The sequence below is a fragment of the Cibotium barometz genome, chromosome 48 (assembly GCF_041138505.1).
Source record: "Cibotium barometz isolate CiBa-2024 chromosome 48, ASM4113850v1, whole genome shotgun sequence".
NCBI lineage: Eukaryota > Viridiplantae > Streptophyta > Polypodiopsida > Cyatheales > Cibotiaceae > Cibotium > Cibotium barometz.
This window is the reverse complement of record NC_141093.1, coordinates 37,554,854-37,626,942: the sequence shown is the minus strand read 5'-3', so window position 1 is coordinate 37,626,942 and position 72,089 is coordinate 37,554,854. Positions and strand designations below refer to the sequence as shown.

The following is a 72,089-nucleotide window of genomic DNA, read 5'->3' as shown; positions in this document are numbered from 1 at the left end:
ATGTACGAATGTGGATGTGAAAATGGATGTATGGATGTAGATATGGATGTGGATGTGGATGTATGAATGTGGATGTGGATGTGGATGTATGGATGTATAAATGTGGATGTGGATGTACGAATGTGGATGTGAAAATGGAAGTATGGATGTGGATGTGGATGTATGGATGTATCAATGTGGATGTGGATGTACGAATGTGGATGTGAAAATGGATGTATGGATGTAGATATGGATGTGGATGTATGGATGTATGAATGTGGATGTGGATGTACGAATGTGGATGTGAAAATGGATGTATGGATGTAGATATGGATGTGGATGTATGGATGTGGATGTGGATGTGGATGTATGGATGTATGAATGTGGATGTGGATGTACGAATGTGGATGTGAAAATGGATGTATGGATGTGGATGTGGATGTATGAATGTGGATGTGGATGTGGATGTATGGATGTATAAATGTGGATGTGGATGTACGAATGTGGATGTGAAAATGGATGTATGGATGTAGATATGGATGTGGATGTATGAATGTGGATGTGGATGTGGATGTGTGAATGTGGATGTGGATGTGGATGTATGGATGTATGAATGTGGATGTGAAAATGGAAGTATGGATGTATGGATGTGGATGTGGATGTATGAATGTGGATGTGAAAATGGATGTATGGATGTAGATATGGATGTGGATGTATGAATGTGGATGTGGATGTGGATTTATGAATGTGGATGTGAAAATGGATGTATGGATGTAGATGTGAATGTGGATGTACGAATGTGGATGTGTATGTGGAATAATGAATGCGAATATGTATGTGAATGGATATGAAGTCGATATGAGCGAATGGATGAGATGAGATGTCATGTGAATCAGAATGTGAATGAATAATATAAGATGTGAACGAATGAGATGTAATGAGAAATGGATGTTATATGAAGTGAATGAATCTGATGTGATGGGATGGAAAATGATGTATCTGTCAAGAATGGATACACATGATTTGGATTTGGGTTAAGTAATATGGATTGATGTGGAATAATCTGGAAAGATGTGAGTTCATTATAGAAACTGTATTTGTGAACTGTTTGTAAATGACTGTTTTATGTCAAGAATGCTGGGGAAGCATTTTGACTGTCTTGAGAATGTGGTTGTGGAGACCTACTTGATAAAGTTACAACAGCTGACGGAGAGTCAACGGAGGACGTCTCGCGTAGCGAGGTCGGCCGTGGTCTTGACCAGCCTCGGTTCGATTTAAATGGTGAGCTTCCGGTACGGTGGATGAGGGACCAAGGAAGCAGCCTATAAGTGAAGCGCTAGGTGACCTGCGAAGGATCCTAGAGGGTGCTGACCATACGGTGCTCGGGCTCTGGGTCGCCGAAGATACCCACATGTGCATCGTGGAAGATATTGAATCAAGGAGTAAGAGTTGTATTCTGAAACCGGGCATGGATCTGGTTGATTGACCTTGCTGGTCCTCAACGGATGAGTCCATGGCTCTTTTATATGGATTTATTGGTTGATCTTGCTGATCTTCAACGGAGATTCCATCTTGAATTTTTATAAGTGATTATATTGCTGGGTACTATGAGCTAGGAACTATTGAAAAGGCCCTTGAGTGGACAGGTGGTGAGCGTTCTGGTTGCCAATGATGCCATAGATACTCCGATGAAGGAATGATTGGAAATTAAGATTCAACCAGATATTTTGGAGGATTGTGATCAGTGATACAATGGTTTCATTAAAGGAAAGATAGCTGATGCTTGAGAAAAAAGTCAATTTCATTTTGGGTGTGTAAGTGGTGTGACTAGTTTTATGTTTGCTTGAACATCCGGCTAGGGGGCTTGGGAACTCTTTTCCTTGGTACCCGGGACAAAACCTAACCAAATTCCTAATTGGATCCCATCACTACAGTGGTTGGGCGGTTGGCTAACCCATGGGACTGGATGGGGTTAGGCTGAACTGATGGATCTGTAAAATGAGACTCAATTCTGTTATAATTCACTCTAGAAGAAGTAAATCCCGATTGGTAATTGCTCTATGGATAAGAATCAACGGCTGTGCCTCTCAATGGGGAAAAAAGCGTTGATCTCTATGATCCAAGTGCAAGTTTCTTCCTTGATCTGACCAAGTGTCTTTATAGGTTTGGTCGGATCAGTTGGTTAGAAATGACCTTGACTACGTTAGAGTAAAAATTTATTCTAGCGGAATCGCTTGTGCTTTGCGGGCAAGGGAAGTTTTTCTGAGTTCGGTTTTGGAGGAACCGAGGAATTAGTCACCTGTCCGGATATCCGCGGGGGCGAGGCCTCGAGTGTGGGATCCTACCCTGTGCAAGAAGTGCTACTTCCGCTGCTAGCACCCCGAATCCGTTGCGCGGTGGGGATGGGGATCTCACAGTCATTGATTCCATTGATGCTGATGTGCATGTGAACTTGCCACAAGCAAGTTCTATTTCTATGTCTGGGCCATCAGAGTCTGAGAGTAGCACTATACGTTCATGGTCAAGACGCTTGAGACATGAGAGTGTGAGCACTGGGAGTAGTGCTATGGATAAAGGGAAAAAGAAGGTTGAAGGAATTGGCATTGCAGGTTATGAGTCGTCAAGTTCAAAAAGTTTGGATGAGGAACTTGGCAAACCAGTTTTACGCACACTAGGTGCAAGGCAGGATAGATATGTGCCTCCACATGCTAGATTGATAGTAGGTGTTCAAAGTGATCCGCATGCATTGCGGAGGTCCCAAAGGGTTAGGTATCCAATTGATAGGTTGACATATCATGACTTTGCTATGCATTACGCATATATGACCTCTTTGGTGAACCATGTGGAACCTACATGCTATACAGAAGCTATTGGGAAGCATGTATGGGAGAAGGCAATGGATGTTGAGATGGATGCATTGGTCCATAAATAATGAAACTTGGGATTTGGTTACCTTACCACAAGGCAAAAATGTCATTGGTTGTTGCAAATGGGTTTATAAGGTGAAATGCAAATCAGATGGTTCAATTGAGTGCCATAAAGCGCGGTTGGTAGCTAAGGGTTATGCACAAACCCAAGGCTTGGACTATGATGAAACATTTAGTCCAGTTGCAAAGATGGGAATAGTGAGAGCACTCATTGCTATGGATGTAGCAAATGGTTGGGAAATGCATCAAATGGATGTGAAAAATGCATTTGTAAATGGTGATTTACAAGAGGAAGTTTATATGGCACAGCTGGAAGGATATGTACACCCGAGGTATCCCACTCATGTATGCAAGTTAAAGAAAGCATTATATGGTTTAAAGCAAGCACCTCGTGCTTGGAGTGATAAGATAAGATATATTATCTCCCTTGGATTTCAGGTTTCTTCAGCAGATTCTTCACTCTATGTGAAGAAAACAGATCATGGGATTGTCTTGCTTGTCATCTATGTGGATGACTTGATTGTCACAGGAGATCATGGTACAGATGTTATGCATGTCAAGAAGGCATTGAGTGGGCAGTTTAATATAAAAGACTTGGGTGAATTGAGATATTTTCTTGGGATTGAAGTGATCAAAGACCATGCAGGGACATGGGTAGTGCAATGCCAATATGCATTGGATATGTTGGCAAAATATGGGATGACAGGGTGTAAGCCAATGAGTACACCTTTGTTGGAGTAGAATGTGAAGCTGCGGGCTGATTTTGGTGAAGAGTTGGATGATCCATCTATGTATAGAAAGATGATTAGCAGTCTTATTTACATGACTATCACACAACCGGATCTCAGTTATGCTGTGGGGCTAGTAAGCCAATTTATGCAAAGCCCTAGAAAACCTCATTTGGATGTAGTGAGACGACACATAATGCGCTATGTAAAGACCATTGCACATTATGGTCTTCTTTATGAGCATGGTAAAGGCTTGGATGTACACGGTTACACAGACACAGATTGGGCAGGTAGCTCATATGACAGGAGGTTTACTAGTGGATATGCCTTTACATTTGGAAGTGCAGTGGTGGTGAGTTGGAGCAGTAACAAGCAACCTACTGTTGCTTTATCTAATACAGAGGCTGTAAGTTGGAGCAGTAAGGAAGCAACCTACTGTTGCTTTACAGAGGCTGAATATAGGGGTGCAGCCATTGCTACATGTGAAGGAGTATGGTTAAAGAGTCTCTTGGCGGCTGATTTGGGTGAGCCTATTGATGGCAAGGTTGTCATTCATTATGACAATAGGAGTAGCATACAGTTGGCCAAGAATCCAATTTTTCATGTGCGGACCAAACATATAGAGGTCCACTATCATTTCGTCAGAGAGAAAGTGTTGGATGGTATAGTGGATTTGCACTATATGAAGAGTGAAGAGCAAGTGGCCGACATCTTTACAAAGCCACTTAGCAAGGAGAAGTTTGAGTACTTCCGTACTATGTTGGGAGTACATGGGATGAGCTTGAGGGGGAGTGTTGAGAGCTTTGATAGCCCAAGCTCATCTACATCTTCATCTATGGCAGTACATCATGAGCTTGAGAGGGGCTGTTGAGATTCAAGCTCGATGTCAGCTTGTGCCAGTTGCACTATGTGCTAGCACGTTAGATAGTAACATGTGTGTGCAAGGTATATACATATTTTATTTTTCAATTACATATCATTCTTACGGGTTGAGGTATGGCCTCGGCTTCTCTATTAATTGTTAATAGTGATCTATTTGATTGATTTACTAGTTAAAGTTTGTATTCTTTTAAACAATAGCATATGCCTTAAATAAAGAATGTCTTATCGCAATCTCAAGTTGAAATGCTATTTTTTGGAAGGGGGGAACCTTACAGTGTGAGACATAAATGACCGTGTCCAGCTGGTCATAGTGTGTGGACATTAGCTAGGGTTAGTTGTGTGTGGAGATAACACAAGTAGTGTGTTGTAGATTATGGATTATGGCTTTATGCATTGTGGGTTTGACTAATACATTAGGGATTATGGCTTTATGCATTGTGGGTTTGACTAATACATTAGGGTTTGCTCCTGTGTGTGTGTCTCCTCTCCCTCTACCTATTTTTCATCAGGTGTCAGAGCGCTTTTGATAAGCTGAAAACCGCCTTGGTAACCAATCCCGTTTCTGAAGTTGCCAAATTTCTCTCTACCCTTTGAGGTAGTAATCTGATGCCAGTGGTTTTGCCCTGGGGAGGTGCGCTCATGCAGAGGCCTATAAATCTCGAAAACTCAGAACGCATGAGAGAAATTATGCTGTCCACAACCTAGAGCTATTTTCAATAGTCTATGCCCTGAAGTTGTGGAGACATTACCTACTGGGTCAAAGATTCACTTTGATGACAGATCATCAGAGCTTAAAGTGGATCTTCACTCAGAGACATTACCTACTCGGTCAAAGATTCACTTTGATGACAGATCATCAGAGCTTAAAGTGGATCTTTACTCAGAAGGATCTCAATAGGGCCAAAGAAGGTGGATGCAGACCCTGCAGGACTTTGATTTTGAAATCAAGTACCACCTAGGCAAAGAAAATGTGGTAGAGCAGATGCCCTCAGCAAAAAAGCCTCCTTGCTTGCAACAATCACAGTGGTGTCAAATCCATTGATTAATGAAGCAAGAGAGAAGATCATGCAGGACAGATTCTTTAGCCCTATTACTACCCTACTTATGCAGAAAAGCAAAACTCCTCACGAGTTGAACCGAGTTCAAGGGTACAGCCTGGATGAAGGAATTATGTATTATAATAGTAGGCTATGCATTCCCAATGATGAGGGAACTAAGGGTCAAATTCTGAATGAAGCCCATGATAGCCTTATAGCAGGAAATCCAGGTTTCATCAAGACCTACATGTCTGTAAAGAAAAGCTTCTTTTGGCTTGGACTAAAAAAGGATGTACTTAACCATGTACGTCAATGCCTGATATGTCAGAAAGTCAAAGCCAAGAGAGTAAAAATGCCTGGGAATTAGACATCCCCTAGATGAAGTGGGAATGTATCAGTATGGATTTTATTACTGGACTACCTTCAGTGCAATCAGGTTACAACTCCATCTTTGTGGTAGTTTGATAGGCTAACCAAAGTTACCCATCTGATTCCAGTAAGAGAAACCTACACTGTAGTGGATGTGGCCAGAGTGTTCCTCAAGGAAATCTTCAGATTGCATGGCCTACCTAGGATAATAGTTAGTGATTAAGATTCCAAATTCACGTCGTCAAGATTCTGGACTGCATTCTTCGAAGCAGTAGGAACTTTCTTGGATCTTAGCATAGCTTACCACCCCGAGACCGATGGTCAAACAGAAAGGGTGAACCTAGTAATCGAAGATATACTTCGGTCATACTGTGGAAGGGAACCCAAGAAGTGGCTAAGCTATCTGCACCTAGTCGAGTTTGCCTACAATGCTTCTTATCACCGAAGTATTGGGATGAGCCCTTTCAAAGCTCCGTATGGACAAGACTGCCTAACACCATTAACTTGGTCCGACCCATTGATTAGGGTCAAGATGTCCAGATAGATGCTTGACGACATGGAGCAACAGATGCAGTCAATCCACAAGGATATAAAAGCTGCCCAAGATAGACAGAAGCAGTATGCAAATAAGAAGAGGTCAGGCAAAAAATTCGAAGAAGCAGATATGGTCTTCATTCGAGTATGCCCCAAAAGAAGTTCTCTATCTCTTGAAGTTTTCCCCCAGATAATGTGGGCCATATCTGATCACAAAGAAAGTAGGTGACTTAGCCTATGAACTTCTTCTACCTCCTCATCTCAAAGTAAATAATGTATTTCATGTCAGTCTACCGAGCTCGAATCATGTGCTTAATGTGATGAACTCTTAACTTCTTCAACCCAAGGGCAGATGGAACTCCAACCTGAAGAAATCCTTGATGTTCTAGAGAAGGTTCTTAGGAACAAAATTCAGAGAGAATTATTAGTCAAATGGAAGTTCTATCCTTTTGAAGACGCCACCTGGGAGAAAGAAGCCTAACTGGTGCGGGATTACCCCCACTTTGCGAGATGAGGACATCTCGTGTTTTTCAAGTGGGAGAGGATGTAAGATTCCTCCCCAGCCCCTCAAGATGTCTAGTTTCTTCCCCCGTAATCAATCCCCTTTTCAGAATAATAAAAGATCTTGTTTCTACCTGTTTTGGCCTAGAGAGATAAAATATTCTAGAGAGAGATAATTCAGTTTTTAGATATCTCAAGATGGAAAAATATCCCTGCTTATTAAAATAAATTCCCCCGAAACAGAAGTTTAAAAAAAAATTCCTAAGGTGCATTAGAAATAAATTATAATGTGCACAAAAGACCTTAGCCTAAGGGTCCCTGTTTTCAGAAAATTTTGGATTAAGATCCAAACAAAGGTTTGACAGGCCAATGAGATTAGTCCAAATCTAGGGAGGAGATAAATTGAAGAATAAAAGAAAACCCCCCCATAAATGAGTAAATACTCACATAAGATGAAGAGTGGACTAAGGACCAAAGAAAAGAATTAAAAAACTGAATTTTGACACCTCAGTGTGGGGATCTCCCCTCATGAAGTAGGCACCTTTTTCTAATCATTACCCCCAATTTTTAATCAATAAAATGAGATATTTTCATCTCTCCTCTCTCCTGTTTCAAATCTAGATACAAAAAGTAAGCTGAACTGGCCCAAACATGGTCAAAAATTGACCAAACTGATCTGGAAAATTCTAGAATCAGTTTGCTTGGTTAGAGGCTCACTTTTTCCTATAAATAGAAGCCTCACCCTTTTGTAAAAGCTTAATGGTGTTTATGCACTGTTACTCTACTCCTGTCCTGAGCCATCTACATTGAATTTTTTAATAATTCAATTGTTTTTTGCCTAATCCTCTCCAAAGTGAATTGGTGGCCACTATTGCTTCAAACAAGAGTAAAACCCTCAATCCCTCAAGCCAAATGAGAGCTTACAAGCTCCATGTAAGCTAATTTTCTTACTTTGTTTACGAATTTTAATGAAAAATCTATGTTTTTCTTGATTTTTATGTTTTGCAAATGATTGAATTAAATTCAAATGCTATGCCTTTGATGAAAAGGCCACCCCCTTCTCTTCTTTACATTCCAACCTTTCTTAATCCTAGAAATATTAACTAAGTGATTAATTAAACTCTTCTTATTGTTTACTCCCTTGAATTTAGAAAATTATGTAGATTAGAGTTCTATAATTCTAAATTGGGTTAATTAAGTTAAGTGAAGAAAGACAAAAATGAGAAATGGTCAGCCATACAAAGGAGGTTATGGCAAAATTTTCCAGAATTTTGTGAAAAAGAAAGTTTGTTTTTATGTTATTCTAAAAGAGTAATTCCCACCATTTTTGCATCTAAAAAAAATATTCTAATTACTCCATGTACATATTCACCTATGAATATGCATGGATATCACTGATATTAATTATTAAATTTGATTTCTATGCATCGAAAGATGCATAATGGATTTTTTTAAAATAAAAGTGTTATTCTTATTAAATTTAATTTCTATGCATAGAAAGATGCATAAAGGATTTTTTTCTAATTACAGATGCATAAAGGATTTTTTTCTAATTACAAAAGTGTTATTCTTATTAAAAGTGATTTCCAAAGTGTTATTCTTATTAAAATTAATTTCTATGCATAAAAAGATGAATAAAGGAGTTTTTTTTATTATAAAAGTGTTATTCTTATTGAAATTGATTTTTATGCATATAAAGATGCATAAAGGAAATTTTTTATTACAAAAGTGTTATTCTTATTAAATTTGATTTTTATACATAGAAAGATGCATAAAGAAATTTTTATTCTTATAAAAAAAGATTTTTATGCATAAATGGATGCATAACGAAATTCTTTTTATTTTAAAGTGTGATTCCTATTAAATTTGATTTTATGCCTTAATAGATGCATAAAAGGATTTTTAAAAAATAAAAGTGTTATTCCCATTGAAGTTGATTTTTATGCATAAATAGATGCATAAAGAACTTTTATATAAAAATTAGAATTCTCTTGAATTCTATGTTTAAATTCTATAAGTATTTGATAAATGAATAATTAAATACTCTAAGAGAGAAATATCTATCGTTTTATATTCACACGGATTGTAAAAAAGAAAATTCAGGAAATCTATCGAGATCGAAATATTCAGATAAATGATTATTTCATTCCTCTCATTGGAATTCGTAACTAATTTAGAAAACAGTTAAGTGAATATTCAAAGAAAGAATTTTAGTAAAATAGTAACTGAATTACCAAACCTTTTCGAGAAAGATAGTTCAAGAAAAATCTTATCCGACTCGAACCTTGAATCAGACTATGACTAAGACCAAACTCTTTCGTTAGTTTCGAGGAAAGAAAGTGTGACCAGTTTAGAAAAATACACTCAAAACTCTCGCCAAATCTGAAACTAAGTTTGAGGCCCTTCGAGTTGATGTGTGGATCAAGGTTATAGAATTCGAGGAATTCTGGTATGAAATTCTGAATTCCAATTAAGAAATTTTGGGGATATTGATTCAAGAAATACTCCTTGTATTTAAAAGAAAATCAAACTGAAAACTTGCTTAGAAACCCTGTTTTCTTAAAGGACTGTCTTACGCCAGAATGCTGGTGGAGGGAGCATTTGGTATATTTCTTTTTAAGGGAAGTTTGGTTGCAACAGCTGGCGGGGAGTGTTCAAAGGATGGCTCACTTGACAAATCCTGCCCAGGTCTTGACCAGCCTCGATATGGTTGAAAAATGGTGCGCTTCCGGTACGATGGGCAAGGGCCCACGAAGCGGTCCCTGAGTGAAGTGCCAGGACACCTAAGGAGGATCCTGGAGGGTTCTGAGATGCATGGGCTCCCAGTGCCTATGACACCCATGTGTATGTGGTGGAAGATATGTATAATGGACGAAATGATTATTTTGTAATCTGTTACTGGATCTCGTTGTTGCTGACCAGTTGGTCTCAACGGAGAGTCGAGAGTGATACTGTTTTTTACGAAACAAGGGACTGGATGGAATTTTTGAGTTATGACATCTAATAAATGTTTTGCCAATGGATTATTTTATATGTTAAAGTTTTAAAGAGGAGTGTGTGCGTATCTGTATTCTAAAGCAAAAGTTAAGAAAGGCATTCAATTATGGGTGGGCGAGTAATTGTCTGGTTCTACCGATTCCAGTGGTGGGTGGTTGGGTGGTGGCTAACCCATGGGCTGGATGGGGTTAGGCTTGAATCTGTGGAGTTTTAATAATTAAATTGAAATAATAGGAATATGCTTAGAATTCGAGTAGTTAAATAAAAACCTGGAGAATTTCTCCAATGAGTAGATCAAGGCTGTGCCTGACTTCGGTTAGGAAAAAAGCGTTGATTTCCTCAAATGATTAGATCAACGACTGTGCCTGATTTCGGTTAGGAAAAAAGCATTGATTTTTTCAAACTAAGTCAGTGATAGTTTTCCTTTTATCTGGTTTAATCAGATGAAGGATAGTTTAGTCTCTTGACCCCGTTAGAAAATTCGTTAAGAAAATAAAAAAGGTGGAATCGTCCCCATTTTTCGGGCAAGGAAAATTTTCCTGGATTCGATTTCAGAATGACCACCAGATTAGTCCAGTGTCCGGACATTCGAGGGCGAGGCCCCGAGTGGGAAACCCTGCCCCCCGCGCAAGAGGAAAGCAACCGGGAATCCGGTGCACGGAGGGGATAGAGGGGTCTCACAACAAGTGCCCGTCCACTTTGTAGCTTTGGACACTATTTCTTCTTCATATCTTGAATGTATAACCCTTTGGTGTATCTACTGTGAGTCCTTGATGTAAGATAATGGCGATAGCTTTTGTTAACCCTAGGAATGGGTTAACATCCCCCCCTTCCTGATGGCGATCATGTCCTCGTGATCATGGTTAAGACCTTTGTGTGGGGAGAATGAACAAGATTTGTCGATGGCTTTGATGTTGAGTGACGTTCAATGGTCTTTGTTCCTCTTTGGAAGGAATAAGAAAAGCTAGTTAGTGAATGAAAAGGTTGGTGGTTTATTGGGAATTCCTAACGAGGTGGTGGGGTGGGGTTTTTTATGAGTGATTACATTTTTATATTTCTGTGAGCATGTTTTGATTTTTTGCTTACTTTGTTTTTGGCAATCATAAGCAAGGTTACATGTGATTTGTGTTAGTGGTGGGAATGCTAAGAGATGTTAATAATGGGAGAGAAGAGAGGAAAGGATCCGGAGAAACATAGACATAATCATCAGAACGAGATTGTGATTCCCAGTTCCTCATTTGATTCATTGAAGCAACATTCATTATTTGAAGAAATTGGTCTTCGATGATGTCCCTTTGTGTGGCAAGATTCTTGTCAAATGTTGTTGAGTAGGACATATTCCTGCATGCTTCTTCCCATACGCTTTTTATGTTGTTATGTATATTTAAGTGCTCTTATGAATCAGATATAGATTAAGTACAAGATTTGAGTCAAATAGACTCTTATTAAGCGGCTGCTTTTTGTTGAAGTAGCCACTTGTTGGCAAGAATTGAAAGAATTACGTCGACTTGTGAGGCTAATATAGATATCTTCACTAATAAGGATTGAAGATCATGGATTTGTGAAGATGGTAGCGTCATTTGGAGAGGTTTGTAATTTGAAAGATAATTCTAGGCGATGGGTTATTGTACCATTGATGAGGTTTTCCCCCACCATGGCCCCCCCATCCAGAGATGTCCTGGAAGTTGTCAATGGTGAGGCTTTGGTGCAAATGTCCTCCAGTGTTTGAGTATGGATATGTACTCATGGAACAATTGCTATATTATCATAGCCAAAAGAATAGTAATCTTATAAGCTTAACAACATATAATGGCTATTGAAGATCCTTGGGAGTTGCTTGTGATATTCTACCACTTTTAGGTAGGCCATATGTGTGACTCCCTTGTGTTTGTGTTCTTTTTTTTAATGACCACCCTATGAGCAACAGGTTCTTGTGGCTACTCTCCTTTTGAGAGAATAGGTTCTGCGTAGCTTCTACACTTATGCTTCACATCCAAAGGGGTGAAAAGGGCATTGTGAGTTTGTCTTTGATGCGCTCATGAGTCTCAGTTGTTGCATTCGTTGGAATCGATTCTTGAATTTTTGGCTCAAATGTTGTCAAGGTGGTTGGTAAGACTGCTGGTTGGTTACCATTGGGGTTGCTTGAACACACAAGCTCTTGTGTAGGTGTTAAATGTACAAGAGTTATTGAGTGACTTGCTTGGTGTTGCTTGGGCCTCCATTCTGACGAACTTTAGTCGAAGCCATTGGGGTTGAAGTCAGTGTGATGAGGCTTTCTTCACATTGTTCGATTTTGCCAACCATATGATGGGATTACCATTATAATATCCTTGTTGTTGAAGCACATGCACAAGCACCCATCTTTGATGAGAACATTATAAATTGGTGGGCTGATACGTTTGGTGCTGAGGTTTCCTTCCTTATGCAAGCTTAGAGGACTTTGTGATGCGCTTGGAAATCCAAACATTGGTATTTCCTTGGTAGTACCCTTGTGCTTGCAGTAATCTTTTTGGTACCCACACTTGTTGACTTGATGGAGTTCTTTGAGAGGAACTCACATAGGTTTTTATGCACGGTGTTGTGGAGTACTTTTCTTTTTCCTTAGCCTTTGAGTGCTGCGTTGAGGAAGAGGCTTTGATTGTCGAGGCACCCAAATTTGATTAGCACCTTTGTAGTAGCCTTGAGCAACAAGCAGCTGCTTCTCCACCCACATTTTGATACCATTAAGATACCTTGATTTTTGTTGTCTTGGTGGATTTTTCTTTTTGGTTGAAGTGGAAAGTTTTGGGCCCTCCTCACATTGGTTGGCGCTGAGGTTGCAGGTTTGAGACTCATGGGTATTTTGGCAAAGCACAATGGTGCTTGGGCAGCAATAGTCCATTTATATCCCAAGATCAAATCTACTTCCAACACATACTCAACCATAAAAAACTTGCAAGTAAGAGGGTTAGTTTTAATATACATTAGTACCCCAAACATGGCATATTCAAGTCTTGTGTAAAGGGAATTCTTTTAAGATGAGCCGTGAGTGTTGGTTGACCTAACAAATCCCATAACTCAAGGGTCATGAGATTGTGTTCTCATGTTGGATAAAGCTATGCTTGAGCTGTTGTGATTTTATTGGAAAGTTCCAATCCAATTAGAAACCTAGGGATCTTTTCAGTAAGATATGTTGGAAGTTCCAGCTCCTCCAAGGTCTCTTCCTCTTGTAATAGCAATTGTACACTGCCTGCTGGTGCAAGAGTGTTCAAGGTGGGTGTTTGCATGGATTTATCAATTGAATACAACAAGCCACATATCCAAATTCCACCAAGGATGACATCATACTCAAGGAAATCTAGGGTAACATGGAATGTAAATTCCACATCTCCACCTATTTTTTGAGTAGCATAGCTAAAGTAACTTCAATGTTTTGTCCATTGGTTCCTCTTGCAAGACCATTGTCTGTATAGGGATGAGTTTAGGTTGTCCCAAAATGACACCCAAGTGTCTATTGTCATGAAGTTATGACTAACTCGAGTGCTAATCAATGCGCATTTGCGCTTAACATCATTTCCTAAAGGGAAATCTAACCATACCATGATAGAATCTTCAAGAGGAACCATGGATGTTTCAGTTTTTGTTTCAGCTTCATATCCCATTTGAATTTCATATTCCCATTAAATTTCATCCTCTTTTTTGCTCTCAGCTTTTTCAAGAGTACCCAACGTGTACAGTGGCACACTTGGTCCTCTGACAATTCTAAATGAGGTCTATTTATAAACTTCTGAATCCTCACAGTCTCCTTCTATGGAGCTCTTTATGTCTTGGTATAACTCATATTGAGCCTTTAAAGGTGCAAGTGTCGATGCTATGCTGGTTTCATCATGAGAGAAGAGCATTCCTCCAAATGAGGTTTTGAGAGACTGCTTTAATTTTGTAAGGGAATTATCAAATTCCTCAAGTGCTTTCTCAATCGCATAATTCATGTAATCTGTCTCTCTAATGACTCTTCTCTGTAGAGAGTATGTCTTTCTCTTGAAAGGGGAAGCAATACTCCTCTGGGTTTTGTATTTTGGTTTATTTTTTAGGATTGGTATTATGAGGTTCAATTACAACCGATGATCCTGTAAGACACTAAACCATGCTAAGCATGCTCTCCTGAGCTTGCTTTTTGCATTTCGCATATGTCATATGATCATGATTTTCAATTTGGGGTGGTTGGGTAGGTTCTAGTTTCTTGATTGGTCTATGTGTTGTAGTGAGTGTCGAATCAGTTTCATCCTCACTAAGTGATATACTAGAACTTGTTTCATCTTCTGACTTTCTTTGGATCGTCAATTTTTCATTATGTTTGCCCATGATGCGACGAGATCCAATTCTGGTTTTTGTATCCGGTGTTGCACATGTGGGTGTTGTGGTTTGAGTGTGGTGGCCTTTGAGGTGGATGCTTCTGTATCATGTGTAGCTTTTAGCTCTTTTGGGTTTATGTCCCCTTTTGGGTTTATACCCTCCATAGGCTCCTTTTCTCCCTGTCCTTTAATTCAACTTTGGTTTCAATAGTTTGTTGTCCCTTGTTTTTCTTGGGTTTAGAAGGTTATGTTTTTGCTTTTGGTTTCTACTTTAAGGCATGTTCTTCTATCCATTTCAAAGTGTTATCTTTTGTATTCTTTTTTACTGTCTTGCATGCCTTAGCTTGTAAGCATATAAGCATATAAGCACATTCAAGGGTACTGTAGACAATTGCCCATTTTATACACTTAAGATATTTAGAGTTGTATTTTATGATACAAGTTGCATTGAAGCAACTCGTCTTGGGCAATCTTGGAACATGTGATCAATGCCACATCGTTCACACATGGGTTTCAAAGTGTCAGTGACTATGGGCATGGAAGTATTTTATGATACAAGTTGCATTGAAGCAACTTGTCCTGGGCAATCTTGGAACATGTGATCAATGCCACATCATTCACACATGGGTTTCAAAGTGTCAGTGACTACTATGGGCATGGAAGTATTCCAAACTGTGCAGTCTACCACTTTGTGAGGTCCACAACAATAGAAACACTGAAGTGTTTAACTGCTTCTTTCTGAGAAATTTTTACCCTTTGGATTGTTTCTGTTTGGTGCGTAGGAGATGGGGGTTTTGAGTCAATTGTTGATGAATTGGGACACTTTGTATTATCATGATCAAAGGATTTACAATACATGCAGTATAGAAAAACAGGTGCCTTGTACGCACAATGGGGATTGGGATGGTCGTAGTGATTGCACTTAACACAAGGCATTTCAGTCCTCACTTGTAGAGGCATTAAGGATGGTTGACAGGTGCCTTGTACGCACAATGGGGATTGGGATGGTCGTAGTGATTGCACTTAACACAAGGCATTTCACTCCTCACTTGTAGAGGCATTAAGGATGGTTGGTTTTGAAGGGGCTCATTCTCTCTTAGAGATGGCAATTGAAAGCTTTTAAGCAAGGCTGCATAGATTTCAGGGAATGACAATTCCGAGATCAATCTTTCTTTTGCCATTGCTTCACTTGGTTTAGTTGAGGAACATCTCATAGCATGATCATCTTCCAGCATGTTGTCATCTAAATATACTACTTCTTTACAACATTGATCGAATGTTTCCGGGTTGGATACAATGATTAAGTTGTGTAAGCTATTATTCTTTAAGCCCATCATGAGACATCTCTTCAATTGAAAATCATTCAATTTTTCCCATGACTCATATCGTGAGTCCAAGAGTTTTATCTGAAGGATAAAGTATCTAATGGTTTCATTTAGTTTACGCTCAATTGAATAGAGTTCTTTCACTTCTACACTCCACCAATCACCTTGTCTTGAAAAGCCATGGATAAAGGCTGTTTTCAAGGTTTTGAAGTATTTTGGATTTCCAAAGGCCTCACATCGCTGTGTTCAAACATTTGAATGAATTGAACAGGATCAGTTGTTTCATCATATTTGCCCATAATTTTAGACATTTGTACGGCCGTACTTTTGTATGAGTCACTGAGGCCTTATGTGAGTGTTCTTGTGGGTAGGGACTCACTTAGTCCTTGGGCAACCCCCCTTCCTAGACTAGTTAGTATGTCTAAGGTGTGGGCATCCAGGGGTTGCAAAGGGTTGGTACCTATAAGATTGGTGGGAAGGTTAGGTAAAGGACCAAAGCCCGGTGGGATTGAAGTGACAAGGGGTATAAAACCCGATGACACACTTGTTGTAGGCATGGAAAATGTTATTCGGAGTTGCAATTGGGACATAGATCTCAATGGCTCGAAGATGTTAGCCATTGGGTTCAGTGAGGGTGTCGGCAAACGTAATCTCTCTATCGTTGGTTGCCATGTTTGATGCTGTCAATTGTTCCTTAATGAGCAAGCACACGTGTGTGTGTGTGTGTTTTTTTTTCTCACAGCTCGGCCGTTTATAACCTCAAGAGGCTTGGCGTACTCTTTGTTAGGTCAAACGAGTGTCCGTTTTTCCTAATTATAGCTTATACGCTACACGTGAACCTTAGGAATATTTTTCCAGAAAAAGTGCATGCTAGTAACTTCCCAGATGGAAGAGGAGGTCCTAAAACCTATTTTCCATCACTGTCTCAAGACGAAAAAAATTCAAACTTTTTGTCCTTGTTTTGTAACACGTTTTTGAGGGTGTTTCCAAAAGGAATTTGGAAAAACTCTGTATGAGAGAGTTGTAGTATTTTTGGAGTACTATAACTTTGTCTCTCTCAGTCGTTTGTGATTTTGCCGCGTTTAGACCCTAAAAAGTAGCCTGAATATAGTTCAAAGTCGTTTTCGCGTAATTTTTTACGATTTTTTTATACTTTTTGGGCTATTTTTTACCTCGATTTTTGGGTTGAATTTTGAGCCTGTTGGTCGAAGGCCAAAATGATCGAGTTTTACTTCGGATGACCAAGACCAAAGTTGAAGAGCTCGATGTTGGCTTTCCAATGAGAGCCCTAGAGTGCCTTCATCGAATTCACAGTTTAGGAGATACGAGCCTCCAAACAGGGGTGTTTTCCAAAGTCTTTTTTTTTTTGGCCAACGGACCTCCTTTCACGTCGTGAACTAGTAGGGTGTAGTTCACGGTGTGAAGTGGACTTCACGAATTTTATCAATATTGATTTTTTTTTTTGGAGACATTTACACTGTGAGATATTTAGTGTTTCACATCGTGAAATGCTTAGTGTTTCACACCGTGAACCAGACTTCACGGAAAAATTAAACTTGATTTTGTAAGACTCCTCCCGAGCCCCTCAAGATGTCCAGTTTCTTCGCCTGTAATCAATCCCCTTTTCAAAATAATAAAAGATCTTGTTTCTACTTATTTTGGCCTAGAGAGAGAAAATGTTTTAGAGAGAGCTGATTCGGTTTTTTGATATCTTTGGATGGAAAAATATCCTTTCTTATTAAAATAAATTCTCCCAAAACAGAAGTCTAAAAATAAATTCCTAAGGTGCATTAGAAATAAATTATAATGTGCACAAAAGACCTAAGCCTAAGGGCCCCTGTTTTCAGAAAAATTTAGATTAAGGTCCAAACAAAGGTTTGACAGGCCAATGAGATTAATCCAAATGTAGGGAGGAGATAAATTGAAGAATAAAAGAACCCCCACCTCCCCCAAAAAAAAAGAAAAAAAGAGTAAATGCTCACATAAGATGAAGAGTGGACTAAGGAGCAAAGAAAAGAATTAAAAAAAATTAAATTTTGATACCTTAGTGTGGGGATCTCCCCTTATGAAGTGGGCGCTTTTTCCTCATCATTATCCCCAATTTTTAATCGACAAAATGAGATATTTTCATCTCTCCTCTCTCCTATTTCAAATCTAGATCCAAAAAGTAAGCTGAACTGACCCAAAAATGGTCAAAAATTGACCAAACTGATCTGGAAAATTCTTGGATTAGTTTGCTTGGTTAGAGGCTCACTTTTTCCTATAAATAAAATTCGTAACTAGTTTAAAAATCAGTTAAGTGAATATTCAAAGAAAGAAATTCGGTAAGATAGTAACTGAATTATCAAACCTTTTCGAGAAAGATAGTTCAGGAAAAATCTTATCCGACTCGAACCTTGAATCAGACTATGACCAAGACCAAACTCTTTCGTCAGTTTCGAGGAAAGAAGGTGTGACCAGTTTAGAGAAATACACTCAAAACTCCCGCCAAATCTGAAACTAAGTTTGAGACCCTTCGAATTGATCTCTAGATCAAGTTTATAGAATTCAAGGAATTCTGGTATGAAATTCAAAATTTCGATCAAGAAGTTTTGGGGATACTGATTCAAGAAATACTCCTTGTATTCAAAAGAAAATCAAGCTGAAAACTTGCTTAGAAACCCTGTTTTCTTACGCTAGAATGCTAGAGGGAGCATTTGGTATATGTTTTTCTAAGGGAAGTTTGGTTGCAATAGCTGGCCGAGGATGGCTCATGCGATCCAACAAATAGTCAAACCAAGGCCACAAAGGTCAGTAAAGGGGGGCAACCTATATTAAAAAGAGGGGATCTAACCTGAAAGGCAAAAATCTTTGTGCACGTAAAAGTGTAGAATAATGTTCACATCGTGAACCTTTTTCTGACTTTTCATGCCGTGAACCATTCTCTGTAGTTTCACGGCTTCAGAAAAAGAGTGATAGAATCGAAAGCAAAATCAAATTGGGTCAACAAGTAGCTTATCAAATCGTACATACATGCACTTAAGATCTGGAAAACTCATCGGAGATGATCTTACACCTTGCGATAGTGCATCGAATCACCCAGGAGCTTCCTATCAAAGAAGTGTGGGATCAGGACATTTCGCAAGCACACACTTGAGTGTTTTAAGATACCTAACCACCCCGCTGAAACTAGTAGTAGCGAAGAGTCCATGGAAGAAGGACTAAGATACACGGGGTTTGGGGAAGAGGAGAAACCACCCTCCCCAACCAGGTCTAGTGGTATCATTGATATCGCCTAGGGATTTTTTGGTCTCCAGATCAATCACGAGATGAAGAAGCGCAATCTATGAGCATGGGTCTGTCAACCAGTGCTAGACTCAGTCCACGACGATGACAAGTGCCCATCCAAACATCGAATTCTAGGTTGTCGAATATCGGCACCCCCAAATAAGACGAGACGTAGAAAGTGTGGCCACCCAGGAATATTCTTCCCCACCACCGAGGAAGAAGAGTAAGACCTCAAATGGAGCGAGGTGGAACGACAACTATGAGAATTGAGCTTAAGGAAACAAGAGCTTGATACTCGAAGGGCGAGAGTTGAGCAAAAGGAAACTGGAAGTTTTAGCCCACTCCAATCACGAGGGAAGGAACCATAATTGGTTATGGGAAGAAGTGAGGGAGAAATTCCAAACTTGGAACCCATAAACGAGGAATCCAGAATGGAGGAAGGGTTTTACAAACCATAGAAGAGGACGGTAACCTAGCAAGAGTGGCGAGTGAAGTAGAGGACCGTCTGTACACCAAAAAGGATATTGAGCAGATGATCAATCATCCTATGTTCCTACAAGACATGGAATTCCTGATTCTGCAAAGACGTACTTATCGTCCTAACAAGAGCTCAAGCTCAATTAGGAGACAAGGGAAAGAACCAAGCGGATGTGACTAATTCCAGAACCGGCACACAGGAGAAGAGAGAAAAAAGTGGGCAAGGGTGACACAAGGGTCACAATCCAAGATGGATCCGAAGAAGAAACAATTGACATTGGATCCACCCAATCAAAGGAAGAGGGGATCAAAGAATCAATCACAAGGGGTCGGACCAAGAAGAGCAAAGGGAGAAACCAATAACTCCTAAGGGGGTCGGTGAATACCCCAATGCCGACGAGGAAAAAAGAACGCTCGAAGACACCAGGGCCTTAGTCGAAGAGTGCCAACAGCTTCATGAAGCTAAGCTAAGGGAGGCCAACCGGGTCAGGGATACAGTTTATCCATGAAAAGAGCCAACCAAGGATAGGGAATTGGACGTGCCTATTCCAATTTTGGAAGAAACAGAAGAGGAGTCCCAAGCAAACACACTGTCCACCAAAATATTTGATGAAAATGGGTTGGGGTAACTTCATGTAACTCAGGAACATATCTCTATTGGGGATAGCTCAACACATACCAATCGATCGCAGTGAGTTATGTCACTTGGCTTGAATTCCTTTTCTAGAATTAGTAATATGTGCAAGTGTGGTAGACCTATCTTTTGAAATTTATTCATAGATGCATAGCCATCCACCTTTCGGAATAAACTTTTCTTTGTAAGTAACTATATCATATCCTTACGCTTCTCTTAAAACACATGTGTAGTAAGATTCGATCGATCCTGGGTAGGTTTTGCCACCAATAAGGCACCAGATATTCCATGCCATTTTGGGTTGTTGCATGTGAGCATAATAAACAGATCTCGCTTACCCTTCTACCTTATAATTGCCATGGCATCTTGGTAAAGATGATACGTAAAGCAAGGCCCTCTCATAAAAGAAGATGGAAACAAAACTATTTGCCCTACTGGAGTCTTACCCTTTTTTTAGATCAGGTTTCCCCTAGTTTTCCCAGCAACATTTTGAGATGATGCTAACCCCTACCCCACCATCCACGATAGCCATTGCGTGGTACCCATTATGATGAATCGGGATTGTAGCATTTGTGTCGTCACTTTCATAGTAGCATCCCAATGTTGATTAATTGGTATCTTACTGACTCGGGTTTTCCTTGTATGTCTCATGGTTCTTTCTACTGCTAGAGGTGGCAGAGCCTCATCTATAGTATCAGTTGGCTTTAGTCCGCCTTCTACCCATTCTTTTACGTCTGTCCATAGGGTTGGTGAATTGCGTAACAGCCCTAATGGCATTTGTACAAGCATGGACAGCACAGCCGCGAGACTTCCTATGTCTCTGGGTTCTTTGGAGATAGTGGGTTCTTTTCATGTATGTGTCTTGTATTCCTCCATCTAATCGTTAAAATGGTTGACGGAACATCTTCGAGGCCCATTAGGCTTCTGGGGATAATGTTGAATTCAAACTCTTTACGTTTCGCTACCATCATACATTTGTGGTCATGGACTTTCTACGCCAACCAGATTCATATGACATGATATTGGGGAGACCCTTCATGAGGGAATCCAAATTGGTGCATGATTGGGCCTTAGATCACGTGTATGTATGTAGGGATTCGCCAGTCTTAAAGATTGATTTGAGAACAAAAGCTCACCCCATGGAAGGGTAATTGTTCGGTAATGATTTAGTCACAACAACGGAATCGACCACCTCTATACAGATATGCCAGCCCTTGGTGGGAGATCCCAAGGATGAAGAGGAAATGGAAATGTATGCATCACTTTCTCCTATTAACTTCAGTGAAAACTGGATGCATGTGTTGGGGCCACCATTGATGTGATGCACCCAAGGGGGACCTAGCATGTGGAAAACCGTTACCGGTGCTCAATGCCTCAGCAGACGGTGGCGAAAGCAGAAACAATATATAGCCCAACGAAATGCCTTATTTACGAAGAAAACCCACGGATGCCTAGTGGCTGAGATACTTTGAGGCCACTAAGGTACACGATGAGTTCTCAAAGGATTGGGGTGAGGAGTTGAGTAAGATATCACTGGAGGGAAGGCATAAGGAGAAAGTCATCCTTCACGAGCTAGAAACACCCAAGCTTATAAAAGCTAGGCGTTGAAAACGTAATAAAGTCTTGGCAGAAGCAAAACGTGAGGCTAGAAAGATCAAATGAGGACAAACAAGACTTGCTCTCAGTACCCGACTGTTGAAAATCAGGTAGAGGGAGAGGAGACACACACAGGAGCAAACCCTAATGTATATTGCAAACCCTAACCATAGAGGGAAGCCATCTCCATTCTCACACAATGCATAAAGCCATAATCCATAATACACAACACACACTATGTGTTGTGTTCACACTCAGCTAACCCTAGCTAATGTCCACACACACTATGACTAGCTGAACGCGGTCATTTATGTCTCACACATGCTGCTACCTAACATGCCAGCACATAGCACAGCTGGCACACGACGCTGACATCGAGCTTGAATCTCAACAGCCCCTCTCAAGATCATGATGTACTGCCATAGATGAAGATGTAGATGAGCTTGGGCTATCAAAGCTCTCAACACTCCCCCTCAAGCTCATCCCACACGTACTCCCAACATAGTACGGAAGTACTCAAACTTCTCCCTGCTTAGTGGCTTTGTAAAGATGTCGGCCACCTGCTCTTCAATCTTCACATACTGCGAATTCCCACTGTACCATCTAGCACTTTCTCTCTGACAAACTGATAGTGGACCTCTATGTGTTTGGTCCGCGCATGAAAAACTGGATTCTTGGCCAACTATATGTTGCTCATGTTGTCACAATGAACGATAAACTTTCCATCAATAGGCTCACCCAAATCAGCCAAGAGATTCTTTAACCATACTCCTTCACATGTAGCAATGGCTGCACCCCTGTATTCAGCCTCTGTACTAGATAAAGCAACAGTAGGTTGCTTCTTGCTACTCCAACTCACCACTGCACTTCCAAATGTAAAGGCATAACCACTAGTAGACCTCTTGTCATACGAGCTACCTGCCCAATCTGCATCTGTGTAGCCATGTATATCCAAGCCTTTACCATGCTCATAAAGAAGACCATAATGTGCAGTGGTCTTTACATATCGCATAATGCGTCTCACTGCATCCAAACAAGGATTTCTGGGGCTCTGCATAAATTGGCTTACTAGCCCCACAACATAACTGAGATCCGAGCATGTGATAGTCATGTAAATAAGGCTTCCAACCATCTTTCTATACATAGATGGATCATCCAACTCTTCACCAAAATCAACCCGCAGCTTTACATTCTGCTCCAAAGGTGTACTCATTGGCTTACACCCTGTCATCCCATATTTTGCCAACATATCCAATGCATATTGGCGTTACACTAACCATGTACCTGCATGGTCTTTGATCACTTCAATCCCAAGAAAATATCTTAATTCACCCAAGTCTTTCATGTCAAACTGCCCACTCAATGCCTTCTTGACATGCATAACATCTGTAGCATGATCTCCTGTGACAATCAAGTCATCCACATAGATGACAAGTAAGACAATCCCATGATCTATTTTCTTCACATAGAGTGAAGAATCTGCTAAAGAAACTTGAAATCCAAGGGAGATAAGATATCGGCTCATCTTATCACTCCAAGCACGAGGTGCTTGCTTCAAACCATATAATGCTTTCTTTAATCTGCATACATGAGTGGGATACCTCGGGTGTACATATCCTTCTGGCTATGCCATATAAACTTCCTCTTGTAGATCACCATTTAGAAATGCATTTTTCACATCCATTTGATGCATTTCCCAACCATTTGCTGCAGCCATAGCAATGACTGCTCTCACTGTTCCCATCTTTGCAACTGGACTAGATGTTTCATCATAGTCCAAGCCTTGGGTTTGTGCATAACCCTTAGCTACCAATCTTGCTTTACGACGTTCAATGGAACCATCTAACTTGCATTTCACCTTGTAAACCCATTTGCAACCAATGACATTTTTGCGTTGTGGTAAGGCAACTAAATCCCATGTTTCATTATGAACCAATGCGTCCATCTCAACATCCATTGCCTTCTCCCATACATGCTTCCCAATAGCTTCTGTATAGCATGTAGGTTCCACATGCTTCACCAAAGAGGTCATATATGCGTAATGCATAGAAAAATCACGATATGTCAACCTGTCAATTAAATACCTGACCCTTTGGGATCTTCGCAATGCATGCGGATCACTCTGAACACCTATCACTCTAGCATGTGGAGGCACATATCTATCCTGCCTTGCACCAGGTGTGCGTAAAACTGGTATGCCAAGTTCCTCATCCAAACTCTCTGAACTTGACGACTCATAACCTGTAATGCCAATTTCTTCAACCTTCTTTTTCCCTTTATCCACAGCACTACTCCTAGTGCTCACACTCTCATGTCTCAAGCGTCCTGACCATGGATGTATAGTGCTACTCTCAGACGAACTTGATTGTGGCAAGTTAACATGCACATCAGCATCAAGAGGATCAATGACACCCTCATCCTTTGCTTTGTACCAACTAGCAAGTTCATCAAACACCACATCTCGTGAGATAACCACTTGCCTAGTTTGTGGATTGTAACATTTATATGCCTTGTGATCCTGTGCATATCCAACAAACACACACTTTTCTACCTTAGGATCCAACTTCCTCCTTCTCTCGTGAGGCACATGTACATAAGCTATGCAACCAAACACTTTGAGGTGTCCAATGTATGGCCTAAAACCTGTAAGCCGCATCTTTGGCGTACTTTCATGTATGGCTACTGTGGGTGTCTTATTAAGTATATACACTGTGGTGGCACACGCTTCTGCCCAATAATAATCTGGCATGCTCTTTTCATTGAGCATTGCCCTGGCCACATCACAAATGACTCTATTCTTCCTCTCAGCAACACCATTTTGCTGAGGTGTGTACCTGCAAGTTAACTACCTTCTTATGCCATGCTTTCTCAAGAAATGCTCAAAAGCATGTGAGGGTATTCACCACCTCCATCTATCCTCAAACATTTTATCCAAGAGCCATATTGCTTCTCTGCAAAAGCTTTGAAGTCCATAAACTTTCCCAACACTTCACTTTTCTCTCTGAGAAAGTAAATCCAAGTCATTCTGCTGAAATCATCAATGTCACATAATATATAAGCTGCCTTTAATGGATGGGTTTTGTGCAGGACCCCATACATCGCTATGAAATATCTCAAGTGGCCTGCTACTCATGTAACAGTTGCCTTCTCTAGGAAACGGCAACCTCGCCTGCTTTCCAAACTGACAAGCATCACAAACATGCATATTCCCATCATACTTGAATCTAGGCAGCCCACTAACAATGCCTCTTGCCTGCATGTTCTTTAACCTTTGTATATTCACATGCCCAATCCTTTTATGCCACATGTCAATGTCCAAACTGACAAGCATCACAAACATGCATATTCCCATCATACTTGAATCTAGGCAGCCCACTAACAATGCCTCTTGCCTGCATGTTCTTTAACCTTTGTATATTCACATGCCCAATCCTTTTATGCCACATGTCAATGTCCTGTACCACATTTCGGCTTATAGAGAACATTGCTGATTTCAACTCAGGAATCCCAACATCCAGCTTAAATAACTTGCCTTCTTTCTTGCCTTTGGCAATGACTCTACATCCATTTTTGAAATCCTCAACGAAGCAACCATGCTCGTTGAAACGAACCTGTAAACCCTGTTCCACCATTTGACCAACTGAGGCCAAACTTTTTGTAATAGAAGGCACATACCTTGAGACATCTGCCATAGATTTTGTTTCACCATTGTGCAGCATAACCAATGGTACACTTCCAACATATGTGATATCATGTTGGGTATCATCTCCTGTCTCCACATAGCCTTTCACATCCATAGGCTTCATATGCTCAAACCATTCGCCATGACAAGTCATATGGTTTGATGCTCCAGAGTCCATATACCAAGTGTCATCACTTTCAGCATTTGTCATCATAGATCCCACAACATGTTTCATGGCAAACAAGTGATTTGCACTGCCATCATTACTGCTTGATGCATAATTTCCACCATGTGCTCTACCCCCTCTCAAATCATTTTGTTTGCGGAAACAATCTCATGCCATATGACCAAATTTCCCACATTAATGGCATTCCACATTTTGCATAGATGTTTGTTGGCCTTGCCAACGTCCTCTACCACGAATATTACCTCTGCCTCTCTGAGGTGTATATCCACGACCACCTCTAGCACGATATGTAGGCTGAAAGTTCTGTTGTGGTGACCTATCCTGCTATCCACGACCATTACCACAGCCATGTGATGCAAATATCCCCCTGCCTCTAGATCCCCTTTGTGAATAGAAAGCCTGATTTCTGCCATTATCATCATGTGGGTAGTAGATGCATCATGAAAAGAGTCAGTGAGTTTGATTTCCTCAACAAGCAAGAGTGAAACCAACTCATCAAAATCTGGTAAACCTGTACTCCGAACTGAGATGGATGTATCAAAAGACTTATACTCCTTGCCAAGACCGTGCAAGGTAATGTCTACCAAATCATCATTAGGCATGGGGGCATTGATTGTTGCCAATGCATCTGCATACTTCTTTATCTCTTATACATAATCATAGATGCTCCTTCCTTTCTGTTTCACATTATGAATCTGTTGTCGCGCAACTGAGACTTGCGAGCACTAGTGTCTGTATCAAACAGCTTTACCAATGTATCCCATGCATCCTTGGGATTCTCAGCATCATGTATATGTATGAGTATAGCATCCGAGATACATATAGACAGGTAATGCAAAACTTTGTATGCTCTTTCTGACCATTGCTTTATGAGCTATAGCTGCTGTGTAGGTTGTCGAGGTAGTTCTTGCTCTAGCTCCGTACCTGTAATAAGGTTCCAAAAACCTTTTCCCTTCAGAAAGCTTTTGATCCTGTACTTCCATGCCTGGAAGTTCTTCCTATCTAATTTTTCACCTATAATTTGTACTGGGTTGTCTGACATATTTGCTCAATGCAAATGCACCTTCCGCACACGTCCAAATCTGTAAACGAGCCTTCCTCAGCTCAACCACACTCTAATAAGTGTTCCAGATACTCCAAAGTACTCAACAAACTTCACTTGTAATGTAGAAAATCAAGCATCCAAAATGAACTAGCATACGCAGTCCAAGGTACCCTGTTTTGGCGCGCTTTCCAAGGCTTCAAATTGCAATGTAGTGGTTCAATCAAGTGTGGATAACTTGCATTGACACCTAAACAAGCTCAATGTTGCATATCAACACCAACCAAGGTGCGTACATACCAATTTTGTCAAACTCCCTTCTCTGTTTTGAGAAAAACTAAAAAAACCAATAAAAACCAGTAGTAGAATTGCTCTAATTTCTTCAATGCTTGTCCAAATTGAGAGACCATGCATTCATTAGCTTAGCAATGATGTCCACTAACTTCATGTAAAAGGAATTAGACCAATTGTTTAAGATGAGAGAGTAATTAGCCGATTAATCACACTCTGTTTCACTAATCACAGTAGACAGCCTGTTTAATCAGCTCATTTCCAGCTCCATAATGCATAATTGCTTCAACCAATCATGTAGCTTCCTTCTCAAGTGTATGTACCACACAATTGCTAAGTTAATTTTGGAATTTATCAAACACAACACTTGATTTGTGGCCTCCACTTAGCAAAAATGTGAAAAAGGGCTCTGTTTTTGCATATCTGGCTGCACCGCCTACTCCTAAGGGGATTTGGGAGGATTGTAGTATCTATTGAGAGCATATATAGTTGCCTAACACTCCAAGGCATGTGCACAATCCATAAATTGACTGATTTTTGTAAAAAACTAGCTCTAATTTCATAAAAAATTGACCTCTTTTCTCTGTTTTGTGAGAGCTTCAAAAACAGTAATTTTTCAATCACTCAAATGCATCATACTTTCTCCAAATTCATTGTAGGTCTTGCACATGAGTTGCCAATACATTCCCATTTTCCAGATACATGTTTCTTTGCCAGATTGCATCTATTTTCACAATACATCACAGCTTTCAAGCTCCAATGGAAAGCTTGCAAAAAACCAAAAATTTTCTTTTGCTTTGGGCAACACTAATTTGCCTTATTTGTGCTTGAATCACCTGCAATCCGCTCAAGGGTGTTTAGTAGTCCTTACTCGGTAGGCCAAGCTCTCAGATCTGATAGAAATCGGTGTGCTCCAAGCTTCACAGTATCAATGGCAAGCTTCACAGCTTTTCTTCACAGCTTCTTCTCCCTCTTCTCTCACTCACTCATAAACCCTAATAGAGAGCACCAGGCTCTGATACCATGTTGAAAATCAGGTAGAGGGAGAGGAGACACACACACAGGAGCAAACCCTAATGTATATTATAAACCCTAACCATAGAGGGAAGCCATCTCCATTCTCACACAATGCATAAAGCCATAATCCATAATACACAACACACACTATGTGTTGTGTCCACACTCAGCTAACCTTAGCTAATATCCACACACACTATGACCAGCTGGACGCGGTCATTTATGTCTCACACATGCTACTACCTAACATGCCAGCACATAGCACAGTTGGCACACGCTGACATCGAGCTTGAATCTCAACACCGACCACTTTAAAACCTATATTGTTGGCAAACAGAAAGTGGTCCGACTGACGGCAACAAGGGTGAAGGAGGATGGGCTGCTCGACAGAAGTCAAGGAAGTGGATATTGCAAGAAAGGGGAGGAAGCTCGGCGCTCGACAGAAGTCAAGGAAGTGGATATTGCAAGAAAGGGGAGGAATCTTGGCTCGTATACATTTCTAAGGACTTGACTTTGGCTGAAGAAGATGAATAAGGAATTTAAGGATTTTTTTGCCTGGAATTACAAAGAGATGAAGGGGGTACCACCTAAGGTAGTATAGCATACGATTCCAATCATGGAAGGGTCGAGACCAACCAGGCAGAAACCATACCAGATGAATCCTAAGTATGCAAAAATTGTAAAGGAGGAAATTGACAAGCTCATTGCTGCAGATTTCATCTATGAAATCAAACATACGGATTGGTTGTCACCAATTGTGATAGTGCCAAAAAAGAATGGAAAACTTAGGGTATGTGTTGATCTTAAAAAGGTCAATGCAGCCACTAGGAAAGACCATTGTCTCATTACCTTATACAGAACATGTTTTGGAAAGAGTGGCTGGGAGAGAAGCTTATAGCTTCTTGGATGGGTTCTCCGGTTACAATCAGGTGTCCATAGCACCAGAGGACTAGCACAAGACAACTTTCAATACAATGTGGGGGACATTTGCATACAAGGTTATGCCGTTCGGCCTCACCAATGCCCTAGCAACCTTTCAACGGTTGATGTGCACATCCTTTAAGGACTACTTACAAAAGTGGTTGGAGGTATTCATTGATGATCTGTGTGCACACTCTCGATGGGCAGACCATCTGGCATGCTTGAGGAAAGTGTTCGAGCAATGTCGATTATGTCGTATATCCCTGAACCCCTTGAAGTGTTAGTTTTGCTAATATGATGACATAGAAACTCTGCAATTACCTGTATAAACCCTCAATTGTAAGAAAAACTAATTTAATTGAGCCTTAATTACTCAATCTTAATTAGTTATTTACTATTATGAAACTAGAGAGTGATATAAATGAAGCTCAAATACTTGATCATAGGCTTTCAAACTTGACATGCACTTTCCTCATAACCTTAATCAGCTGGCTATAGCTTCAATTGCAACAAGAACTATAAAACCACAAGCAATTATGGGGAACCAACAATTGGTGTTGATGATGATCTCCCTGATGCTTGTTTATTCAAGTTGGACATGGTATCCGAATGGAGTGAGGAAATCTCAAAGTATCTAGCTTCACAGGAAATACCTTTGAACAAAGATAAAATGTGGTAGCTTATCAAGCTTACTGCTTCTTATCAAACTAATGGTGGGAAAACTATATAATCTAGGAAAAGATAATGTACTCAGAAGAAGGTGCGTTAGAGAAGATAAGTTCGTCATCACCATATTGGAAGAAGCTCATTCAGGAATAGCAGGCGGGCATTTTGCTAGAGAAATCATAGCTCAAAAAGTGCCTCAAGTAGGACTATGGTGGCCTACGTTATTTCGAGACATCATAGAATTTATTAAAAGATGCGAAGAATGTCAACGTTTCACTATTCCACAACAAAAGGACAAGATGCTGCTCACCCCTATTGTTGTAAGACAACCGTTCGAGAAATGGGGGATAGATTTTGTGGGACCTTTTAGTCCAGCGGCACATCCAAGCCCGATACGTGATTGTGGCCATGGACTATTTCACAAAATGGGTAGAAGCCAGAGCCTCAAAGAGACATGATACACAAACAACTGTAAAATTTTTATACGAGCAAATTATCCCGATGTTCGGCTTTTAATTAGAATTGGTTAGTGATCGCGACTCACATTTTATCAATGAGGTGATTGATCATTTACTTGCAGGATTCTTAGTGATCCATCAAAAATCATCACCTTATTATCCATAGGCCAATGGTCAAGCAGAGAGTACAAACAAGATTTTGTGTACTATCTTGATAAAAACCTTGGAAGCAAGTTGAACAGACTGGGAACGTAAGGTGACAGCAGCCCTATAGACCTATCGAACATCATATAAGGTAGCAACAGGTTACAGTACCTTCCATCTAGCTTATGGTGTTGAAGCAGTTATGCCCATGGAATACCTAGTCCCAAGCTTAAGGATTGTTGTACAAGAGCATCTAACGGAGAATGCATTAGCTAAAAGGCTAATTGATTTAGAGAAGCTTGATGAGACCAGACTGATAGCATCACATGGACTTATGGTTAAGAAACTACACAGGAAACATTGGTTTGACAAAAACCTTAAGCAAAAAGAACTGGAAACGGGGGACCTTCTCCTCATGTATGGTGTTAGAAGCGCGAAGCAAAAGAAACTCAAATACCGAGGCCTGGAACCATTCCGAGTATCAAAAATCACACCTCAGGGGTTTGTTCGAATTGAGACAATTGACGGCATCCAGATGGAGGGTTATGTCAATGGAAGTAAATTAAAAAAATATTTTAGACCACTGACCCAAGAGAAGCTCTTGCAAGAACATCTCTTAAAATAGCAAAAACAGCTTGCAAAAGAAAAAATCCAGTAGGATCAAGAAGAGGCTAAGGCTAGGGAGGCCAAAGCAAAACAATTACGTCACAAAAAGATGAATATATGTTAGCATGGCTTCTGTGACTCTTTTGGACAAAGGGGAACTAAACATTGAGCCAACATGACTCAATGTGGGACTAACAATAGCTAAAGGCCATGCAACAAGCATTGCGTTAATAGATACGAGGTCAAGTTATACCTTGATCTCATATGAAACCTAGGTAGCGTTAGATAGACCACACCTTGAACCCACTGATGTGCAAGTTAGCAGTGTTCACTTGATAATCACAAAAGCCAAGGGATTTTTAAATGTTTAATGGGAATTTTGAGGAGAGACTTAATATTAACTAATCCCCAAGACATCTTTTTCTACCATCTACATCGTATAGTGCTAAACCATCGTAGTTGGTGTCACATTCTCCAAAATTCAGAAATTATGGACAACAGTGTTAAAAAATTAGACCTGTTTGTCCCAAATGATATTCCAGAGATGCTCGCCAACTATGAGGTAGTAGCACATAGTTACCAATGGGTTATAAGTCATGGGTGGCTAGAGGTCTATAACACTCACCGACATCTAAATTTATGTGAGTCCACTCTATATCATCCTTTAAAACTCTACTATAATATTTACAAACATTTAGAAGCAATGTTAACAAATGTACAATACAATTTTGATGCTACCCACATAGAATATCCCACTATCAATGCCGAAGAAATTCCAGACTTACAAGAGTTTATTAAGTCTCGTAAGCCTAGCCACCCACCCCCTAGAAATAGGTCAGGGTCAAGGAGAATCCTCTTCTTCATTTTCAAAATCAACTTACCCTATCTATTCTAATGTCTCTAGTAAGCTACTTAACCCATATTTGATAACCACTTGTTCAACTCTGTGTAAGTTTTCGGCCTCGCTCGTTAGGAAGAAGTTCCACCCGAGCTTCACTCCTCTAGGAATCTCGAGTGAACTCGTATGCACCTTAGGCTCCTTGCTCTTTGCCTTTGCCTGAGTTCCCTTTTCTAGTGTACTCTGCACCTTAGTCTCTTTGTTCTTCAAGGGAGAATTCTTCACATGTGATTTCTTCAAAGTCTCCACATGTGATTTCTTCACAGGGCTTCTTTTGGCAGGGGAGTTCTTCACCGCCTTCTTCATCGTTGATCGATGATGAGGATGAGAAGAAAATGAGAGAGAGAGAGAGAGAGAGAGAGAGAGAGAGAGAGAGAGAGAGAGAGAGAGAGAGAGAGAGAGAGAGAGAGAGAGAGAGAGAGAGCAATAGAGCTCTAAGAGATGCAACAGGAGGGCTCTGAGAGAGACGATGGAAGCTTTAGGATGACATGAATGACAACAGGAATCCAAAATAAAAAATGTGTGTGTGTGAGATAGATAGGTAGATACATAGATAGATAGATAGAGAGAGAGAGAGAGAGAGAGAGAGAGAGAGAGAGAGAGAGAGAGAGAGAGAGAGAGAGAGAGAGAGTATCGTACAACAGTGTGCATGATGCATGGATTTCATACCAAATCTTAAAAATGCACTAAACGTCTCTAATAATATTTTTCTTATGAAAAAGGCACTATATTACATATGCATAGTACTAAAGAATTTTGCCAATAGTATATACACCATACCAGGCTTTCACCCGTAGATGAATTAGTTATGGGTACAAATAATCTTGGCAAGAGGTGAAGCGCCAAATGTGCCATTTCGACATAATAATCTACCTAGCCTAGGTGTTTTTAACACCAAGCCAAATGAATTTGCCAGGTATATTGATTTTACTAAATAGAAATGACAATGTATATGTATATGTGTAGTGAATGTATTTACAAAATGTATGCTTTGTAGGAGTGTCTCGTCATACGCCTTGTACAGTAGTCCTTAGTGCTCCGAGCGTGTTGCAACATCAAAGTGCTAGTTCCTCTATTGTTACAAAAACCTCGGTGCTCACAGGTGTACTAATCAATTGTGCATGACATGTTTAATGTCAGTAAATGTGTGTCTTTTATTTGTGTAATGACAATTAATGTGTGTAACTCTTCTCAACATGGTGGTGACAGGATATAAATTTGGGAAGGTGAGAGCATTTTTGGGGATCCTTTCAAGATAGGCCATACAATTTAGAACCAAGAGTGTCCTATGAGGAGCTAGCACGTCTTTTTGATATGTTACAAAGCGTGAAAGAGGCAAACCAAACCTTTAATATTAAAGGTGTCAATATAAGCACATGACGTGATTGTATTTTAGTGAGGTTTCCCACAGGAGGTTCCATTTATGGCTACCCCAATAACATTTTTCCATCATAGAATCTTTGTACATGCAAGCGATCAAGAGAAAATTTTCAATATTAAGACCTTAGGTGTTATTGTCTTTACGTTGAGTACAAATTCTCATGTTTTATATCTATCACGTAGATGGAGACGAGCCTTTATTGCTCAAGATTTGTGAGACCATCCTAGATGACAATGGCTCCCTTATTGTCATTGGTACTATGTATCAAGTGACAACCATGATAGGGAAGGTCAAGCTTTGTATTAGACACCCTATTAAATGTGCAGTGTATAATGAAGATTAGAAAGGTGTTCGAACAAGAGGTGAGCAACATCTCATACTCTTGTGCACACACATACCCTTGTTGTTGCTGCTACCTTCATGAGCATAGTTGGCATAAGCCATGCATAACCTTGCATTATTATATCATTGCTCCTTGCACCATGATGCATTGGGAAAGATGCCCAGATGGGAAAACATGACGAGGTATGGTATAAACATATAAGTACTCCAAATTATGGGTGTTGCATATTATGTGGAATTTAGAGAAATGTTTTCTTTGCAGGTGGATGTCAATGTGGATACGACTTTTGGGATAGCCTGTTGAAGCACCATGAAAAAGAAGGGCAAGTGATTGTAGAGCTTCAGGCAGGATGTGGAGATTATGTTATGGTAACATGCAAATTAGGCATGAACATTGTTTGTATTGATCTCAAAGAGGACGTTGTGGAGGGTGTCTTGATGAAGATGTCATTATAGTATAATGAACATATTTGTTTTACGAATATTCAAGTGATTGGGCTTAACAATTGTTTATGATTATCATGATCTTATTTTACATATGAATAAAGAGAGAGAGAGAGAGGGCGAGAGTAAGGCATGTTGGGGTTTTGTAGAGATATGATTGACAGTTTCAACAATGTTTGTGCTCAACATGTCATACAAACTAATAAAGAATTACCATTTTTTTGTATTGTGTAGATGAATAAGGTAGTATTAAGTTTGTAGACTTGAAGGATCTTTACGAGTAAAAGGAAGTTAAGTGTACTGTGTTAAGAAATGAATGATAAGTTTAAGTTTGTAGACTCGAAGGCTCTGTATGGGTAAAATGAAGTTAAGTGTACTGTTTTAAGAAATGAATGATAAGTTTGTGGCCTCACATGAACAAAAGGATAAGAGAGACAAAACATGAAAAGCAAGGGAGACGCAAGAGGTGACAATTACATGAACAAGAGAGAAAGACACATGAAGAGAGAGATGATCCTATCTCCCTTATAATGTATGAGCTTCAATCCAAAGATAACAAGATTGATAAGAAGGAAGAGAAAAAATGAGTTGGAAAGAGACTCTAGACAATGATATACTACTAATGAAATAGATGAGGGGAGAGGTTTAAGGGTGATGGAGACATGAAGGAGGGAGGAAGCAGGAGAGAGAAGGAGAAGGGGAAGAGAGAGGGAGATAAGAGACATGTAAGATTCCTCCTTAGCCTGAATAATGAATAAGCTTTACTTGAATCCCCTGTAATCATTCCCTGTTTCTGAATGCAAAAAAATATTATTTTTCCTTGTTTTTTGCCGAGAGAGATGAAAAATTCTAGAGAGAGATAATTCAATATTGAGATATTTTTGGATATAAAAACTCTACAAATATCAAAAATATATTTCCCTGAAATAGAAGTTCAAAATAAATTCTCCAAGGTGCATTAGGAATCAATTAAAAATGATTTAAAAGACCTTAGCCTAAGGGTCAAGATTTTCAGAAATTTCTGGATTATGGTCCAGTTAAGGTCCCAATGGGCTAATAGGATTAATCCAAGTGTTGGGATGAGATAAATCTAGAGATTGGAGCTTCTCTCTCTCTTCAACAATCCTTGGAGCTTTCTTCTCAACATACTAAACCAATTGATTGGTTGGGGGCTTCCTTCTAAGATAAAGAAGCAAGCCAAATCTAGAGGTAAGAAGTAATTTCATGGTTTTCATTAATATTCTCAAAAGATTTCACTTCTCAACCCCTCTCAAGCTTGAGAAGTTTCAAATTAATTGTTTTCAATGCAAATCAAGCTTTCTATAAGAATTCTAATGATTAATCACAAAAAAGTTAATCTTTATACTTAATTAGGATGCTTTTTATGTATATCTCTCTCTCCCAAAAGAATAATCATTCCTATGACTAACTCTTTATTCAAATGGATGCTTCTCATTGATAAATTCTCAATTCAAAAATCAAACTCTATGCTAGTTAAGCTAGAGGTTAAGAAAATGTATTTTTTATGATTTTATGCTAATAAAATTATGGTAAACTTATGATTTAATTCCATAAATTGGATTTAAGTCTAAGGATAGTTATTCTATCATAATTGTATTACAAAGTCTTATTCTTTCTAGAAATATTAAAAATTATCAGTAATGGCAGAGCGAAGCTATGGTAAAATTTTTTGAAATTAATACATAACTCATTTTTATGCATAATGTGAAAAGAGGACTTCCTACCATATTCTAGGATCAGTCATCCTATGCTAAAATAATGATTTTCATCACATTCATGGAAAACTAATTTTTAGTATTTATGCGTAAATAATTAATTAGAGAAAAGAGAAATTTTTGGTTTTTTTATTTTTATGCAAAAAGAGGAATTCCCATGATAATGGAGATCCATGTAATTAAATGGAAAAAGAGAAAATTTGATATATTAAAATAATAAATATTTTTATTTAAATTTAAAGAGAAATTTTAGATAAATTTATTTTTATGCATGAGAAAATTTAAATGATAAAAGAGGAATTCCCATGACATTTGGAATTCAATCATTTAAATAGTAAAAGTGGAATTCTTGGCATATTTGAATTAATGGATATTTTTATTTAATTTAAAAAAAATTTAGATAAACTTATTTTATGATAAAAGAGGAATTCCCATGACAATTAGAATCCAATCATTAAATGAGAAAAAGAGGAATTTTAAGCTTGTTCAAAAAAATGGATATTTGTATTTGGTTAAAAGAAGAATTTTTACGAGAAAGATTTGAATTAATTTTTGGTGACAAAAGAGGAATTTTCACCATAATTCCACCTAGAGAATCAGAGTTGATAAATTAAAGTGGTAGAGAGAATATCTTTAAATATTTTATGTGGATAAATCACCAAAGTGATATTTACCCAAAATTAGATTAAATGGAAGAAGAGTATTTTCATAAAAATCCGATATTCTCATATAAAACCATTTCTTAATCTATTATGGTTAAGAAGGAATGAAATTCATAAAGTTGGAATTTTCTTATGGTTAGAAGTTCAATAGATGTTATCTAAAGAAAATCCTTAGAATCAAAGCTAGAACTAAACCGAATGATTTTGGTTGGACCATCAGCAACAGTAAACTACTTGTCCATCTCTCGATCTGAATCACCCAAAAAACTTCGTAACCAATTCCAGTTCTTAATACAAAGAATAGACTACCGTTGAATTAACCTAGTTTTTCCTTGACCGAAATCACCAAGAATCTAGCTGGACAGTCAGTCAAATGATGGGTAGATTACCTTGATAAGAGATCAATGATTCTCATTTATGAAAATATGGATTAAGGAAAAAGGGTTTTGTGGAACCAATCTCAAACCAGGAATTTTACTTGCATAGAACCTCTGTTTTCTTTTAAAAGAATGTTTTACACTAGAATGCTGGAGGAAGCATTTGGTATGTGTTTAAACTAAGAAGAGACTTGTTTTTGCAACAGCTGGAGGGAGTCGTCGAGGGACGTCGCTCGCAGCAAAGCCTGCCCAGGTCTTGACCAACCTCGGTACGGTTAAAATGGTGCGCTTCCGGTACAATAGGCGAGGACTAATAACCGGCCCCTGAGTGAAGTGCTAGGACACCTAAGTAGGATCCTAGAGGGTTCTGACCAGGTGATGCACGGGCTCGCGGTTGCTAGGACACCCATGCGTGCGTCGAGGAAGATTCGCAAATGATTTTTGTGAATCAAATTTTGATATTGTATCTCGTTGGTTGGCCAGATGGTCTTCAACGGAGAGTCCATATGACATATTTTGTAGTACAATGGACTCAATATTTTGGAGGATTATGATCAGTAATACTATGATTTTCATTGAAGAGAGAGGAGAGGAAGAGAAGAGAGTGATGTGATATGGTAGTAGAGAGATATGAGGGTGGGAGAGGGCACGAGAGAGCGATGGAGAAAGAGAAAAAAAGACTGAAGGGAGAGAGAAGCAATGGAGAGATGTGAGATGGTTGGAGAGAGAGAGAGAGAGAGAGAGAGAGAGATGAGAGAAAGAGAAAAGAGTGATGTGAGATAGTTGGAGAGAGAGAGAGAGAGAGAGAGAGAGAGAGAGGAGAGGGAGAGAAGAGAGTGTGCTAGAGGAGAGAGAGGGAAGAGACAGAGAGATGTGAGACAGGTGGAGAGAGAGAAGAAGGGAGAGAAGAGAGTGTGCTAGAAGAGAGAGAGAGAGAGAGAGAGAGAGAGAGAGAAAGGGAGGAGCAAGGTTAGTGGTGGAGGGAGTTGGGCTAGGCTGGGTTGGGCTAGGAGGTGGTAGGAGTAGATGGTGGTGGGAAGAGTTAGAGAGAGTGTGTTCAAAGTAGAGAGAGAGTGTAGCCAAGAAAAGCTCCCTCCACCGAGCTCCCTTAGTGACCATCCCCCAAACTAGAGGGGGGCCATGAAGTCATAGTTTGACTCAATTTTGAGAAACCACACTCAGGATCTTGTGGATTGTTCTACAAAATGGAAGGTTATTGGAACCAAGTGGGTTTAGAAGGTTAAATACAAGTTTAATGGCACATTCGTCGATAAGTACAAGGCAAGGCTTTGGTAAAGGGTTTTACAAGGTCGAAGGGGTTGACTTTTAGGAGACATTTGTCCCCAACATTAAGGAAGTAGCGAAACCGTTCTCATGACCGAGATGACGAAGCTAATGACAAAAGCGTTTCTCTACTCAAGTCTCAGAGATGAGCGTGCTCGTCTCTGACCTCGGCTTTAAGGAAGTAGCGAAACCGTTCTCACGACCGAGACGACGAAGCTAATGACAAAAGCATTTCTCTGCTCGAGTCTCAGAGACGAGCGTGCTCGTCTCTGACCCCGGCTCAAAAAACAAAAACAAAATGTCCCCAACACAGCTAGATTGACACTATTCGTATAGTACTTGCCTTGGCTGATATTGCGAATAGATGAAGTATCTTTTTTTTGAATGGCCACCTCAAGGAGGAAGTTTATGTGACACAACCACCCAGGTTTGAGATATGTGATTTAGAAAACAAAGTGTGCAGACTCCAAAAGGCATTTTAGGACTAAAACAGGCCCCTCGGGCTCGGGGGGGTCACTCACAAAAAAATGTGAATATCACGTGCATTCAACAGAAGCATATTTTTAATTTATGAAACTTACAGAAATATATTTACATAAGGGTATGATTTAAATTTTTTTAAATATTTTTTTACATATTCATAAAGAAAAGGGGATATTATATAGATAAAAAAATTCACAGATAAGGGATTTAAAATATAGGCCTTGAACGCACGCGATAGGCGTATTCTACATATAGTGACCCCCCCGAGCCCTCGGGTATGGTACCGGTGATAGATGCTTTCTTTATAAAGTATTAGTCTTTCTAAATGACCGTTAGATGCAAATTTGTATATTTTCTATGAGCAGGGCATCAAGTACATGATCATCATCCTATATGTGGATGACCTCATTATGATGGGGAACTATGAAGTGAAGATATGACAGACATAGGAGAAGAGTTCGGAGTTTGATATGAAAAAACTTGGGGTTATGCATTTCTGTTTAGAGATAGAGGTCTTGAAGGAGTTAGATGGTATCTTGATTTCTCAGCAACAGCATGCAGGAGAAATTCTAAAGGCATCTAGCATGGTTAAGTGCAAGTCAGTGGTTATACCCATGGAGGTTGATGTGAAGCTTTCTCTTAAAGATTCTACTGGTGGATATGAAGGAGTACATGAAGTTGGTGGGAGTTTAATCTTCCTATGCAATACACAATGTGACGTCAACTTTATAGTTGGTGTCCTCAGCCGTGTAAGGCTAGGACACATGTGTTGAAATACATCAAAGGTACAATTGGGTATGACATCACTTATAAATCGCATAATTCCTTGAATGGATTTTGTGATTTGGATTGAGCAAGAGATTGTGATAGCAAGAAATGTGTTTCTGGTTATTGTTTTCTTATTGGGTATGGAATTACATCTTGGATCAACAAAAAGCACACTATAAGGGCAAAGATCTTAGGAGACATGGGTGTTGCTTAAAACAGAGCGACAATGTTGCTATGCGACAATCAAAGTTACATGTCTATTCTAAGGACCCGGTGTTTCATGACCACACTAAGCACATTGAGATACAATACCATTATATGTGTGAGCTAACTATGGATGGAGAGGTGGAGCTTGTCTACTACCCGACAATAGAGAATTATGCAAACATTTTCACAAAAGGTATGGGGAGAGATTTGCTAGAGTGCCATCTTCATCATGGACCGAAGATGTAGTTCACCTATAGGAGGGGGGACGTTGGAATGGCATTGTGATGTTTTTTGTGGGTGATGGATGTGCTCTATTTTGTAAGGCCCCCTCTATGAGGAGCAACTATTGTGTTGACCACTCGTGCACCTGCAGTGATGGATGTTCTCTATTTTGTAAGGCCCCCTCTATGAGGACTAACTATTGTGTTGCCCACTCACGCACTTGCAGTTCCCAATTTAGACACACTATATGGTGGCCAAGTGTTGCCAACTGGTTAGGAGATGCCTTATGTAGATCTGGCACTCCGCCAAGTAGGATACATGCTTGTGTGAGCTATGTGACCACATTAGTGAGTACTGGGACAACAAATCGAGGACACACTATTCTCGTGTTGCGGGGCCCGTTTGAGGGTCAAGACCATCTTAGATGGCCATGGGAGCTACACTAATTTCCCTATGGTACTTTGTTGTAGTCTAATATGGTCCCAGTCGGATGATGTGGGTGAGTTGGTCATTCTAGGTCAAGTCATGGGTTTGACTAACGTGGCTGACCTACATTCATGTTGGTGACCCTGGGTACTATATACTCTTATAAGCAAGATATCCTTCGTCCAAATTCTATCTGCAAAACTCCTTACCCGAAGCACAAGGGTGGGCAGATGTCATCAGTTTGTAATCAAGTTTTTGCAAGCAGTAATATTGTTTACTCTCTCCACTTCTTTTTGCAATTCAATGCTTTGTATTGTGTTGATCCAGCTTTCGCTAATATGTATTCTTACACAAAAAAGACTCCTGATTTAAAAATCCCAATTAAAAAAGGAACCTATGATACGACACCCCTTTTCTTTAAGTAAGGTAGTATAATATAAAGGGAGTCACCAAAAAAAATCATTTTTCTTCAAGTAAGGTAGTTTCACAAAAAACTCCTTTAATAAATTCAAGAGAATTAAAAGTGAGGATTTGAAGCTCCTTTTTTCTCAAAAAAGCATGGCTCATGCACTTAAAGCTCCCCTTTTATGCAGATTCAAAACTACAACAATCAAATGAAAACCCCTTTTTAGGAAGTCATAAAAAAGGAGGCTAGAAAGAAATTCAAAAAAACGAGAGGGCGAGAAATTAGACCTCGTTTTCATGCAAGTGGCAAAAAAGGATGGGCCAATTCATGTATTTCCTTTTTAAAGGGAGCATTTTTAGGGTGGCTAATAAAGCCATAAAGGTAATCCATAAATGGAGTTGTTGGCCCCCATTTTGACATCTGATTCCTGAAGATGGATTGATTGTGTTAGATTGACTCTATTGCACCCAAACATTTATAGAACTCATGAATCGCCATCAAAGCCTTCATCCAATGTTGTAAGGCATGCATGCTACCCCAATATTTACAGGTGTTCTTCCAAAGGTAGACTAAGAGCTAGCTAGCAACCCTAAGGTTTAGTGGCTAGTGATTAAGGTTCATAAGTAGGGACATGTGATGGCCACCATGAAATAACCAGATGTTAGGTCTTAGCTCTAAGGACACTTTCAGAGAGGTTTTACACCTTTTTATCAAATATATATTTGGCACGTTAGGGCTAGTAGTAAGGGTGGTGACCGACTGAGCGTACTCGAGCTCTATAAAAGATTTATCTTTAGTTTACACGTGCAGTTCAAGAGACCATGAAGATTATAAATTTTAGCCCCATGAGCCTCACACTAACTGTTCTAGGGTTTCTTGCAATGGTGGCGCAACATGCGCCGATGGCTGCAGCAGGAAGTACCACCATGTCTAACAACAACGCCAACACCACCGCCGCTGCAGGTGGCGTGAAGGCGATAATGGAGCTCATGCATCGCGACCACCCTTCCTCCCGCCTCCGCCCGCCAGGCGTCACGGACTTGGAGCTCTTAACGCTATGGGTGGAACGGGACCTCGCCCGAAGCGAGGATCTCATTCGTAGCTTCGAGCTAACCAGTAGCAGGGCTAATCTTAGCGTCGCTAGTGATGATTGGACGGACTCCGAGAAGAACCCGCGACGCCGCCGGCCCCCATCTTACAGTCGGCCGGTAATCACCAGCGGCAGCGGGGCGTACCAGGTAGATTTGGAACTGGGTGGCGGGGACGGGCCCAGACGTCCCTTGGCGGTGGTGATGGACACCGGCAGCGAGGTAACGTGGGTGCAGTGTCAGCCTTGTTTACAGTGCGTGTCGCAAGTGGACCCCGTCTACGATCCCTTCAAGTCGGATACGTTCGAGAGGGTGGCATGCTTGAGCACTTTGTGCCAGAAATTGCCAAAGAGAGCAATACGGGGATGCAGTCAAGAGAGCTGCTCCTATGGGCTGGGCTATGGCGACGGCACCACCACCTACGGCATTCTCGGGCTAGAAACGGTCAACTTCGGCGGTTGGTCTCAGGACAGGGTGCTCATGGGTTGCAGCGTGAAGACTTCCTCCAAAACGCTTGGCGGGGCCGCCGGCATCTTAGCGTTGGGCAGAGGGCCGCCGTCTCTTGTTACCACCTTCGGCTCCACCTTCGGCGACCTGTTCGCCTACTGCTTGCCCAGGCATTTCAGCGCCGACAAGGGCTACCTCAGGTTCGGAGGGAGCAGCGCCGCCTATACCATGCCCATGGTGACCAACCCTGCCTTCACACACCTCTACTTCGTCCCGCTTGAAGACATCAGCGTAGACGCCAACATACTGTCCATAAGCGGCAACCCCTTCGACATCGACCCCGCCACTGGGAGAGGCGGCGTAATACTGGATTCTGGCACTGCGATCACTCGCTTCCCGCGCGCCGTCTACACCCTTCTCCGCGACACCGTGCGCGACGCCATGTCTCGAGCCGGCTACCCCTACTTCTTCGTCAGCGAGCAGCTCGAGACGTGCTTCCATCTTCGCAGCTCAGATCTGAGCCGTGTGGTAGGGCTGCCCAGCGTCGAGCTGCACTTCGCAGACGGCGCCACCGTCTCGCTCTACGAAAGCAACCTCTTCTTGCCCCACAAGGTGGCCACCGATTTCTGCTTCACATTCATGGCCTCTAGAAACGATCCCTACAGCGTTATCGGCAGCGCACAACTGCAAGGCTTCGAATGGAGCTTCGACCTCAAGCAGCAGGAGATCGGCTTCATCCCCGGGAAATGCAAGTACTAATTATTCTTTTTATATTTAAAAAAAGACTATAATTTAAGTTGTAATATCCAACTCAAGCACCTATTAATGTAGTGGAGATCCATCAAGATTCTCTTTTAAATTTATTTATTTTTTGTTTGCAACAAGCAAATTTAACCAGCTTTCTACTTGCCATATTATAACAAGGCCGAACACAGCTTGCCCTCTTCAAAGCTTTGAAATTATTTGAAACTTATTACACCTTGCCACAAAAAAAGAAAATGAACTTCGTGAGTTTATGCACTCTCAAATAATATTCATGTTTGCATATATCACATTGAAGCTTAAATACGTTGCAAATAACTTTCTTCACGTTTGCATACATCACATTGAGCTAATCAAATACATTGCAATAACTTTCTTTATTTGAATAAGTTCTTTAAAATAGCAAAAAAGAATCATTTTCCCCTCATAAGGTTTCATGCTTTATGCCTATTTTGTTGCTTTTATAGTGCCAAATTCATGATGTTATTTTCCCTTTTATCTAAGCTAAGTCCCCTTGTCTTCGATTGACGACACCTCGATCTCTTGGAAATACGAGAATACGAGCAAACGGAGGGGCCTAACTCTATCTCTCGTAGGGGAAACACAATTATTCTAATAGGAATCTATTCCTTTGATCAAATGGCACTCAATGTGCATGATCGAGGATGGAACAAATCCGCACTTAGTACATGGAAGTCAATGCCTTTTGTCTCTTTTCTTTATGACGCACGGTCCACTGACGTGCTCTCCTGAAACGAAACTTATTCGGGCACTATTCTAAATAATAATTATGTTGGAAAGTTACCCGACTAATCGGGCCCACTCGTCCATAGGATGGTGCTATCACAACATTCCATCCTCCCACTTTCCACCCAACTCACTCGTCAATTTTATTTTCTAATTAGTCCTACCAGACTGTGTGACATATATAAACAACTTCCTTAATTAGAGACCTTACACATTGTTCCTTAAAATAGTCTTTGAGAAAAATATTTACATCAAACAGTTCTTACAGAAAAATATTCACAAAAGAGACCGAAAAAACCGGGTCAATAGCGAAATCCAAGCTTCCATATCCATGCCCATAGACATATCCAAACCAATACCGACCCACCGATGATCTAGAATTCGGTCTTCTTGCCTAAAGTAGCTAGGTATAATACCTCAAGGACCATACTCCCTCATCATCGACCAATCAGCGAGGGCCAAGCCGCGGCCTATCACCCCCTTTGGTCTTACCGCTTGTACCAAACCCTCCCGCTCCCTGAGAGGGGACGTCTACTCATGAGGTGGGCTAATTCATTACACTAGGCTGGGCCTACAGAACTAGTTAGCATCATAATGACATGTCCACCCTCGCGGGGTGAAAATCAGATTCCCATTGGCATAGGAGGGGATTACCCTGGGTCGACTCCCGAGCTTGCTCTACTGCCTCTGCTTGCCAACTATGCAAGCCTAAAGCAGATTTAGCAAAGTAGGGGAGAAGATGTATCTGCACATTAGCAATGAAACCATCAAACATATCCATAGAAATAAAAAAAACTTTTCTTTTCAATAATTCATTACACTATTTCTATTGTAATTTTTATCTTAATTAAACTTTAATTAGTAAAACAATCAAATAGATCACTATTGACAATTAATAGAGAAGCCGGGGCCATACCTCAACCCCCAAGAATGATATATAATTGAAAAACTAAAAATATATACCTTATAGAAATTATGTAGAAATCTGTCGTTTATCATTGTCTTTGCTCGTTAAGAAGAGCTTCAGAACTTGAAATATGAGAATGGAGAGTCTTATAATGCCTTCTCATAGAATTGGAATTATCCGACCATCCCCAAGCTTAATCTCCTCTTACTCGTACTCTGACTCTTCTCTCTTTCGAAGGACTATGGCAAAGGAGCCTTCTCTCGTAGGGCTTCGACATACTATTCCTTCTTTTTAAAAAGAACTATGGAGTAGTAGTCTCTTCCTTTGAAAGACCATAGCAAACTAGCCTTCTCCTCCAAGAGGTTAGATAAGAATGAAGGGATGATATATACATCTCAAGGTCTAGAATCACCTTGAGGCTACTTACTGTCTTCTTATAGTTTCCCTATGCAAAGACCTTGACGGAACCAGCAAATTATTTCAACCATAACTCTCTAATAAAAACTCAAAATATGTTCATGTGACCAGTCAAAGGAAGCAAAAGGCATCTAGTCTACAAGAAGTCAATGTAAGTAAAATAGGCAAAAACGTCTGTATATAGCGGCAAACGCATCATCTTTAGAAACATGTTGCTTTTTCATATTTTTCATGTGCATGGCCTCTAAATATGTAAAAGTACTCTAAATATGACCTCATCACCTAAATTCAAAATTTGATTTTTGGAGATATTTATCTCTTAATAGATCTATTCTTGTCTTTTTATTTCTTTTCAGATTTCTGGAGCTAATATTTTTACTCTATCACTTTCTTAATGTTTCTAGCCCTATAGTCTCTCTCTAAGTGCACTCTCTTTCTTCTTTAAATCTATATTAAAAGAGAATCAAGACATGGCTTGGGAGGAATCTTACACAGTTTGACGTGAAGGGTTCCAAGATTGTCAACTACAGAAGTCCCACCGTGTTATTGTGGATATACTGATGAGCATGGTGAGTGAGCGACAATTGACCGGCGAGCCTACGTATTGGACGCCCGATACATCATAGCCTTAGTTGCAATGGTCATCCAAAAGGTAGAGTGTGCGTGAACCCGTTAATTAAATTTATGATATTCATATCACCCTTCAAGTTCTAATTTTATCAGCGATGCCTTCATGGGCACTTTTATTCATTTTGTGGTTTTGTCGATGGCATTGCAGGGGCCATACCCTTTGGGTGGTTATTGAGATCATGTATGCAAACAAAATCAGAATCGAAGTTGACAAGTAGTGCCAAGTAGAAGGTATGGGGAAAACTACAGCAACAAAAACACCGGCCAAGATTGGGGAGGTGGAGGCATCCTGCCCACCCTACTACGCTCCTCTCATTGTAGATGCTCTATTGAAGGATCTATCAATGGGCAAATATTGCATCCTCTGCGGTTCATGGCAAAGCACATAGAGCACCTTTGTTATGGCTGCCATAAATAGGCTATGGAAGGAGTCACAGCAGCACTCTGTGTACTTAGCTTTTGGCATGAATGATACTGATGAAAGCTAGGATCAACAGAGGCTTTGGGCCTACTTGTGTGACTACCTTCACCTCGCACCGCCTTCACCTTGCAGGCCACTGATGTGCATTTCATTTCCCTCTTCTTGAAGGAGAACTTGCTTACCCCCATTACGATCATCATTGATGAAGCAAATTCTCTGATTGATTTACCTCGCACAAGCTATCTTGGTGCATAAATGCAAGCAGGTACTTTCTCTCTCTCTCTCTCTCTCACACACACACATCATCATCATCATCATCAAAATCACGTGCGCTCCATGCTCTGAAGCTTGCAAAACAAGATTATTTTTTTAAAATTCTTTTACCATATTTTGTGTGAGTGCTTGGGTAGCATACTTCGTGTAATGTAGAGCATATTTGAAATGTTGGAATGAAAATGAATTTAAAAGCATACTTGGAAGCAATGCTAGACTGACACCTACAATCGATGAGCTTGAAGCATTTTCTTATGTTTTATGGGGATTCAAAAGTACCTCACAAACTAGAAAATTACAAATTCATTACCACATTTGAAAATGAGTTTTGTATCATGAATCAATACGTAGGACTAATGACCGCCTTCAACACGAAAGGTGTTTTGGTCCACTTTCGATATCGAAAGTGCTATTTTGGAAAGGGGGGAAGTGCACGTTCTCCTATGTTTATAAAATTTCGGGGAGGACTGTGCCAACTCCCCGCCATACTTTATGTATGTTTTTTTTAAAAACTTCACTCACACAAACGAGCACGAAAATCCTATGACTTGATGAATGACATGTAACTCAGATTCAAATGTGGTAATGAATTTGGAATTATCTACCTTGCGATGTACTTTGAGATCTCTGTCGATGTCCATCAATTCCTTATAGGCTTAATGTTCATGCTCGTTCGAACTCTATAAGCTGTTCATATAAACTTGAGAAAGACACGCATACGAAGAAGACGTGCTGTAGAAATGGTATGAGTTGCAGTGTCTATCTTCATTCAAGCACTTCAAGATGTTTATACATGAATGGAAGGACACACATTCTTTCAAAGTATGTTGACAATGCTAACAGGTGCAAGCAATCAAGAGGATAAGGCTACCCAAACATTCTTATAAGGTTCATTTTTAAGTTAGTCCAAGTGTGAAAGAACGTTGTATGTCTTTATAAATCTAAGAAGCAAAAGAATCGAACCTCCTGAGATGCGCTGCTACCATGCCTTTCTTAGCTTGATTTTGCATAGAACACATTTGCAAGCTACTACTAGGAAAACTGGAAGATCCTAAAAGCAATGAGGTGACCAAATTCGATAAGGAGGAGGCCAAAAAAACCTACTGAGGCTGCTGCTTTGCGGGTACTGTACCAGCATGGGCTCCCCAACTTGCACAAGCACGTGCAAGAAGAAACCATGGTCAAGGCCCACCAAATCTAGGAAGAGGTCAAGCTCCTTGAAGGCCTACAAGAGTCTCTCAGAGGCATGTGGGGTCAAGCTCCTTGAAGGCCTGCTAGAGTCTCTCAGAATCCTAAACGATGCAATGAGGAGGAAAGACTACCATTTCACAACACTTAAAAGAGATCCAATAAGAAGTAAAAAAATGATCTCCTGATCCACAAAGCTCTTCTTACATGCACAGTCAAGGAGATCCTCTGGTCCTACATTAATGTGGGGTTTTGCATGTAGGTCTTGTTGTTGTTGGAGTTAGTTGCTAGGATTAAATGAGGCTCATCTTCCCTGATGAGACTGGAGATTTTATTCACATCATGGATGTACACATGATCGGCCTCATTACTGAAGGTTTCACTAGAGAGTTGGACATAAAGGTCAACCTTTGCAACTAACTCATCCCACTATCCCTCATCTCTTTGCACTTTTGGTTGTAGCTCCACTAGGACAATGGCCTCTCAATTTTATTATTTGTTCATTCCCTTTGTTGATTGTTGGGGAGATGGGGCTTTGCTACATTCTCAAGTTTTCATAGTCTGAGCAAAAAACTATCAGTAGGGATTTCTAAGCATTTATTTTTTAGACTTGTGTAAAAAAACCAAACTTTGCAAGCATGTGGGGGGAGGACCACCCCCACCCCTGCCTACATGCTTGCAAAGTTTGGTCACACCAACAACGGACATAAAATAATAAACCTAACCTAACCTAGATCCCCTTCATGAGGTTTAAGTAAATACATGACCTAACTAAGAAAAAATATTTGATACTAGAGTAATGAATAAAAGAAATGAGAAAGTGTATTAAGTAAATTAATAATGTTTAAATACATACCTTATTCTAATAAGATAAACAATATATCAAAAAGAAAGTATGCCTTATTTAAGTAGATTAAATAAAGTTTTCAGTATTTGTATATAAATTTTCACGTTTATAATCCTCAAATAAAATATTATTCAAAAATAAAGAATAAAACACATTTTTTAAATTAAAAGAACAAATGAATATATAATTTAAAAAATAATTACGAGAGATATTATGATTAAATAGTGATTTGTGTGATAGATTCTACATAAAAGATCACTAATATAAGGTTTACGCCTTTTACACCAAAAAAAAGGTTTATGCCTTTATAAAAAATATTTAAATTTTATCTTGAAAAAACATTTATTATAGATGATGAGATTTATAAAATTTAACCCCTTCAATGTTTTCAAATGGATCCGTTCCTTCAATTTGAGTGGTTGAATGGCTATATTCGGACACCAGATGTAAGAGTTATGGTGGCTACTTTGAAAAATTTACAAGCCTAGTTTCTCTAGCAAAACTATGTTTGAAGACTAGAAGTCATGAATTTTTACCTTGGTATTTTGACATACAAGAAAAAGATACCATGTATTTTATATAATGCAAATTACACACAAAGAGAAACATTTATAGTGGTTTTTTCTGAAGAACTTAACATAATACTTAACATTTTGTATTATGCTTTCTTTTTTTAAATAAATAATATGCATATCTAAAGAAAACTTCTCCTACTTTTAATTATCTCATGCATATTTTTCTCACAATAAATAAGGTTTGAGAAGAGGTGGAGTGCCTCTCAAATTTTTTGGAGGGAAAGTGATAATTTTGGGATTGTTTATTGTTTTGTCACCAAAAAAGTTTTTGAAAAGAGTTAAAGAACTTATGTTTGTTCTCACCAAGTACAAAAGCACTTGATGGTCGACAAAACAAACAAACTTATTGGCGAGAAGGTAATGTATGGACTTCTTCATTTCTTACACCATGGCCAATCCTTCCATCTCTATGGTTGTGTAGTTTTTGGTGGTGTCATTGAGTTGTCTACTTACGTAGCACACAGGAAAATCCATGTTGTTTTCCCCTAGTTGTGTTAAGATACATCCAATGGTAAAAGCGGAGTCATAGTGTCAATGTGCACGTGAAAAACTACCTCCCATCATGGTGGTGGTCTGAGGAAGAGAGCCAAATACAATGCCTTTTTTAACTTCTAAAATGCCTCCTCGTATTCTTCAGTCCATTCAAAGACGCATAGAAATCTACATAGCAGTCATGCTAAGTCTGCATACATGAAAATAAATCCTTGGTAGTATCCACAATGTCCCATAAACCTTTGGAACACCCTTGAAATTAAGGGGTCATGAAAGTTCCATGATAACCTTGACCTTACTCTCGTCAATGGTGGATATACCATTTTTGAAAATGATGTGTCCAAGATCTACTCCATGGGGTACCATGAATTGGCACTTCTTTGGGTTCAGAGAGATGTCATACAACATGCATAGTTTAAATACTTTTCGTAGATAATCTAGGTGTACTTTCTGATAGGAATTCACACACACACCATCCATGAATACCTCTAAAAATTTTCTAAGGAGTAATCTAGGTGTACTTTCCGATAGGAATTCAAACACACATCATCCATGAATACCTCTAAAAATTTTCTAAGGAGTAATTTAAAGGCTATACTCATTAGTCTTTCAAATGTGGCTGATGAGAATGGGTAGGTAGTAGGTGGGCACCGACAGTTGTGGCATGGCCAAGGGGCGAGGGGAGGGAAGTGTAGGTCTACTGATTTTTGGGAAGTTTTGGATGTTTTCTCTTGACCAAATTGTCCAAAAGTGCAGGTCTACTGATTTTGGGGAAGTTTTGGATGTTTTCTCTTAACCAAATTGTCCAATATGGGCCTCCTAAGCATGAAGATCATGTCTATGTGTTCACTGGAGTCCAATCTACCCTCTAAACTCTAAATTTTTTAATGATTTTTGTCTCTTGACTTCACTAATAAAAAAACCACTGTATTATCTAAATGCTAGCATGCTAATGTGTAATTAAATACCATAAAAAACTTATATAAGATGCAAAAATTAAATCTAAGCTCTATGTTAACACATAAAAGAGAGCAAAAAAAAAAAATCACACCATTTCCACACAAATCTCCATCAAATCCCACTCTTGTTTGTCGCACTCCACTCTTCAAGAGTGTGAGCAATGGGTAAATCATAGATTACAGAAAAACAAATGATAACACCAAGGGATTGCTCCCCGGAGCAGCACCAAAAATGTTAAGGCTAAGAGATAGCAAAGAGGGAACCACTCACCTCTACTCACTTTGTTAACCCTTGCTAGAGACCTCTATGTGGTCGATGTTGGCCACCTTACCATCTTCAACAATTTTGGCCAAAGTCTAGAAATGCCAGATCATCTCATTGGAATTTACTTATAGTGTATTATTTGCGTATGTGATCACCACTAGTGTATGATTCCTCCCCAGCCTCTCAAGATGTCCAACATCTTCCCCTGTAATCAAATCCCTCTTCAAAAATATATAAGATCTTGTTGTTTCTACCAGTTTTGGCCTAGAGAGAGAAAATCTTCTAGATAGTGGTAATTCAATTTTTAAATATTTTTGGATAGAAAAATACCTCATCTTATTAAAAAAAGTTTCCCTAAAACAAAAGTTCAAAAAGATTTTTAGAAGGTGCATTAGAAATTAAGTATAATCTGTCTAAGAGGCATTATCTTCGGGGTGAAGATTTTTTTGAAATTTTAAATTAAGGTTCCTATGGACCAATAAGATTCATCCAAATATAGGGAGGAGATAAATAGAAGAATAAAAGAAAAATCTCCCAAAAATGAGTAAATACTCACATAAGATGAAGAGTTGACTAAGGACAAGGTTAATAGTTAAAAAAGAGAGATATTTAGGTGAAATGATGCATTTTTGACACCTCGGTATGGGGGAATTTCCCTCATGAAAGTGGTGCCTATTTCACATGCTTGAATGAGTTTCAAACTCCCAAATAATGAGATATTTTTATCTCTCCTCTCTCCTGTTTCAACTAGATCCAAAAAGTGAGCAAAATTGACCCAAAAAGGAAAATTCTAGAATCAGTTGGCTTGGTTAGAAGCTCACTTTTTCCTATAAATAGAAGCCTTCCCCTTTGTTGAAACTCAATAGTGTTTTGCACTGTTACCCTGCCTCTCCCAAGTGCCAAAAATAGTGAATTTTACTCATCATAATTCATTAGTTTTTGACCTTCCTTCTTCCAAAAGATTGGACCTCAAACCATCAAGCCAAAGGAAATCTCTCAAATTCATTAGTAAGTTGAAGATTCTTCTCTTTTCCATTCATTTTATGGTTTTTTATGATTTTTGTCTTCTCTAAATTACAAATGATGTTATGCCTCATTGGAAAAAGGCATTCCCCTCTCTTCTTTAGTAAATCCAATCATTCTTTATCCTAGATGTCTGATTATTAGATAAAATCAAGTTTTTTATAATGTTTCTCTTAAATAAGTAGAAAATGTTTACATTAGAATGAATTAAAAACTTTTGGTGAACTTCTAATTAATTTTAGTAAGTAAAAATTGAAAAATGGTCAACCATACAATGGAGGTTATGGTAAAATTTTTTTAAAAATTATGGAATAAATTTCATCTTTTATTAATCAAAAAGAGTAATCCCCATCGCTAGAGTATTCTAAAAGTGTCATTTTCATTCATACATAGAAAGATGCATATTGATTAATTTTTATAAATGAATGATTTTCATGAGAATTAAATTCTATGAAAGATACTTATTGATATTTTTTTTTAATTATAAAAGTGTTACTTTCTTCATTATGAATTTTTATGCATAAAATAATGCATAAAAGTATTTTTTTAATACAAAAGAGTTACTTTCATCATATTGATTTTTATGCATAAAAGAATAATTTTTATTATAAAAGTGTTACTTTTATCATTATTGATTTTTATGCATAAAAGTATGCATAAAAGAATAATTTTTATTATAAAAGTGTTACTTTTATCATTATTGATTTTTATGCATAAAAGTATGCATAAAAGAATATTTTTTATTATAAAAGTGTTACTTTTATAATTATTGATTTTATGCATAAAAGAATTTTTTTTAATTATAAAAGTGTTACTTCTATCATTATTGATTTCTATGCATAAAAGAAAAAAAAAATTATAAAAGTGTTACTTCTATCATTATTGATTTCTATGCATAAAAGTATGCATAAAAGAATTTTTTTTAATAAAAGTGTTACTTTTATCATTATTGCTATGCATAAATGTATGCATAAAAGAATATATATATTTTTTATTATAAAAGTGTTACTTTTATCATAAATAATTTTTATGCATAAATGGGTGCATAAAAGATATTTTTTTATATTAAAAGTGTGATTTTCATCATAAATGATTTTTATGCATAAACATATGTATAAAAGATATTTTTATTTATATTAAAAGTGTGATTTTCATCATAAATGATTTTTATGCATAAATGATTTTTATGCATAAATGGATGCATAAAAGAAATTCTTTTATATTAAAAGAGTGATTTTTATCATAAATGATTTTTATGCATAAACATATGCATAAAAGATTTTTTTTTATTAAAAGAGTGATTTTCATCATAAATGATTTTTATGATGATAAAAGTGTGACTTTCATCAGAATTAGATTTTATGCATAATTAGATGCATATAGAATCTTTATAATTAAATAAGGGTTCTCCTTAATCCTCTGTTTAATTTCCGTAAAAAATTAGAAAAATGAATAAGTAGATAATTTGTGAGAAGAAATGCTACCGTTTCATATTCTCTAAGATGGTAACGAGAAAATTCAATTAAATTATCGAAGTCGGAGATCAAGATAAATGATTATTTTATTCCTCAATAAGAAATTCATGTTTTAGAAATCTGTAAGCAAATATTCGTCGAAATAAATTTAGAAAAAGAGAAATTAAAATAGTACCTTTCAAGAAAGATAGATTAGGAAGAACCTTTCCAGACCCAAACTCTGATTCAGACTATTGACCAAGACCATCAATTTCTTGAAATCAATGACGATGTGCCGAGTTCAGGAAAAAGGTACTCAAATCCCCCACCGAATCTGAAACTAAGTTAAGACTTTTGATTTTAACCTGAGGATCAAGTTAACAGAGTTCGAGGAATTCTATTTGGAATTCAGACCTGGATCTAGAAGTATTGGGATATGGATTTAAGATTATTCATGGTATTCAAACAAAACCAAAACTGTAAACTTGCATAGAAACTCTGTTTTCTTAAAGGACTGTCTTACGCCAGAATGCTGGAGGGAGCATTTGGCATATATGTTTATCTAAGGGAAGTTCGGTTGCAACAGCTGGCGGGGAGTGTTCGAGGGACAGCTCACGCGGCAAAAACCTGCCCAGGTCTTGACCAGCCTGGGTATGGTGTAAAATGATGTGCTTCCAGTACGATGGGCGAGGGCTGTCGAAGCGGTCCCTGAGTGAAGTACCAGGACACCTAAGGAGGATCCTAAAGGATTCTGTCCAGGTGATGCAGGGGCTCGCCGTGCTTAGGACACCCATTCGTATGTCGAGGGAGATATATATGTATGTTGAGGAAGTGATTATTGCAATCTGTTATTACTGGATCTCGTTGCTGACCAGCTGGTCCCAACGGAGAGTCCAGAGTGGTACTCTTCTTGTGAACAAGGGATTGAATGGAAATTTTGAATTATGAAATCTGTGATCATATCTGTTTTGTCAATGGATTATTTTTATATTAAAGTTTTAAAGAGGAGTGTGTGCATATCCGTTTTCTAAAGCTAAAGTTAAGAAAGGCATTTCAATTATGGGTGGGTGAGTACTTATTTGGTTCCACCGATTCCAGTGGGCTAACCCACGGGCCGGATGGGGTTAGGCTGGAATCAGTGGAGTTTTAATAATCAAACTGAAAAATCTTAGGATTACGCTAGGATTCGAGTAGCTAGTCAATTCCGTGATAAATTTCTCAAATGAGTGGATCAACGGCTGTGCCTGACCTTGATTAGGAAAAAAGCATTGAATTTACTCAGATGATCAAATTATATTAGTGATAGTTTCCTTCTATCTGGTTTATTCAGGTGAAGGAAAGTTTAGAATTGATCTCGTTAGAAAAATTCGTTAAGAAAATTCAAAAAGGTGGAATCGCCCCCGCTTTTCGGGCATGGGAAATTTTCCCGGTTTCAGTTTTCAAAGTGACCACCAGCCTAGTCTCGTGCCCGGACATTCATGGGCAAGGCCCCGAGTGAGAAACCCTGCCCCGCGCATGAGGGGGCTACTTCCGTTGGGCTACTTCCGCTGTCAGCCCCTACCGGGAGTCCGGTGCGCGGAGGGGGCAGAGGGATCTCACAACAACTAGTCTATTAAAGGCGCATCATGAGATCCTAGGTTGAGAGTGCTAGCCTTAGAATAGGTGTTTACACTAGTTAGAGTGGCCAAATGAGCCAGAGGACCAGACTTTTAACTTTAGCCGCCCAAGAGTGTCAACCCTAGAGGTCACCTACAAAACCTAAAATGTAACTCTCACCACTCATTCTTTGATGTATAAGCTAACAGAGTGCTGCTCTTCTCTATTCTCCTATACTATTACTTGCTTGCCTTGTGCTTGTTTGAGTTCTTATGTGTGCTTGCTTGCATGTGTATGAGAGAGTGAGAGTGTAAAATTAAGTGGTGAGAAGGGTCAAGTTTCCATTAGAGTGCGGTGGTGGAGTGGAGCTTTCGATGTAGCTGCATGGCAACATCATCTCCTACGAGAATCCTAGAACCAACTTTTATGAAGTGAGTGACACACCCCGACTGTGCATTTGTGTGCTAGACCATGATAAACTAGTTTCTCGATTGAGTTATTTGTGCTCCCAAGTGTGGTTGGGCAAAGCCCCATGACATTGGGTTATTCCCTACATTCTTTCTATGGCATCAAGGCTTCCCATAAGTGGCGCCGGCTGTCGGGGAATAGCCCCATCGCATAGGAACAATGCATTTTGAGAGTTAGTGAATGGTAAAATTGATCAAATTTTTGGTTTTTGCAAGAAACGAGTAGATAGGAAATCTTAAAAGAACTTTGATTTTACTGTGTATTCTTGCTTTCATTGCACTATTTTGTTATCTTAGGATTTCTGTGTTCAATTTTTCATAATGCTCTAAAATTGTGTGTAATTTGATTGCTGCAATTCAAGTTTTTTCTTCAATTTTTGCATTTCCTATTTTCTGTTATTTTGTTAAAATGTCACATAGAAAATAGTAAATTGGGATTTAAACTCAATGAACTAGGTGAAATAGATCTTAAAATTGGTTTTGGGACATAGGGTTTACCCTAATTTGGACTCCTTACATAAAGCATTTGGGTTAGAAACAATGATTTGGGATAGGATTTGCAAACCGGATTAATTTCTGTGGTTGTAGGTTTCTTGCATTTTTGCATTAGGTCTAATTACACAAATTAATCTAGCATAATCCATCTATAATTTGGGCCATAAGTTGTAAATCTTTTGGCTGGCTGCCATTACTACGTGTAGGCTTTAGGCCCCAAGTCAAAAGAGAATCTTGGAATAGGCTAAAAACTGTGACCACTACTTTTCAGGTAGTTGTGGTGAAACCGAAAACCATAAACCACAAACCGAAAACCGTAAACCACAAATTGGATACTGTAAACCGTAAAAGTAAAGAGTAAAAAGTAAAAATCAAAAAGTGAAAAAAGGTTAAAAAGAAAAAAAAAGAAAAAAAAGAAAAAAAAAGGAAAAAAGTAAGGCCAACGGGAAAAAAAGGAGAATTTTTTGAAAAGTGCATGCACAAGTTTGCCTATTTATAGGTTTTAGGCCATTGTGGTCGTTTTGGCACACTTAATACAAGACCCAAAAAAAATAACAATTTCCCATAGTTAAGGTACCCACCTTAACTATAGGAAACCCTTTGGTCTACTCGAAAAACATGTATGCACAACCCTTCCTAAAGTGTTTAAAACTATCTAAAACCTAGAAAAATAAAAATAAAAGTAAAATTAAAAAAACCAAAACTATCTGAAAGATCTCTCTAGCCCTAAAAAAATATGCAATGATATTTGGGTGCGTTTTAGAGACGAATTCTAAGAAAACCGTGTCGACCCAAGTAGGCTCTTATCAACCCACCTTTGTCTTGACACTCTTCAAGAACAAGATTGATTGCGGTATAGGGCTTGAGACTCTTCAACAAGCAGTGAAACTTTCTCTCTCCGATTTGGAATCAGTAGAAGGGATTTCGGACCATGGGGGAGAAATCTCCACTCAAATATTAAACACTAGACTCACCACTATCTTAATAGGTCGCATGACTAATTACTTCAAGGGTTCTCCTGCGACCACAACCTCTGCACCTAACCAAGTGGCATATCAATTTGAGGATGAGGGAATGGAGGGTAGCTCCAAGGCCACACCACCTAGTGTCGCCTTACACACGAGCCCCATGCATGTGGAAATCCCTATCCACATGGGACCAATCTTGACCGACAACCCAAAGCCTACAGACAAAAACCTTGCCCAAACTCTGTTAGATAGCAGGATAGAGGCTGAGGTGCATGGGCTTCTTCTAGAATCTCGAAGTAATGATCTTCATGAATGCATAGCCGTAAAATGTCATCCTTACCTTGCCGATACATGTTGCCAACTATGGAGATGCCATGTTTTGGGGTGATTTCATCCCTCATTGGAAAACTAGTGGACAAGAAATGAGTTATTTCATGGCTCTAAGCTAGTACCATGTAGTGAAATAGGCATGCACCATGCAAATCATCTTTCACTCCTGTGGTGGGAAGTTCTCCATTTGGAAATTTGGATAAATGATTAGCTAAAACATGTTGAGAGCCTTTTCTAACTGTAACTATAAAATTGAATTCCATTAGGATTAACAAACGTAAGTGATCCTTCTAGTAGCATAAGGCTTGTTCTCACCAGGTAAAAAAGCACTTGATGGTGGTCAACAAAATACACAAACTTATTGGTGAGACTAAACTTCTTCACAGCTTATACTATCACCATTCCTTCCTTTCTATTATGTTATTTCTTAATTTTGTAAATAAAATAGCATGCATTAGAGAGAAGATAAGAGAGAGGTTCAGCAAGAGGGAAAGATCATTTACACAATGGAAGAGTTTCCTTGCATTATGAGAGAAATGACCTTTTATACATGGCCATAAGTGTTTACACACACTTAAACAATGGCCAGACAAGTGCCCAAAGCTTTTATTTGGCCTATTTCTTGTACATTGCTTCATCTCATAACACATTGATGCATTACAACACTAGGGTGAACATCTTAGCTCACTAGGTCACACACTCTTGGAGTGGGAAATACCATTAAATATCCGTTGGACCTTTGCTATGGGGTGCTCATCCAAGTTTGAGATTTGGACACCAATTCCTTCATGGCTTATTTGTACATGAGTTTGGTGTGTCCATCCTCAACATTTGATGTAGATTACTCATGATTTTGTATATAATTGGGTGTGGCAAGCCTTGTTAATCTTAAAATGGGTTAATCCTTAACAGGGGGTATGGAAGTGCAATTCTACCATTCACAATTTAAAATTTCCTCCCGAATTTTATTTTCTTGCCAAAATTTCTCCCATTTTAAATTTTAAAATTTTCACCAAAATTTTAAAATTTGAAACTCTCACCAAAAATTTAAAATTTAAAGTTCACCTCACAATTTTAAATTTCATTAATTTTTACTATTTTACTAATTCTACTCATTTTAATTTGTTTTATACTATTTTCTCTTAAAATTTACTAATTTTTAATTCTACTACTTGTATTATTTTATATAATTTTATATGTTTTTAATATTTTTTATTTTAATAATTTTAATTTAATTTTTCCTAAATCTAATTAAGAAATTTAATTTTGTTGTGAAAATTTACCAATATCAAAAAATTTCTATTGATTTTATTTTTAACACTATTTTTTATTCAATGTTTATGAATTTTTCCTAATTTTGAATCTTTTTACTATTTTATTTTTGCGACAATTTACTAATACCAAAAATTTCTATTGGTTTTACTACTTACACTATGTTTTATTTAGTGTTAATAAATTTTTTCTAATTTTACTATTTAAATTTTTTTTTACTATTTTATTTTAAAATTTACTATTTTTTAAAATTGCACTGATTTTTAATATTTTTATTTACTTCTAAAGTAAAATTTCACTAATTTTAAAAAGTTTCTTCAAATTTTTACTACTTATACTATTTTTATTTAATTTTAGTAATATTTATTTGATTAATTTTTATTTTAATTATTACTAATTATTCTATAATTTAATTTATTTTTACTATTTTTATAAATTTAATTTATTTTTACTATTTTAAGAAATTTAATTTATATTTTTTAAAAGTTATTTATTTTTTACTTTATTTCAATTTGTATTTTGTAAATTTTCAAAAAATCTAAACTATCCCTAAACACCTTTCCTCTCTCTCTCTCTCTCTCTCTCTCTCTCTCTCTCTCTCTCTCTCTCTCTCTCTCTCTCTCTCTCTCTCTCTTGCCCTCACCTTGTCTCCCTTCTCTCCCTCGCCCTCTCTCTCGCCCTCGTCCTCTCCCTCTCTATCCGCCCTCTCTCTCTCTATCCGTCGCCCACCCTCTCTCTTTCTCTATCCATCGCTCGCTCTCTCTCCCCCTCTCTCTTGCTCCTCGGCCCTCTCTCTGTCTCTCTCTATCCGTCACTCTCTCTCCCCGTCTCTCTCTTGCTCCTTGGTCCTCTCTCTCTCCTCTCTCCCCCTCTCTCTATCTAGCCGCCCTCTCTCTCTCTCTCTACCCATCTCCTCTCTCTCTCTCTCTCTCTCTCTCTCTCTCTCTCTCTCTCTCTCTCTCTCTCTCTCTACCCGCACATGCATAACGTCAGATAGAAGGGGAAACCACTAGAGACTACATTAGATATCTCCACTCACGCTACCGTGCTAGAGACAAGTTCTCTGATGAAAGATTAATAGGGAGATTTCTAGAGGGTCTTGATGACATGCCCTTACACAACTCATTGTATGCCTTGGGCCATACCTCCTTTAAGCAATGTTGTAGGAGTGGTATGGATTTTGAGACAACTTCAAGGGAACTCGTTCTCCCAAGAACTTCATAAGGGCACATCAGAAGCTTCTTTTAAGACCACCATCTCAAAGCCTGGAAAAGGCAAGGAGTCCACGTCTAGACAACATGTAGAGTAGTTGGCCGCTGCATTGATGCAACAAATGACCCAACAATGGAGAACTAGCCAAGGTCAGGATCAGGGAGGTCAACCTTATCTCTATCCAAAGAGGGATCTTGTATGGTGCCTAGTCTGTCGAGCTAGCCATACCGGTATGGAGTGTCCACATCTGAGACCCCGTCCTAGCCTCTATTGTACATATTGCGTATGATGGGGCAATCATGAAGTTTCCAACTGCTATCATCAAAAGGATGCTTTAGCTCAAGCTCTACCTCAGGCCTTGCCAGCCAACCCCAGGCAACCACTGGCTTTGCATGCACCAGTGCTCCATAACACACCTCAACTAGGCTAGGAAGTGGCCTAGAGAGGAATCCTCAACGTGTCCGAAATGCCCTTACCACCCCTGGTTCTTTCACCTCAACCCCCACTGCCAAGAGTTGCACTAGTTCGTCAGCTAACTCTAACTGAAATCTTCGAAGATGGGAACGAGGGGGATATTCCAGAAGTTTCCACTTATGAAACCCTAGAGCCAACAAGCCCACCCTCTCAAATCTTAAGTCATTATGTTATGGAGGGAGATCAAATGTACCCAGTGTACTTAGCATCCCCAAAGAATGAAAGCCGCCAGAGACATGAATAGGATGGTTAAACGACACCTATATAGTGCTATGATTACGTGGGACCTCACCGAGTGACTGAGTGTCCTAACAGGAAAGGGATGGCGACGAAAACCTCTACAAGTGCTCCCACCACCCTGACTCCATTATGTCTAGTGTGTGGTATTGATCACATGTAAAAGGATTGTCCACTAAGACTTGGAACAATAGAAAGGGCTCACGAAGCCAATCCAAGCACCAGCCTTAACTTGTTGAGTGTTAAGAGACGTGTTAAAACCCTAAGATCTCTCTAGATAATTGTTATGCATAAACATGCATAAATCAGGCATAAACTCAACCACCCACCAACCACCCCTGAGCCCAAGGGATGCACACATGAATTATAAATGAAATACATCATACCTCTACCTTGATGTCCCATACCATCAAGAGGTATAACTCCAATCCAATAGCATGTAGCTATAGCTATAGCATGTAGCTATAGTGTGAAATGGTAGATGAGTAGATATGGACCTCTACACAAGAGACCATAGCATAAGCCTCCAAGCCCCCAAGCCCCCTTGAGTGTGCCCCATGCCCCTATTATATAGGAGGGCCCTCAAGTGACTCTTGACTTTCCATTCCCCATGTGTGACCCCCCTTGAATGCCTGACCCTAACCTCAACCCTTAAGGTTAGTCCTAACCCATGCTCCACTAGAGCTTGTTCCCATGCTCCCATGCTCACAAGCCTAATGTGGGTTAGCCTCCTAGTATATGCACACATAATGTGTATATAACATAGCACACATAATGTACATATAACAAGACGGCTTCATCAGAGCAGTCTCACTTAACGCTGTTACTAGACTGCAAAACAGGCATAGGGCCGCAACTCACGCTACAGTAGAGGCATCAACCTCACGAGACTAGGGCCAAGAAAGTTCCCCTAAACAAGCACAAGTGACTAGGCGCCACAAAGATTGGCAAGGGTGAGAGTGGTTCAGAAGATGGCACGCTCGGGGGGGGGGTCACTATATGTAAAATATCCCTATCGCGTGCGTTCAAGGCCTATATTTTAAATCCCTTATTTGTGAATTTTTTAATCTATATAATATCCCCTTTTCTTTATGAATCTGTAAATTTTTTTGAAAAAATTTTAAATCATACCCTTATGTAAATATATTTCTGTAAGTTTCATAAATTAAAATTATGCTTCTGTTGAACGCACGTGATATTCACATTTTTTTGTGAGTGACCCTCCCGAGATGGCACGACAACTCATGCGTCAACTTTTTCATCTGAAGAAGAAGATTTGCTACGCTCTGCCACCTGAGCCAGAGAACCCATTGACACGTGCCAACTTCCGAAAAAGCTCACTGAATATCCTAACCCTATAGAGGAAAAAGAGAGACTCTTGGGAGCCTAAGAGTTGGTTAGGGAATGCCAAGCGCAAATGGAAGATGAGCCTCTAGTACAGCCTATCTTGAGCCATGCCCATCGGTCTCAAATCTGAGACCTGCGGGGAAGAAGCTCAAGTATATCCTGGAGAGCTCCCAGACCAGCCACCCCCATAAGGGCTAGCAGAAGCAGCAGCTTCCACTATAGCAGCTACTCCCCAGTAGGGAGATAGAGTGGTTGAATATCTCAGAAACCTGGGGGATGACCATCGAGCAGTGAAATCCCTATTCCCATCCTATACACTCAAAAGATCGTAAGACTGAACCAAACCAACCTTCCTCTCGCAAGATAGCCCCCACTCCAAGAGACATTGAAGGTCTCTCCTCCTTCCTCTCTTCTCAGATCCAAATCCCTATTGGCACCTTGCTCCAAGGTAGCCCAAGTTTATGGAATGATCTAAAGGATTGGATGGAAGGATGCCTTGGGGCAGGTATGCATGAATCTATGGAGCTGGACAGCTCTAATGAATCCTAGAAAGAAGAATTTCTTATACCCCATAAGGTAACTGGCTCCCCTATGATTCGACTGAACAAATGTGGATAATACTTCGAAGGAGACGAACACAATGCGGCTTTACCAATCACCTTCAATGGCCTCCAACTTATAGGCAATCTTGGATGGAGGAGCTAGAGTGAGCATTGTTACAAAACAATCCTGGGAAAAATGGGGAGTACCTGCCTTGGATGATACCACATTGTTGGTTAAACTTGCAGATGGTGGGCCATAGCTAGACCCATCGGTCTACTAAGGGATCTCAAAATTAAGATCCTTATCGCCACACCTTTGTGGTGATGAACTTTGGATGTCAACCAGTTTCTTTACAACCCACTCTTAGCAGACCATTCATGAGAGAATAAAATATGATTCATTACTGGAATACCGACCACCTATACATTTGGAGAAAAGATCAAACATTCAAGATCAATCTACAAACATGGAAGGTACACCCCATGGGCGGTAGACCATTCGTAGAGGACTCTGTCACAACAACACGATCCACTGCAGTCCATCTGTGCCAAAGGTGTCACAAGACACTTGAAGATGAGAAGGATAGTGAGGAGTGTGCACCTCTCTATACATGTTTAGCTCAGCATACCTACCCAATGTCGCCACCCAAGAACATGACAAGTTATTAGAGTGAAGCCATCAAGGGGCACACACTCCCATAGAACTCACAAGCATGAGGGATTCCTTGGGCGAGAATGATACGTCTTCCTAGACAATTTAGATACCCACTGCTGGCTCAAGTATGTTGGGGCGGTGGAAGCACATGACCAATTCAATAAAATGTGGTAAAGGTGTACCTCCTGAAGTAGTCTAGCACACCATTCAACTATTGATGGGGCCAGGCTGGTCAAACAACGGGCTTATCCGATGAACCCAAAATACTCCAAGATGGTCCATGAAGAGATCAACAGACTCATTGATGACATATTCATCTATGAGATCGAGCATATGGAATGGGTATCACCCATTGTGATAGTGCCCAAGAAGAATGGAAAAGTTAGAGTGCACGTAGACCTTAAAAAGGTCAATGCCACCACCATTATGGATCATTATCCCTTACCTTTCATAGAATACGTGCTAGAACAAGTAGCAGGAAAGGAAGCCTACAGCTTCCTTGATGGATTCTCTAGGTACAATCAGGTGCTGATCGATCCCCCAAGGATTAGCACAGAATAGCCTTTGCCACCGAATGGGGCACATATGCATACTGTGTTATGCCCTTTGGGTTGACTAACGCCCCTGGTACCTTTCGACGTCTCATGAGCACGGCTTACAAAGAATATCTTAAAAAATTCCTAGTGGTCTTTATGGATGACCTTTGTGTCAATTCCTCTTGGAAGGAGAACCTTGCATGTTTGTGTAAAGTGTTAGAAAGGTGCAAGCTATATCACAATCTCGTTAAACCCACTTAAATGTCAATTTTGGGTTCGACATGGAGTGATCCTGGGACATATTGTCTCCCGGAAGGGAATCTTAACTAATGATAGCAAAGTGTGGCTCATCTTGGAGCTACCCACACTCGCTAACTTCAAAGGAGTCCAATGCTTCATGGGGCATGTCGGCTACTATCAGCGATTCATTTTTATGTACACTGATATTGCTCGACCTCGTTACGGACTCTTAATAATATTAGGTGCCCAATTTTGTTTTTGTATTAATTAGTGAGGGGAAGGTATTCAATCGTGTGGAGCCTTAGAAAAGGAGGGCCATAGAGCAACTTCCCTATTCCAACTATGCTTGATTCCTGAATGGGGAGAGGAGGTGGCACACTTCTTATCCAATGGCTTACCGGTGAATCCCCTCCTCAACAACAGAGATCAAGCCCATCGTCTAATCAAATAGGTAGCCCCCTACCAACTCATTGCAGGCCAACTTTATAAGCACGGAAAAGATAAAATTTGAGAAGATGAGTATATGTGCTCCTTCTTGAGCAGGCTCACTCTGCCTGTGGTGGGGGGGACACTTTGTAGAAAGCAGATATCATGACTTGGAAGGTCCTCACAGCTAGGTTATGGTGGCTCACTCTGATGGCTAACACACAGTAAAATACGTCAAACGGTGCAACGAGTGCTAGCATACTGTAATTCCCCGCTTCAAAGAGCACATGCCCTTGAACCCAATTTGTGTTCTTACAACCATTTGAGAAATGGGGTATAGATTTCATTGGACCCATCAGTCTAGCATAGCCAAATACACTGAAGCTCGATACATAATAGCTACTACGGACTATTGCACTAAGTGGGTAGAAGCTTGGGTGACCCACAAAGCTGATGTGTGATCGACTACCAAATTCCATTACACGCTTTGGTTTCCCCCTCGAGCTCAATAGTGACAATGGGACACATTTCATTAATGAGGTAATCCAATTCCTCTTGCAAGAGTTCCTTATCACTCATAGAAAGTCCTCCACCTATTACCCACAAGCTAATGGCTAGGCGGAAAGCACAAACAAAATTGTGTGTGCCATTCTGACTAAAACCGTGGAGGCCAACCCGCAATGATTGGGAACAAAAGTTGCCGGTTGCACTTTGGGCTTATCGAATTTCCTATAAGACAGCAACCAATGCCACCCCCTTTAGTTTAACCCATGGTACTAAAGCTGTCATGCCCATGGAGTTCATAGTCCTCCCTAGTTTGCATGTCTCACAATACAAGAAATGCTCACTGGAAATGTCTTAGGCTGTTGCCTATATGAGCTTGAAAAGCTCAATGAAACATGCCTTTTAGCAGTATATACAATATGATTGTTAAGAAGCTAAGGCGCAAACAAGGGTTTGATGACCAGCTTAAGGATAAAGAAATGAATGAGGGTGATATGGTCCTCTTATTCAGTACCAAAACACATAAAAAGAAGCTCAAGCTCAGAGGCGTAGGACCTTTCCTAGCACTGAGATAACACCACAAGGCACGGTGTGCATCGAAATGCTTGATGGTGTAGAAATGGTTGGTTATTTCAATGGTAGCAAACTTAAATGCTACTATGGCCCTTTCACAGAGCCTACCTTAAGAGCCATCCACAATAAAAAATAGCGCAAGAAAGATCATGAGGATATGGAAAAAACTGCACAACAAGAGGCCTAAAGCAAGGCAAGCCAAGTTTCGGCAGAGACATATCATGATCAATATGGCCCAAGTGGTTGACCTTCTAGAAGAAGAATGGGAGGTGAAGCCAGCTTAGTGGCGGTTAGGAATGACCACCTCGATGAGCTTTGTCCAAAAATTAGCTCTTGTCCATACAGGGGCTAGTTACAATTTGATGTTCCGTGAAACATGGTGTTCCCTTGGGGGACCCTCGCTAAAAGAAACCCCTACCATTGTTACCATTGTAACGTCACAGCATGTTCATTTTTTAGGCATAGTCACTGTAACGTCATAGCATGTTCATTTTTTAGGCATAGTCACGCTTTTATTCCACATTGAAAATAATCCCTTGCAAGGGAAGTTCTATGTGATGCCTGCAAGAACCATGCATGAAGAAATACTCCTTGGAAGGGGTTGGATGGGACATAATAGGTGCAACATTGACTAGGACGCACGGATGATGACCTTACAGTTGGCCTCCTGCCTCCAACCAAGTTACTTTCTTTATGACAGATGACCCACTACGCCCCATTGCCAAGAACTTTCCCCTTCACCACACCCCCACAAATCCATCCCCCTAAAAAATAGGCCACTCATCATTCCAACCACATCAATACCTCTCACACCCTCCCTACAATTATGCTCGGTAGCAGTAGCAACCCACTCTCATATCGCCGTTTCACCAACTCTGACCCATCAACCCAAACTAACCAAACTAACGTTTCTAACAAAAGTCAGCTAGGTCTGCTATCTCCCCATTGGGTACCTAGAAGCTACTCGTGCAAAAGGCGATTATGAGGGTGAATCTATATTGTGGATCCCCTGACGATCCAACCCTCCTCTTCGTCCATAGGCACCCAAAGCTCCTTGTCCCCACATCGGCAACCCGATTCGCCAACCACAAGCCTACAGGAGGGTACAGGACAAACGTAGGCCTAAACGCTCTCTCCACGGATCCCGAATCCCCAATCAAACCCTCATCTGTAGCCAAAACCAACCCCCTATGGTCCCTATAGAAAATTTGATGAGAAAACTCAGCAGCTTGGACATGCCCTCGCCCGCATTACAGACCTCCAGTAGCAACTCCAATAGGCACATGAAGCTGTTCAGCGGGCACAACACGAGTTGTCAGTCGCGTGGAGAAACTTGCACATAATGCCCAAGATCAAGCCCAGGCTATGGAGGAGGCACATGAGCAAACTAAGATGGACTTTCAACGTTTTCATCATGAAGTCTCAGCAACAGGCACCATCCACCAGTTGGAGAAGTAGCTGGGCAACGCTGAAGCTTGGGAGGCACAACCACCTTCCACCCCCTCTGCTCCTTCCTCTAGCACCCTTGATTGTAGGGGAGATGCTTTGATGAACACAGCCATGGAGCTCCCTATCCTAGCACTCCCCCTAGAAAGCCCCTACCAACTCATTAACCTCCGCTTCTAGAGTGTCCGACTGAACCTCCTCTAGCACAACCTCTACTTGGACAAAACCCTCTCCCGGCAGCATTACATGTACCTCCTCACCAAGCTCCCCATCTCTAGTATCACCCTCATCCCCTTCTTTTTTCAAGGCCTTCTCTCTTTCCAACAGCCCCACGACTTCTATGAGCTCCCTCAACACCCTCTCGACGCCATTTTGACCAACTAGTGCCAACTACTCCATTTTGGCTTATCCTCCGAACTAGTAGAGCTTATAGACCTCTCAGTTCCAAAAGGTATTTGCCCATATCCTTACCCCTTCCAGCTTTCTATAGGCACTCTACATTATCTACACAATATCAGCTGGCACGTGGTAAACAACGCCTACCTCTCCCTCCATTTAGATGCTCTTTCCCCATATTCACCGAAGCCCTCCTCATTCTTTACCATAGTTGCCACCACGAGCAGCTGCAAGTGATGGCTGCCACTAGCATCTCTAGTTTTTGACGACTCTCATGTCACCTTCCCCCTTGAGTTCTCCTTCAAAGAAGCTGCAAAGTTGCCGAAGCTTTCTTCCATGCACACGGCCCCACAGATGCTGTCAAGCCGGCCCTGCCCCTGATGACCAAGATGGTGGTGATGATGACCATGGCAGTAGACTACCACTCCCACCCCCATGCTCTTCTTCTCCCTACCTCCCCCTCCATTGCACGGTTCCTCTCCCCCCACATCCACCCTCCCACTCTTTTATCCACAACCTTCTTCTTCCCCCATTCATTTTCCCACATGGCTGGGAATGCACACCGCCTTCCATGACATTCCATCCACCTCCACAAAACCCCCACCCCTCTTTGATGCAAGCCTCGACACGGGAGCCTCCACCTTGACAATCCCTCCACCCCCATTGCCAACACAACAACCCTCCCCACAAAACCTCAAAGAGGGATAGTTTCCACTGCCGCCACCACTGGAGCTTGAGGAGGTTGACCCTCTGCTCAACCCTCTTAATTGGTGGGACCCCCTTGACTGTACGGAGTTCAAGAGAAGGTGATTGCCATCTTGCTCAGTCGATAACTCCAGGCAGATCCCATCACCTGCATCACGGACCACATGGATATCCATGTCCGATGTCCTTATCTAGAAGCCAAGCATTGCGGGGGATAACACTGGCCACCCACCCGCCATTTCGCGCTCCATCACGTTCAAACTTATGGGCGAGCAGCTAGCCTGGAGGCACCCTTTCCTCTTCAAACCTTTCATCTAGGAGACTTACTGCTACAACATATCTCGTGCAATCTGCATTAACTCGGACTACCTCCTTATACAAAGAGGATGGGGCTGGCATGTTTTCCATGAGGAGAAGAAGAGGAGGAGAAGTTTAAACCTAAGCTTAAATTCAACTTTTCCTTGGTTTTCTCCTCCATCAGCACAGCAGCCATGTACTGAAGATACGATGATCAGGCGCTTCAATGATGTCATCCATAGCTACTACGACCAAGTCCCAGACCCAGCCATGATCGTAACAATCTACTTCTTCCACTTGATCATCACGTTGTTGGAGTCTTTCATAGATTGGGACCACTACCATGAAAACACGCAGGGTTTGGCCTTCGACATCAACAAAGGCCCAACCCTCAAGAATATTTTTGGCTATTATGAGCGCATCATGTGGATGCCCACTTGGTGCCTGCAAACCTTCAAAGACATGATGGAGACCACCTTATGGATAAGCTACAAGGTCTTCCATCAAGCCCCCCTACTCTAACCTTGTGCCACGACTTCATCCAAACCTATTCGATTTACTACAGATAGATCCAGCCAGTTTCAACGAGGACAGACCTGCATTAGGGAGGGGTATGTTAACCATTTTGGTTAACATTACCTTTACCATGGCTACACTATTTGTAACCTATCTTTTGTAACCGCGCAATGCGCTTATTGTATATGAGACATGGGATGACCGAGCTTACGGCTTGTGTAATGCCGGTGGAATAGTTGTACATAGAGCTAGAGAGACTAGGAAGACTAGTTTTTGGGCCCCCAATTGTAAATGGGTGGCCGACCATTGTAATTATGAGCTCTTGTATATAAGTCATTTTATGAAATATGAAAAGGGACAATCCCATTTTTCTCATTTGAGCTTGCCTTCTCTCTCTCTCTCATTGGAGCTTGTGGATGCATGTTATCTTGTGTTCTTGCTTGCTTGCATGTTTTCTTGTCGGTGTATGTAAGTAGGGATGGTAATGCTCTCATTTATCTTCTTCTCTACCCCTCTCTTTTTGCTATCTACCAAGTCCCTTTTGCATACTAGTTGCATGAGGTGAAGGTTTAGCTCTCCATAGCTTCCTTCCTTCTTGCGCTTTACCTAGCCTTTGGATCTCTTCTTGGGTGACACAAGAAGAGCTGGAGTGAGTCCCTAGCAGCTTCATATCGAGGAGTTAACACTCATGGGGTTGGCCAAGTGAAACTCTCCGGATTCGACCCTTGCATGTATCTTTCTTCTCTTATCTTTCCTTCATGTGTGCAAGGTAGCATGTTATCCTTAACAATTATGCATGGTAGAATGTCCCTAGGGCCATTCTAAAGCACACTATGCATAGAAGAAGGGCCCTGAGACCATTCTACAATGCACCAATAGTTGGCACAAGGGGGTACAGAATGGTCCTAGGGCATGTAGCACAAGGGGGCATAGAATGGCCCAAGGACCATTCTACCAAGCACAATGTGAATTGTAGAAGAATGGCTCTTAGGCCATTCTTTCAAGCGCATTGTGCATGGTAGAATGGTCCTAGGGCCATTTTTCCATAAACAAGGGGGTATAGAATGGCCCTAGGGCCACCCCTAGGGCCATTCAAGCACATTCTCGATATATTATGCATGCAGGGGGGAGAGAATGGCCATGGGACTATTTTACCATGTACTAATAGTTGCACAAGGGGGTACATGATGGCCCTAGGGCTATTCTACCAGGTAGATTAATGTTTTGATGTAGCCCTTGGTCCATTCCAAAGCACATGGTGCATGGGAGGAACAAACCATTCTTCCATGCACCAATAGTTGGCACAAGGGGGTATAGAAAGGCCCTAGCCATTATACCAAGCAAATTGATGTCTTGTGGTAGCACAAGGGGGCATAGAATGGCCCTAGGGCCATTCTACCAAGCACAATGTGCATTGTAGAATTGTCCTCCGACCATTATTTCAATCTAAAGCACATTGTGCATGGATGAATGGCCCTTTCTTATTTTTTAAATATGATCATGTCGATCTCATTCCTCCTAGAAAATGAAGATGCACCATGATTGGTCTCTCTTGGGAAACTATATTACCTTCCAACACAACGAACAAACATTAGCGTGATAATTGGCCTAACTTGGGCACCTCTACTATTACATCCCGCTATAAATTTACACACATTTGCTTTGGGTGTGTGAAAATTATACTCTCACGTATGCCTTTAGAATTCTGTCTCAATACACAACTATACATGTGGCCATATACACGAATGTATCTATGTGTATAGCCACGTGTATAGTCGTGTGTTATAATGCAACACTCTTGAAGCATTCACTCATTGGTAACCACCACTCTCTCACTACATTCTCTCACTAGTGGCATGATCATAACATGTGGCTATGCCCCCAACCTCTTGTAGTGCTAGTATTTATGCAAGATAGCTCTCATTTGCATTTGTTGAGCCAGGTGGAAACAAATCACACAGTGTGTAAAAATCTCATGCATGAGCTCTTATGTATAGAGCTCTCATGCATGAATTACTCTCTTGCATTGTGATTTTATGTATATAGCTCTCATAATGCATAAGAGTTCTTACATGCATAGAGCTCTCATAGCTCTTAATGCATTTAGCTCTCACAGCTTTCCATGTGCATAGAGCTCAATGTATCTATGCATCAATTTTTTTACACTGTGTGGTTCATTTCCTCGTGAATCAAGGAATGTAAATGAGAGCTATCATATATAGTTATTGGAGGCTCTTGTCTTGTGTTAAAATAAATAAAAGAACTCCCATAGCACCCTAGGATGTTGGGGTTAATGGACTATCATAGGGGTGGTGAGATCAATACACTCGATTGATCATCCTAACATGTTTTGGTGAAGCATAGTATTGTACACACCTTGAGCCTATTATACTCCCAATCCCTTTGACATCATTTATCGAGCCTTCACAATAGTAGCTTGAGTTAATCTAGTGGGAGGTTAGAGCATCCCTCTAGGGGGAGTTCTAGTATCATTTTTCTTACCTTGATAGTGATTAAGATAGGTTGGCATCCTTATCTCCCATTCTACATGTTCAATTATATTGATCATAGAGCCATGGTGGATCCAAGTGGGAGAATGTGGTAGAGATCTCCGTAGATGTGGGTGGGGTGCCAACCCACAAACCATTAACTCTTTCTTATTAAGTTAATTCAAATGGCAATGTTATTTAGTATTCCAAGGAAAAACATTTAATATCAAGAATAAATTCTCTTATTAATTTTATTGAGGATGTCTTTAAGCTTTGGAAAAAAGAAGACAAAGCAAGGAAGAAATACAAATGTGATCTCTTTAAATAGGAATTCCATTATCATCCGGTGCTATAATTTAAAATATGGAATAGTCAAGAGACAAATTAAGTAGCGAGGTGCCACTCATCTCCAAAAGCATGGCTTATCTCTTATAGTGAAAACCAACATGAAGTTTCCTTTTTCTAATAGAAGTGTTAGCATAAGGAGGAACTTGGATCTAGGTAAAGACAAACCCTCTCAGACTGGTCAAGTAAAGAATACAAGATTGTAAAGAAGTGTTGAGATTGGCAATGCCAAATTGTTGAGAGTGAGAGATGAGTTAGCCAAATTGGTTAGAGAGATGGTTAGTTCAAACACCTAGTTTTACATTGAGAAGGGGTGTTGAAATGTGTAATGTAAAATAAATCTTGGGTTATTTGGTTGAGTGTGTGAACATACCCTAGAGGTGCAAGATATTGTGGTTAGCCAAATTGGTTAGAGAGATGGTTAGTTCAAACACCTAGTTTTACATTGAGAAGGGATGTTGAAATGTGTAATGTAAAATAAATCTTGGGTTATTTGGTTGAGTGTGTGAACGCACCTTGGAGGTGCAAGATATTGTGGAAAGATAAGAATGCCACATAAGATATTGTGTGAATGGTGAGAGCCACATAAAAGAATGTGAAAAGCAGTTACCACATGGCATGATGATGTGAAAAGGAGATTGGGATAAACATTATCTATATTAGAAGCCTTTTGCATTGTATGGTTCACAACATATGCAGTAGAGTATTGTTGAGTGTGCTACTCTCTCTCTCTCTCTCTCTCTCTCTCTCTCTCTCTCTAGCCATGGAGTAGGTTTAATCATGCTTAATCTTTTGTCTACCACCATGATCAATCCCATATTAGGATTCTTAACATAGTATCAGAGGTAGGATGGGAACGAGTTTCCACATGGCATGATGATGTGTAAAGGAGACTGGGCTAAAGGCTATCTATATTACAAGCCTTTCATTGTATGGTTCAAAACATATGCAATAGAGTATTGTTGAGTGTGCTACCTCTCTCTCTCTCTCTCTCTCTCTCTCTCTCTCTCTCTCTCTCTCTCTCTCTCTCTCTCCATCTAGCCATGGAGTTCTTGGTGTAGTTTAATCCACCTTAGTTAGCATGCTTAATATTTTGTCTACCACCATGATCAATCCCATATTGCGTGAAAGCACGTTAATGCACTACGCTTTTTGTGCTTGTAAGAATATGCAAGCATAATGTTTTTATAGCATTCCAAATGAAAGAATTACATATGTCTTTCAAAATTGAAAGTTTTTCCAAATGATTTTATTCTCCTTCTTTTCACATGCATGCGTGAATATTCCTCGAG

At 39.9% G+C, this 72,089-nt stretch overlaps 1 protein-coding gene across 1 annotated transcript; it reads left to right on the top strand.

Moving 5' to 3' along the window:
* Nucleotides 1–41,079: 41,079 nt before the first annotated feature.
* On the top strand, nt 41,080–42,528 carry LOC147611148 (protein ASPARTIC PROTEASE IN GUARD CELL 2-like). The gene has a single exon (XM_086785338.1). The coding sequence runs from the start codon at nt 41,080–41,082 to the stop codon at nt 42,526–42,528; it is 1,449 nt and encodes a 482-aa protein (XP_086641464.1).
* Nucleotides 42,529–72,089: the final 29,561 nt, after the last annotated feature.

What these genes read in the sequence shown, in the direction of transcription:
- LOC147611148 (XM_086785338.1), top strand. Translation starts at nt 41,080, where the DNA reads ATGAGCCTCACACTAACTGTTCTAGGGTTTCTTGCAATGGTGGCGCAA.